The following is a 72,089-nucleotide window of genomic DNA, read 5'->3' as shown; positions in this document are numbered from 1 at the left end:
CTCTATCACAAGACTTTGAGATCACAATCAAGAGCTGGACGCTTAACCAACTGAGCCACCAAGGCACCCCAAGAAGTTTAAAAATTTAAAGACTGACTTCATGTTCTCTCTAAGTTTCTCTTCTCCATGCACAATAACACTGCTGTCTTCCCTACATGGTGCTATATCCCCAATTCTTCATCTCTGAGCACTGGCACATCTACATTCCTCCTCAAATTGCCATCTACCCTAAAATCCACTGCTTCAGAGGCAGCATGACCACCATCACACACAAGACGATCAACTCACCCCCTAACTGGAACTACAAACATCTATTAAGGCAACCTCAGTTTGCAACAAGGTTCTTTTTATAGTGTCATCTCTTTCTTCTATACATCCCTTCAGGTTTCACATTTTGTCCCATATGCTTTGCTGAAATTAGGATCCTCTAACTTTGCTGAAGATGCGCCATCCATGTAATCCTGGATGAAAAGGCAATGAGATTAGTTGGTGGGACATATTCCTAGTGAACCTATGTAGATGGCTAGAAGTCATATGATTTTCAAAATGCCCACAAACCACCTGTTCTGGTTAACAACATGTTCTGGAATTAGCCAAGAGTAATGTACTCTACTAGTACAAAGTGTCTTGAAACATTCTTGCCCCATTAACAAAAATAAGTATATTATTTGACTGCCTCAAATATTCTCAAAACTTTTCAAGCATTACTGACAATGAGATAAGTCATATCTGCAGGTTCTTATCATATGCTGGGATACATTCATGTGGGCCCAGGCACCCCAAATCATCTACAAGGGCTAGAAGCTCTCATATTGACTCACCACTGACGTTGTGCCCACATCCTGTTTCCTCTCCATGCTTGAGCTGTATTTCTCAAGCAGCCACAAAGAATAAGAGCAGCAATAAATGAGTCATCCTTACATCTCCTTTGGAACATAGTAAAAATGGCTTCCTCGGGCGCCTGGGTGGCTCAGTTGGTTAAGCGACTGCCTTCAGCTCAGGTCATGATCCCAGGGTCCTGGGATCGAGTCCCACATCAGGCTCCCTGCTCTGCGGGAAGCCTGCTTATCCCTCTCCCGCTCCCCCTGCTTGTGTTCCCTCTCTCGCTGTGTCTCTCTCTGTCAAATAAATAAATAAAATCTTAAAAAAAAAAATGGCTTCCTCTAGGGCGCCTGGGTGGCTCAGGCAGTTGGGCGTCTGCCTTTGGCTCAGGTTATGATCCCAGGGTCCTGGGATTGAGCCCCATGTCAGGCTCCCTGCTCAGTGGGGAGCCTGCTTCTCCCTCTCCCTCTGCTGCTCCCCCTGCTTGTGCTCTCTCTCTCTCTCTCTCTCTGTCAGATAAATAAATAAAATCTTTAAAAAAAAATGGCTTCCTTTGTCTGAAATGTCCCCTGCTCTGCGCCTCAGGCCCTTCCACATCCTGGCTAATTCACAGTCATCACTGCAAATGCAGCACATAGACTTCATCTTCTGTCCAATCAGCTTCTTTAACTCCCCAGTCTGGGTTAAAATCTTCTCTCTGGAATGATACGGCCTCTGCATCTTCTCTACATCACAGCATTTCTAAATCTGACTTCTAATCATCCTTCTCCTGTTCGTATTCTCAGGTGAACTGCATGCAATTTGAGGGCAGGGGCCAGGTCTTAGGCACTGTGCCATTTGCGCTCATATACAACATACTGCCTGGCATATGTAACGATTGGAAAATTGGTTTTTGAATGAATGTTGAAAATGTTAGAAGACGGATGGCAGCTAAAACTGAGTAAGGATGAGACACAGTAGTGGGTGCAAAGACAGTTTGCAATTCCAGGATGAAGACAGAGATATCTGAGGTTCATTTTCATTGACTGAAGGCTCTGGAAAACCTGCAAGAATGCAGAATCAACCTGATTTTAAAAACCCAGGAAAGCATCTTTGATATGCCTGATGACTTAGTCTCAAGGATGTTAACGTCATTGTTATTTTGAATGTTAATAAGTATTTATTTACTGTCACACTATTTTATGAATCATGTAATTATTGTTGTATGTTTATACATAATGATAGAATAATAACCAGTTTGATTTATTCATACATAAAAACAATTTTAATAACTGTTTTCAGCAGTGAACATTGAATATGACTCAATTATCCAACACAAAGGGATCGGTTAAATTAATCAAAGCACATCAACACAACAGAACGGTACCGATATGCAGTCATTTAAAAAGATTATATAATGGGGAGTGCAGGGATGGGCAAAATGGGTGAAGGGAAATGGGAAGTACAGGCTTCCAATTATGGAATGAATAAGCCAAGGGATGAAAGGTACAGCACTGGGAATACGTCAAAATACTGTAATGGCGTTGTATGGGGACAGATGGTGGCTGGCTACGGTTGTGTTTAGCATAACGTAATGTATAGACTTGTCCAACCACTATGTTGCACACCTGAAACTAACGTAACAGTGTGTGCCAACTAAGTTTCAATTAAAAAAACTATTATATAATTGTGTATTTATTGATCGGTAAATATTTTCAAAATTATTAAAAATTGAAAAATATGTCACAAGTTGTGAAATAGTACATATAAGTGGAATATAAAGTGGTATATGAAATTAAAAGGACACATAGCTTTATGAAGGAGTTACAGGTGATTGAAATTTTTTTCTTGATACACACCTATATTTTCTGAAGTTTGGTCAATGAACATGTGATACTTTGCAGAAAAAGAAAATCTAAGGAGGGACTGTACAATTTTTAAAAGGTCAGTGTCTACTCTATCTTCCTATCTACCAGGTTATTATGAGACGCAAATGAGATAAACATGCATGAAATAAATGAGATTATGGTTATTAGATATGGTTATGAGATAAATATGCAAACTAAAATGTTTTTGAAGCATTTCTATTAACATTATAAATATGATCAATAATATTTTTGGAGATTTGGTCCGGGGGTGGGAGCGGGGTGTGTGGGGGAAACAAAGCCTGTAACACAAAGGTTGGTGTGTCCGAGGTGGTCAGGGGTTCCCGGATTCCCCGCACAGTGTTAAAAATGGAACCGCAGCCACGTAGGGCATCCCAGCTTCTGCTGACGTGACCCACCGTCCTGCGCCAGTCTCCGGGCCGGCGGGCAGCCGTGCCTGCCTTCCCAGCCGGTCTGCAGACAGAACACTTCGCGGTTCTGTCGACCCGCCTCTTCTTTGTCAACGCTGACTTCATCTTCACAGCCGATCCCTTGGATTTGTTTAGAGATGTAGAGCTTTTTAAAACCTGAGCCAGCTTTAGAGAACAGTCGCCTCCCTTCCCTGGATAGGCTGAGTCCCCGCTCATTTACGCCAGGGGAAATTTACGCATCTCTTCTCACCAGCTCGCCTACGTCCTTGCTAATTCCCTAATCGTATTGAATTATTTGGAGTTTACTGTGTCATCCCTGGTCACCTACAGATTCCCTCACTTCATTACTCCTAGGCCAAACTGTCTTTGGAAGCCTCCTGTGACAGATTTATATTCTGAGCAACAGACAGGAATGCGTTTCTCTGCTTTTCCTTTGCTTGTACTACATAAACATGTCCCAGGACACTCCCATGCAGGAGCCGCTGGGCAGACCTTGTTCACAGAGGGGCTCCCTGAGAGGAATCTTCTAGAAAGGGGAGGTCGCTGGCTAGGGGATAGGATTACCCACCAAGGGCCTGATGCCTGAAAGGTGTGTTTAAACTTCAACATGCCTCCTGAAAATCGAACTATTTAATTATTTTGTAGAAACATCTACAACTTAAATGCATATATTGGAGTTGCTGATGTCTAAAAGAAGCTATTTCAACTTTCAGGTTTCACACAACACCTTCGTATATGTGTTGGCACACTTTAGCCAAACTTATATACATAGAAATGGCCCACCATTGGTCAGCAACTTGGTAGAAATAGAGCCAATAGAAATATATATATTATAAGGAGTATATGATATTGATATTGGTGTTATTGTTGCTCTTGGGCTTTTCTTGCCCTGAAGCAGGGAATGAGACCAGGTTTTCATCCTGAGGAGTTATAGTCTAGCAGAAAATACAGGTATACAAATAAATGTTATTCTATGATGGGTACATCATAGAATTATAAATAAAGCATTGTAGAACCACAGACAGAACAGTAACTAAGTAACTTGGTGACACTGAAAAGACTTTTGCTTGGATGGGAAACATTTGAAATGGATCTTAAAGTATGTATAAATGGAGTTAGCCCAGAAAAGGAGGAGAAGACCTTCCAGAAGGGGGGAAACATCACGAGGATAGGCATGAAGGCTTAAAGGGGTAGGATTTCTTTGACAAATATTGAGAAGTTCGGCTCATCAAGGACAGCAGACAATCAATAGTAGTGTTTTGCAAAGTAGCAGAATATGACTGGATGATTTTTCTAGATCAGTGGCTCTGGCATTTGTGAGAGAGGTCTATGGGTAGATAAAACAGAGACTGTTAGATGGAAGAGCAATCAAGAGGCAGCCGCAGGAGAGCGACAATAAGAACTTAAACCAAAGGCAAACAGTAAGGATGGAAATGGGGTCAAATTCAAACCAAGTTTAGGAGACATACTGGACAGAACTTTCGGTTAATGGGAAGCAGGGATGGGCAGTGGAGGAGTCTATGATGGTTTGGACAATGGGATAAATAGAAAAGGAAAGGCATATTTACTGGCTACCCCCTGTGCCCTATTCACTGTAACTGAACTCAAGAATGCAAGAGATGGGGATGGTTTGAGGTTAAGGTAATGTGTAAAATTATAGTCATGTCAACTTGGAGGCACTCATACTAGCAGTTCTTGCTTTAGGTGGTAGTATAGCACTGCAAAAAAGACTGGGCAAGCAGCATTCACACAGCTACTAACAATCTTAGTAGTCAATTACAATTGTTCTGTGATATTTAAAATTTTTTGTGAAACCATTAAAAACTCTTATTGTAGGCTGTACATGTATAAGAAATGAAAAAATAGGAAAACTTGGATTTAGTTAATACACTGTAACTCAAAACATTTGAAGAGAATTAAAGTATCTTATTTCATGGGGGAAAAAAAGAGCTTATCAAGAGTGACTGCCTTCTTCTAGTTATATAACTTGATACAGAGATAGTATCTTTTTTCTAAGCCTTGGTCAATTTTCATACTCTTTTCTAAATTTGGGTCAGCTTCTAACACTTTATCCTTGGTGCTTTCAATACTGTGAAATATCTCTGAGAGTTCCTTTAGTGGGAAGCTTCATGCTGTGTCACTTGCCCTGGGACATCATCTTTCTTATGACAACCATTCTCCTCATTTATGTCAGTAAGCTCATGTTCAATAAGTTCCTCAGGCTGCACACCTAGAGTTCCCCATCAGCAGCAGTGAAATGTGCCTCTGGTCAGCTATTTTGTCCACTTACATTTCATTCATGTCTTACTCCAGTATTATCATATTTGGGAGTTTTTTTGCTTCACTTCCATCTTTGCTAGCCAATTTCCGCTTTTGATGATGTATTTTTGTAAAACATTTTGTAGGTTTATCACTAGCACACAAGGAGGCAACACAACTACATGCTTTGCTGTCTGTGTCTAAACTGACTAATACACAGTGACTGAAGATTTTAAAAGATATGATGTGCACTTCTAATCCTGATGCATATGTGTGATTTCTGTGATGATTTTTGGACTTAAGAGCTAACAGTGAAGTTTACACAATCATTCATAATTCATAGGTCATGGTGACTAAAGTTTGAGCCATCTTACTGGGGACTGGTGTTATTTAAACTATGGAAACCAAAACTTGCATATATTAGAGCCACACAAAGAGAGGACTTGTAGTCATCCAGGTGACACAGGAGTACTTCGGTCTTTGGGAGCAAGGAAAAACTTTTAAGAAGTATGGATGCATCACTAATGTCAAATACTGACCTCCAGGGAGGTAAAAAGAATGAGTCTGGAAATAGTCCCCTCACTTTGTCCATTGAGAACCTTAATGACTAAATTATGGGGCAAAGATCTAACTGTAGTAGGCTTTAAGAAAAACACTGAGAAATTTGATAAAATGAATATTAGCTATTTTTAAGAAATTTGGCAATGAAGGGAAAGAGGGAATTAAGATACCAGAATGAGAAGAAGGCATTTAACACTTTCAGGTGAAAATTTCCATTGACCATGAAAGCATCTAAATGTTTAGGTATGATTCTAAGGGATTTAGTCAACAACTTCAAAAATTCAGATATATCTTATCTACAATAGTCCCCATGAATATGAATTCCTATGTGTTTCACAACTTCAATCCACAGGAAGGAAATGAGACCTGTCTGGTGTTTCCCTCAACTTCACCATGCATCCCCCTCTCTGAGAACTTACCAGCTCTTATTTTGTCAACCCTAAAGTCAACATTGGCCAACAGAGATCATTGTTATAATTAATGTGATGCTTGAACAGAACAATAGCACTCTGTCTGTCTTGAGATCTTTCTAAAAGAGACTTTCAGACCACTTTCTGGCAGCTGGCAATGTGAAAAGCCCAGAAATCAATGGGCAATAAATAAAATGGTTTCAGTGATGGCAAAATCGACACCAGCAAACCAGAAATGAGAATAAATGAAAAATGTATTTTCCTTGGGCCGCTGTTCAATTCTCAGTCTCATTACCTCAAATTAATGAGGATTTTATTAATACAAGGAGCCAAGGGCTTTAGCATTCAAATATCAACTTTTACCACTTAGTAACTACCTAAGTCTGGACAAATTATTGAATATCACTCATCTATAATGTTGTATACAACTCACGGGGTTGAGGCGAAGATTAGGTGAAATTATATAAGAAAAGGCCTTAATTATGGTTTTGCATTAGCTTGAAAGATAACCAAAAAATGTCAGTTCCCTTCTAATCAGTTAGATTTGAGCCCAGTTCTCAATGCAAGAATTGGGATGATAGACCTGCACGAGAATATGACTGGAACATGAATAGTTATAATGCCATTGAAGCTGAAACACCTTTCATACTCCCAGATGGTTTCAATAAAACATCATCACAATAGATTCCTTAACAAAACTGCCAGAGTTATCTTATTAATGGTCTATTCTTTCTTGCCTTTAGAAGAGAGTGTTCAATCAAGTTCATTTCTGCCCACCCGGAGTCAAAGAGTTTCCTCATCCAGCTGCTCTCCAATGACAACAGGACAGTACTGTCCAGGGGCACAGTCATATCCCAAATCTGCTCAGAGACCCTCCAGAGTTACAACTTACTCTGTCCTCATCATAACCAGGTGATACATTTGTTCACTTGTCATTTGTCTCCCACTGTCCACCCCTCCAAAGATAAGCGTATGTAAGCAAGGATGTTACGATGCTCCCTGCTGTACCCCAGTGTCCACCACAGGGTATATGGGTGGAATAAAGGAAGGAATGAGCAACTCTGTAAAGTTTGCAGAACACTACAAAGGAACTGAATAGACATTTCTCCAAAAAAGGCATGTAAATAACTGACAGGTATATGAAAAAGTGCTTAACATCACTTGTCATCAGGAAAATACAAATCAAAACCAAAGTGAGATATCACATCACACCTGTTAGGATGACTATTATTTAAAAAAAAAAAAAGCGTTGGCAAGGATATGGAAAAAAGAAAATCCTTGTGCTGCCATGATGGAAGGCAGTATGGAGGTTCCTCAAAAAATTAAAAATAGAAATACCATACGATCCAGTAATGCCAATTCTGGGTTGTATATTCAGAAGAATTGAAGTAGGATCACAGTTTGTTGCAGTTTCATTCATAATAAGTAGCCAAGACATGGAAGTAACTTAAATGTCCATTGACCAATGAATGAAGAAAAAAATGGGTTATGTACACACAAGGGAATGTTATGCAGCCTTTAAAAAGAAGGAAATCTTGCCATCTGGAACAGCATGGATGAACTTGGGAGATATTACGCTAAGTGAAATAAACTAGATACAAAAGGACAAATACTATATGATACCATTTATATGAGGAATCTAAAAGAGTAATCTCATGGAAGCAGAGAATAAAATGGTGGTTACCAGGGGCTTGGGGAGGAGGAAACAGGGAGGGATAATCAAAGGATACAAAGTTTCAGTGATGCAAGATGAGTAAATCCTGCAGATCTCCTGCATAGTGCCTATAGTTAGTAATGGTTATATTGGGGCGCCTGGGTGGCTCAGTTGGTTGGGCGACTGCCTTCGGCTCGGGTCATGATCCCGGAGTCCCGGGATCGAGTCCCGCATCGGGCTCCCTGCTTGGCGAGGAGCCTGCTTCTCACTCTGACCCTCCCCCCTCTCATGTACTCTCTCTCATTCTTGCTCTCTCAAATGCATAAATAAATCTTTAAAAAAAAATAATGGTTATATTGTATTGTATGCTTAAAAATTTGCTAAGAAGATATATGAAGTGTTCCTATCACAAAATAACAATGATAGTGAGAATCATAATAATAAGGAAGGTGAGAGGAAACTTTGAGAGGTGATGGATTTGTTTATGCCATAGATTGTTATGATGGTTTCAATAATGTATACTTCTCTCATCAAGTTCTATACATTAAATATGTAGAGTTTTTTGCATGTCATAACAAAAATTAAAAACATAGAACTCACATAATGTCCTCCCCATTGGAGAAGTCAAGAAAGCAAAGCAGAGAAGATCAATGAATTGCCTGAAGGCTACACCCAAACCACTCGACTCCTCTTGGCCCCCTGTGAAGTTCTAGACTTCTCCTGGCCCAGCCTCGAGCATCTCCCTGCAAGGCCACCAGATGGGATGGACATGGGCTGCTATGTGGATGCTGTCTTTAGGCATGTCTACTTTGTGCTACCTCTGTGATTGCTCCCACCAGGAATGTGCTGGAAGCTGTGGGGGTGGGGGTGTTCCCCTGCCAGAAAGAGGAAGGCCAAAGGCTCAGGATGAAGTGCGGAGAGACTGAATTTCCAAAGGCATAACAGGGGCCTTCTACCCCCCAGCCCCCCACCCTACCATGAAGTATTGCAACTGGCCCTGTCAGCTTGGTATTTGAAAGAAATGGGTCGGGCTATGGGGCCAGATAAATCACAGTGATTTGAAATGTCACTTTGTTCTTCTATCGTGCTTGAATTTCTTCCATGTTACAATAGATCTTCTCTCATTGCCCAAGCCAAATTGAATCCCTCTTTTTCTGTTGTAGGAGGAGCTCAGGGTAAGGTTGCTGGTGCACTAATATTGGGACCTATCCCAAAAGCCTGTCTCTGCACCCCTCCCAGCAGTCTCCCCGTGTCTTTTGCCAATCACAAGGAAAGACTTCTGAGTTGTTACCAGTTTGCAAAACATCTGCTTTTGCTATTTGGCATAGTGTCAATTTGGGGTGACAGGGGATTTGATTGGCCTCACAGGACTTATTATATTTGATACATTGTGTGTCAGACTCAGGACCTCTCCCCTCACTCGTTCTCATGCTCTGCATTCAACCCGGTGACTGGCTTGTTATCAGCTTTGTTTTTCCAAGGCCCAGAGTTCTAGGGTTAACTGTCCTTTTTCTGCCAGTACCTCTTGGTCCCTTCTTCTTGTACTCTCTTCTTCTTAATAAATATGAGAAGCTGCTGGCTTTTTTTGTTCTTGGTCATCTTCTGGGGTTTCAGAGGAAGGAGTTGTCCATAAAAGAGACTCCTGATTTACAGATCATCTCCTCATGCTCAGTCAGGGCCAACATTCCTCAGCGCTGTGTCCACATGTGTGCTTGGCTGGCCAAAGGTCCATCCAGACAGCAGGGATGGCGGCTCCGGAATCCAGCAAGATCAGCAGCCCTGTGGCCTGAAATGCCCTCCTCCTTTCCCTCTGCCCATCTGCATCTTTCCCAAACTTGCTTTCCCGACTCAATGCTGACCTCATTTGGGGGACCTTGCCTGACCCTTGCCCTTGCCCACCTTCCCTCCCATCACATTTAATCACTGTGCACATCACTCATTTGGCTCCTGCCTGGCTGCCTCCCACATCGCTGGCTGATCATTTCCATGGTACAGAGAAAGGGCCAGCCGGAGCTTTGGAATTAGTCATACCTGGTGATGAATCTCCAGTGTACCTTGTATGAGTTTCCTAAGGCTGCCACAACATAGTAGCCCAGGCTGGCCTGCTTTAAACAACAGAAACTGGTTTCCTCACAGTTCTAGAGGCTGAAAGGCCAAGATCAAGTTGTCAGCAGGGCCAGTTTCTTCTGAGGCCTCTCACCTTGGCTTGTTGATGGCAGCCTTCCCCCTGGTTCTTCCGTGGTCTTCCCTTTTTTTGCGTCAGTATCCAAATTTCCTCTTCTTATGAGAACACAAGTCTTATTGGATTAGGGCCCACCATCATGACCTCATTTAATCTTAGTTATCTCTTTAAGACTCAGTCCTCAGATACACTCATATCTGAGGTATTAGAGGTCACCTCTTCAGCAGATAAGTCTTGGGGGACACAATTCAGCCCATTGCCTAGCCTTTAATTAGAACAGGGGTTTATAACCTAAAGTTAATGTTACTTCATCTGGAAAATGAGTTAATAATCCCTCTTAGGACTACAAAGATTAAACAAAATCCTCTAGATCAAGAATCTGACATAAAATAAGTTTTCAAAAGACCAGCTCCTTTCCCACTGTCCCCATATTCCACCCTGACCTCCCTCCCTTTCAGGGCATTGGCTGTGCTTCCTCATGTCAATTAATCAATAAATACTGTTTCCTGCATTTTAATGCAGGTAGATTGAGTACCTTATTGACTTCTGGGTGCCTCTTTCTGGCCTAGTTAACTGTAATTTCTCCAACGGAATCAATGACAGAGCAGCACAATGCAAGGAAGACAAGAGGCACAGTGACTCTGGTTGCCAACCCTGGAGTCGGCCTTTGAGCAAGTTACTAAAGCTTCCTCTGCCGCATTTCTCCTCCACGAAAGAAGGCTGGGCAATGTGCATTAGTGGGATTGTCACATGGATTAAGTGAGGAACTCTGTGCAATGGCCAGCACACTGTGAGTCCTCTTTGATGATCGTTGTCATCATCTTGGTTGTCAGGACATGTTCAGCATTGTTCACGAGTATCTGAGCTAGCCAGTTTGCCCTATTCAATGTGCAAATGTGTTCTAAAAGTTAACCAAACAAAACAAGGAAATTGAATAATGTTTGTCTTATAGGCAGGGTGCCTGGACACAGCCTGCCTTGGGTGAAATTGGCAACCGTCTGCCTGTCATATAAAGAGAGTCCCAGTATCCTGCTTCTTCTGTGGCCAAATGTAGCCAAATAGCCCACCATCAGCCTTTCCTTTGGGTTGAAATCAGCACAGCCTTTGTGAACTGTTAGTAGCTGGCCTAGAACAGCAGGCAGTCTATCAACCATCAGTTCAGACCTGGCTGAGAGCAGGGCCTCAACAGTGGCATTAAGAATGGGTAGGTTTCAGAGGTCAGAGTCAGAGTGCACCTGCAAGTTAGGGAGTCCCCAAGACCACCCCCACTTTTGACACCAATTGAAAGTTCTGGGGTCTCCCAGACTACCCTTGGTTTGCTAAGGGGACTCATGGAACTCACTGCATGTGTACTAATTTGATTGCTTATTTTACCACTATTTGTACCTTATAATAAACTTGTACAGAACCATGTAGCAAAAAAATTAGCTGATAAATAGCTAAATCCAGTTCTTCCTCAGGCCAACTCATTTTCTATCAATATTCCATTCTGAGGAAGATTTAACCCAGTCTGCCAATACATTTGATCATCAATATCAGTATCATAAGAATTGTTCCCGTAACATGGTTGAATCTTAACCAACAATGCCAGGGCTAACCCCATGGTGCTGGATCGTGATAAATGTACCCTGAAACTAAGAGTTAGAAGGTACATCATTAGGATCTCACATTGGTCATTAACAATTGGTCCAGCTCAAGGATGCTTGCAGGGGAGGTCATTCACCAGGGAAAGAAGCAATTCCTTAGAGAGAAAATAGGGCTTGACTAGGGAAGAGGCCCTGTCAGCTTGGTATTGTTAGTTATTATCAGTATTGGTATTATGTCAGCCTCTCTTATTCTGGATATTGAGGGATCTGGAAGAGGTCCAGGAGGTGAGGCTTAAGAATAGTGTGGTAGATTGAATAACGGCCCCCCAAGAAGCCCACATCCTAATCCTTATGAATTTGTTACCTTGCATGATAAAAGGGATTTTGCAGATGTGATTAAGTTAAGGGTCCTGAGATAGGAAAATGATCCTGGATTATCCCAGTGAGCCCATTGTAATGAAAAGGTAGGAGAGTCTGAGAAAAAGATGTGACAGTGTAGGCAGAGCTCAGAGAGAGAGATTTGAAGATGCAGTGCTGCTGTCTTTGAAGATAGAGGAAGGAGCCACGAACCAAGAAATGCAGGCAGCTTCTAGAAGCTGGAAAAGGCCAGGAAACAGATTCTCCCTTAGAACTTCCAGAAGGACCACAGCCTTGCTCACACCATCATTTTAAGACTTATAAACCCCAAACTGAAAGATAATATATTTGTGTTGTTTTAAGCCACCAAGTTTGTGATAATTTATGTAGTGGCCATGGGAATAGCATCAGCTGTGGAAAGGTAGGGGGTGAGGAAAGGCCACTTCTATCTGCAACCCAGTGGGATCTATAAACAGACAGAGAAATCACCCCTCTTAAGGGTGCTTAATCTGGAATCCAGAGTCTACAGGTAAGATGGGGGAGATCCTCCTACCTCCTGAAGCTGTAAAATTCTATATGTGGGCTATTTTTAGGAAAGAGATGGCCCAGGGACCTATGACCCCAGAATGATTAAGAGCTACTTCCTTAAGAGAAGAGAAAATCTAGCTGAGAAAGAGCTCCAAAGTCAAGTCAACAGAGACAAGTGATGTCAGGAGTCAGGTAGAAGAGAATGTTGGGTAGGTCGCAGGCTGGTACAAAGGCGGGGGGTGCTGGGGTAGTGGCCTGTTCCTCATGGGGGATTGAGGATCCTGATTGAACAGAGGTATATAGAGAAGAGAACAGAAATTCAGCTCCATCCATTCTGAAAAATGGGAATTTACTACATCCCATGATATGTAAATATAACAGATACCCAGCATTTCCAGGAATCATAAGGAAGCAGCAACAGTCTGCAGTTGCCTTTCACTCTTGTCCTGAGGCAAGTCTCTGATGTGGATCTACGGAGTCAGGACATTTGTGCCAAGACATCATCCCAAAAAACCCCTGCCAGTTACGGTTTCTCCAGTCCCATTAGGACCACACCTTAGGAGATGTGGGCCAGCTCAGAGTCAGAGTAGAGCAAGTTAGTGCTGTGAGAAACAGAGGCTCCCAAAATTTCCTGAGGGCAGACGGGGGAAGGTCCTCTTGTTTGCTCACTAGCTGCTAAATTATCATTTCATGATCTAAGTGTAAATAAATCAAAGCCACATGCTCCATTTTAATCCAAATGAACAGAGTTCTAAATTAAAGGAAATCATGCCTGTGGCTAGAGTGATCCAAACTTCGGTGTGGCATTTGTAAAATCCAGTGATACCTGGTAGCTCCCCAAATGCAGTGGGAGGGGACAATGAAGTGAAAGTCACTTCCCCAAGTGACTCTGTTTAGCTCAAAACCCAGGCAACCTTGGAAAAAGGGGTCCATGAGAAAGGTCACCAACGGAAGTAACCACATTAGGAAACTTCTAGTTTAGGGACCTCAGCATTCCCAAGAGTTGTGCACATTGCTGGGCAGGTGGAGCATCCCAGTGGCATTATTCAACCTAGATCACTGAGCAATTGTCAGTGCATAACCTTGAACACACAGTTGTGTTGATCACACTCACATATGTTGCTTAGCATGACCGTAAAATAAAAAGACAACGGAAGTGTATGCAAATGTGTTTGTGTATGTTCGTAGCACGTGGGGGAGGGGTGGAGAAATGAAGTATGTAGAGAATGTCTCAGCTAGTAGGAGAGAAAATGTGTTTTCTCCATCACATAATAGTTTTTCTATAAAGTCACAAAAAATGTTAGGTTGGAAATCTGGGCCAGTTGACGCACCTAATGGGCTGGTAAGCCTTACCAAAGTGCAAAGGGATGAAGGGCCCTTTCAAGTCCCAGGGAGCTGACTGAAACTTCTAAATGTGGGAATCAAAGGAAGGCGTTCATGGCTCAACATGAGCTTTCTCCCCTCGGACATTTGCGCTGGCAGTCCTGCCATCTTGCCTGCTATTCTTCAGAAATCCTCATGGAACATTCTCGCATTTCATTCAGGTCTCTGCTCACGGGTTGACTTATCAGAAAGGCAGTCCCTATCCACCCCGTCTAAGACACACACACACCCCCCACACTCAAAGGCAGTAAACAGGGCCTTGCAGACAGTAGGTACTTAACGCATACCTGTTGAGGGTTGTTGAATGACCAGGTTATGATGCCTCTCTGTGGCACCCTTCCTGGATGGCAGCTGCATGACAATTGAGAATTCCACCATCTTAATTTGATATTGCCATGCTTTAAAATCTGCAAGACCTAGGAAATGAGAAGGCACTGGCCTATGCTCAAGGAGCTCATTATCTAGTTGACGATGCAAGGATTGCACACACGAAACTAATTAATTTAGCACAGCCTCACCCACTAAACAGTCAAGATCCATAGGGGAGATAGAAGACAATACAATTATGAGAGTCAGTAGAGATGGAAAGTTCTATGTGGAGTTCAGGAAAGGGAGAGACCACCTTGGGCCAGACAAGTCTTCCCCATGTGAGTTAAACCTTAACAGGAAAAACACATGCTGGTCACACGGTACCTAAGCCAGGATGAGAGGTGGGCCATGCCCACGCCTGCTCAGGGCACACACTTAGAACTCCAAACCGTCACTGGAGTAAGTTGGAACTATGGTGCCAGCTAACATGCAATTTCTTGCATAAATGGCAAAACTTTCATTCATCTCCACCTTTTTCTATGACTGAGAAAACCCTGTTCTGTTTTGTTTTTTTTTTTTCATTTGAACACGTAGCAGAAAAAAATAAGGTATTGATGGCCCCTCTCTACTTTCTTAGATACTTGGAGAAATTTTTGTTTCCTCAATTACTCAGTCACTAGGTTTTTTGTTGTTTTTTTTTTTTAGATTTTATTTATTTGCAAGAGAGAGAATGAGAGAGAGAGCATGAGAGGGAGGAGGGTCAGGGGGATAAGCAGACTCCCTGCTGAGCAGGGAGCCCGATGTGGGACTCGATCCCAAGACTCCAGGATCATGACCTGAGCCAAAGGCAGTCACTCAACCAACTGAGCCACCCAGGTGCCCAGTCACTAGGTATTTATTAAGTGCCTCTTCTGTGCTGGACTTTTTTCTAGGTTCTGGAGGTCCAGCTGTGAACAAGAAAGCTGGAGGCTCATCTTCCAGGCTCCACTTGGGACCATGGGGCACAGGGAAAGCCATTGTTAGCTGTCATGGATACTCTCTAGGTACGCTGCCTGGGGATTTACTCTTTGCTGGGTGTATGTATGTGTGTGTGTGTGTGTGTGTTTGTATGTGCATGCACTCAAGATTTTTGCGTTTTGCTGTATGCATATTATACTCAATACTTAAGTGTTTACTTTAAAATATAGAATATAGAAAAAGGCTAGCTGTCCCCAAAAGGGGCTTGGCGGCAAATATCCCAGGGAGAGCTCAAAGTGATAACAATCTATGAAAAAAAGACATTTGTTAGATGTTAGCACTGGGGGAAACTGGGTGGAGGGTATACGGGAACTCTTTACATTTTTACAACTTTGCCATAAATCTGAAACTGCTGCCCCGCCCAAAAGAATTTATTTAAAAGACCACATTTGCTGAACAGCTTATAAGGGTAAATGCAATTGCAAGTGAGTTGATTTACATACTCAGAAGACATTCCCTTTCAGCACTTTATAAGCATTCATCCATTTATTAACATTTAAATAACTATTGTTCTTAGAAGCATTGCATCCAAATAAAGCCACACCACTTGAATGTGGGAAGGAAATGTTAGAACTCCATATGTTGGTTTTTATCTCAAAGATTTTTATTTCTTTTCTGTGTATGTCTTATGATGTACACAAGATCTTAATATGTAGTTCACATGTATAACTTACATACAAATAAATACACATATAATAAGGGGGTACATGCCCCACATCTTTTTCTGATGGAGGTACGCAATCAAAATAATGTGGAGATGGGGCACCTGGGTGGCTCAGTCGGCTGAGCATACGACTCTTGGTTTTGGCTCAGGTCATGATCTCAGGGTCCTAAGATCGAGCCCTGCCTCGGGCTCCAGGCTCAGAGAGGAGTCTGCTTGTCTCTCTTCCTCTGCTCCTCCGCCCCCCTCTCTCCTTCAAATAAATAAATAAAATCTTGAAAAAAATAATGTGGAGATCACTGAGAAACGTACACTAAGCACATCGTATCCTGAGAAGATGTCTGCAGGCCTGTCTTCCCAATTGTCCTTAAAGGAAGGAATCCAGCTTCTTACCGAACCAGGCACATAGTAGGTCCTTGACCATATTCCCCGGACTCCATATTCCTCTTGGCTACCTTAGTGCTTTGAGAGCAAAACAGTGCAGTTAACCCGGGGATCGAGGGCAGAAACCAAGTCCTCCAGGTATTTGAAAAGCCTATCCCCCCCAACTTATAATTGCTTTGTGTTGTCTTTTCTTTAATCCTTTTAAAATTTTTCTTTGTCATGGTTTATGTGTGTTTTCAGCTTTAAACTGCCTCAAGTCCTTTCTGGAGGAGGCAGAGCATAAAACATGAATAGTCATAAGAATAATCTATGAAAAAAACAGGAGCTAAATAACGTCAAAAGACAATTGCAAGAGGGTTGCTCAACCTATTTAGGAGAAGCGTCCTTTTGAGCACTTCATAAGCAAGCATTTACATTTAAACAATTAATGTTCTAATTACAAACATTCTATTTGAATAAAGGCAGTTCCTTTTGCCAATGATTTGTTAGCCTGATGCTTCAGTTCTGCTTGAACTGAACACAGCGGCAGGTCTTCACCAAAAGCTGATGGTGTAGACTGGCTCTGGTCATATATTCCTTTGCTGTCCCTGCAGGGTCCAGAACACTGCCCTGCCTGGGGTTGATATTTAACAAATATTCCAAATGCTAGATTATGAAATGTTGATGGGTCTTCAGAGATGATTTGTTTAAAACTCCACATTTTGTATGTGAGGAAGTATAGATACCAAGAAAGGAAGAATCCCACCCAAAGTCAGCCAGCGAGTTGATGGCAAAGCTTGGATTAAAAGCTGGTTTTTCAACCCCTTGTCTAGTGCTCGGTTAACATCAACTCTCTTCCAACTCTTGAGCTGAATTTAATGTGATTTAGCCCTTTCAATTATTCTCACTGGTCCTTCACAACGATTAGCCCAAATTACTAAGGCTTTAGAGGGCTTATGATGATTTCATCTTTCTTTACCCATTATTCTGGCCAAAGGACTTTCTGTTCATACGGAGAAAGTGCCCATTCTCCATTTTCTCCCAGCTTCTGACATCCCCTTGACATTTGGGAGGAGGAGAAGTGACAAAAATCCTCCTCCTGCCGCAGGGAACTCTGCAGCCAAATGATGTGAGGGACCAAACCCAGCATCGTCCTGGGAGCCAACTTCTTCATTGAACTGTCTGTGAAGAAGTCAACAACTATTGTTTTTCTGAGGCCCATCATGCTATTGTTGCCCCACAAGACACATTCTATGATGGGAAAGCCCAGGCGACAACGGGTAATAATGTAACAATGGGCCTTCGCCTCATCAAGGATAACTCCAGGAAAAATAATTACAAGCAGGGATGCTCTCCAAAACCCACAGATGGCTCCACCAGCTCTTTCCCCAGAGTTAAAGACAGACCTGACAAACACCATCAGCCTCAAGGATATCAAAAGTGAAGAGAACAGGAAAAACGGGGGGAAGATGAAGACATCGCTAGCTGGACCAAAAGACTCCGAGGCAGTGAGCAGCGGGAGGGAGGATTCTTGAGTGAAACAACATCACAGCTGACATCATCCAGGCAGGGCAAGCCGAGAAACAGCTGAGCTAGCAAAACAAGCTCCCAGCAGGCTCTAGAGACAGTCCCGCAGCACAAGATAATCCTGCAATAATCGTTCTTCAGCAGCACAGAAAATTCCAGCAAAGCAGAGGCGGGATCTCAGTCAAATAGAAGATTTCTTAAGACAAAGCAAAGCAGTATCAAGACCTTTACTCTCACTCTTTGAATGAATGGATCTTGTCCTCATCCGGAATGATCTAGAAATGGCAGACAGTTGTCAGGCCTGGGTTCTGAACCCACCACTGGCTACTTATCTAAAAGTGAGCAGTTTACTCCAGGTCTGCAGACCAGTCATTCTGATTTACAAAAAGAAGGAATTGGATTAGATCTGTGGTTTTCAATTTTGTTTTAAGCATGAAGTCTTTTTTTATTACTATATCATATTTTACCTGGAAGGGCAAGATTAAAACAGAACATAAGGGAGCTTTTAAGTTGAAATGGAAGTGGCCAGTACAGAGCTTGGCTTATAGGACCCACCCATCACCCTTATGCAGCCAAGGCCCCTCCTCAGACGTCAATATTTGGAGGGTTTGGAATAGTTGGACTAGAAGCTCAGAAAAGCTTTCCAGCTCTCAAGCTCTGTGACACCATGATCCTGAGAACCAATGGATTTGGGAGGATGGTAAGACCCCCGTGGGCTAGTTGGGGTGGGCTTTGAAGAATGGGCCAAGCTGAAGCAAAGGAATGAGAGAGAAGGAAGTACTCTAGGCAAGGAGCAGAAACATGAAGCAGAAGGGACTTTCCAGTTGAAATAAAGTATTTGGATAGATACTATAGACTCCACAGTGTATGGGACGTGTGGGATCAGTGCTTCCCAAGGATGTTTGCTGTGAGATCCTGTTTCATTATATCCTATCTCAACAAATGGGAAATGCTTTCCAGTGACATCCCAAGTTGCAAATCAGACATCTTCTGCCATAGGAGCTCATTGCTCTGGCAGGTACAGGGGGTAATCCTTTACAATGATGAGTCCTCTTGCACTTTGCAAGAACCTAGTGTAGGTAAATTGTCTCCAAAATGGCCATCAGCAGTCCTGCCATCCCCGTAAGTGCACAGGGCTCCTCCAATCAAGAGACAACATCTGTTTTCCCTTCTTTTGAGTCTGGGCTGTTCTGTGTCTTGCTTCAACCAATAGAATGTGGTGGAGGGGACCCTGCCAGTTCTGGGCTCAGCTTTTCAGAGGCCTGGCAGCTTCCAGTTTCTCTCCCTTGGAAGCCAGCCACTCAGGCTTAACTACGGACTGATGAGAGAACACATGGAGAGAGAGAAAGTCAGTCCTTATGGAAAAGAACTAAGGTGTCCCAGGGGACAGTCAAGACTATGGCGCCAGACATGTGGTTGAGGTCATCTCGGACATTCCAGCCCCGGCAGAGCACCCAGATGACCTCCTGGCTGAATGCAGCCATATGAGTAACCCTAGCCAACACTATATGGAACAGTAGAACCACCCAACAGAGGCCAACTAACACACAAAATTGAGAGAAATGACAAACTGTTATGGTTTTAAGCCATTAGGTCTCGGGATGGCTTGTTATGGAGCAATCATAGAGAAGTGACATACAGAAAACTACTTTTCGATTGCTTTGCCTTTTCCAGAATGTCATATAAGTGGAATCGTAGGGCATGTGGTCATCTGAGCCTGGCTTCTTTCACTTAGCACAATGCTTCTGAGACTCATCCACACTGGCCCAAGAGTGGGTGCTTCCTTTTGGCTACTGAGTAGTATTCCTGGAGCAATTTGACAACTTCCTTTCCTGAGCTTTAAAATTTGTGTGGGTTTTCTGGGAGGGTGACCCGGGGTGGAACATCTGCTGTGATCTGGATTTTAGGGAGGGTAGGCTAACGGCATCCCTGAAATTAACAATTTAGCTTCATGCTGACCCTTCCCACCAGCGTGTCATTTGGTGGATGTGGGAGTTCTGCACAGCCAAAGAAGGGGAAGGAAGGCCAGTGGGACCCCTCCCTCCCAATGCCCACCCACTTGAGGGTAGGTTGGCACCGTTGCACACATGAGGATGCAGGGGAATTGCCAGACAGTTGTGTAACAACATCAGTGGAAGAGATAGGCAGGTGTCACAAAGCATGGGCACCATGAACCCAACCAGCTTTATCACATTTCACAGTGTTTCAGTCCTTCCCTTCCCAGCACCGATTCCATGCAGGGCCCTGAAATTGATCCATGCACTGGAGAGCCCAGGAGGGCCCCCATCCAAAACTGCCTGGGCAGGATGTGCCTTAGTCCTGCTGCCTGAACCGGGCCTCCCCGCTGCCTAGGAACTTGGGAGATTATTAGAATGGCAGGACACTCCTCTTCACTTGTGGTGCCAGTGGTTTCATGGGCATCTTTTCCTCTTTGGCAGCCCCCAGGAAGCAGAGATAACATAGCCTGTGAGCTCTGCCCAGGGGATTATGAAATAAGTTTAGTCACTCGTAATAGGGCAAGGAAAAGTGTTAGCTCCAAAACATGGCTCTGTGGGTTGGCATTGGAAAGGATAAGCTGTCAGGGGAGAAGGTGACCCTGGAGTTGGGATTCACCTTTCCCTGGAATTGCCTGTTCCTGTTGCAATGGCCTCCCCCCTCATCAGTCCGGCCCAAGGTGGCCAAATCTTCCTTCTAGTGCCATGCAGAGACTGGGCTGCGGTCCCTCAGAGAAGCATGGAGCTAGAAGGTCTGTGCTTCCATGGATGGCTCCCTGCTCAGCTCTTGCGCTCCCACAGGCCCTTCTTAACCATCAGCCAGGACAATATGCACAGGTCCCTTGATTCTTGGGAGCTCTACCAAAAGTAAGAAGCTGAGCTTGCTCTCCCAGTCTGCTGGGACCCGCAGCCTTCATGGTCCATGTTCTCATGTGAGAATTCCCCTCTTTCTTAAATAAGTTCAACAAGCAAATTTCATCAATTATGAGAGACCCAACCTTTGACTCACAGGGTCATGCTTGACTGTAACATTCCTTGAAGAAAACCAAAGCACAACATGCTCAGTAACAGCATGGGGTGGGGTAGGGTGGGGAGGTCAACATAGCAGAGAGGTTAAGGGCAGAGCCTATGAGACCAAACTGCCTAGCCCTACCACCTCCCTGCTGTGAGACCATGAGCAGGTCACTGAGCCTCCGTGAACCTTAGTTTCCATACCTATAAAATGGGGTAATAATAATGCCTAGCTGACTGGATATAATTGAGCAATAAAAGTTTAAATAAAGTAGGTATGTTGGTGCCTGGCACACAATAAGTACTCAATATATACAACATGTGTTCTTGTTGATGTATTCTTACAATGTTCTGTTAGGGACAGTGTCCAGTTGAATACAAAGCTCCCACTGATGGGACAGGCTTAGCTACCCGTCACTTCCTCATTTTCAGGCTGGGCCCCGAGGCTCAAAATCCAGACTCTGAATAGGGGCTCATAAGAATAACAGCATCATTTCCCAGAGGCTGGTAGAACTTGGCCCCATGGGCAGCCCCTTGCAAGCATATGGGCACAGGTGGGCAGGCAAGCTGGCCAGACCATCTCATTTGGGCATCAATTCCATGGGGCTGGGAAGAGAGGGCATCCAGTTTCCAAGCTGGGCAATGGAACTCGGCACTCTCACCATGACTTTATAGACTCATGTAGAGGTGCAGTCACCTACATCCCACCTCCGTACTTCGCACATGCTGTTCCCTCTGTTGTGCGCCCTTCCCTGTGCTTCACCTGGTTCACTCCATCTCATCACTCAGGTGCAGCCTAAGTGGCACTGCCCCTGAGCCACCTTCCTTGGTTTCCTCCATTGTCCTTGTCATCCCAAGTTCTTACTTTGATGGCACCTATCATGATTTTTACTTATATGCTTATTTGAAACTTTGTGGCTCTCTGTCTCTCATTCTGTCTTCATTTCCATGTTTTCTGGGTTTATAACTTATCATTCAGCACCTGGAAGAGCAATCTCTTGATTTGTTGAATGACTGATGGGATGGACAGATGGACAAATTCCAGAGGGCGATATTAGGTTGAACCACATGAAATTGCTGCTATTCAACTGTCTTTGACCTACAAAAACAGCAGTTTCATGTTTTGACCTAATATTTGCCATATGGAGAATTCACCTTCACTTATCTGTGATAGCTTTATAAATTATAAAGTGCATAGGAAGCCTTTAGTGTGGGCCCACCTCACTGGTTGGGACACCAGTATCTTCGTAAATGTAGCAACATGTGAAACACACGTAGCTGTCCTTGATTCACATGTGATGAAACTGAACAGAGTGGTTAAATGGCCTGCCCAAGGTCAGTTCTGCTCATGGTTTAGATTAGATACATGTGTGTTTACATATACCAGCAATTTTTAAAGCCCACATTCAGGAGCAAAAAAAAGCTTGGCAAATTGAGGGAACATATATTGTTGAATTTAAAACAACACAGTTAATAAAATGCTTTTGCTGTTTTTGAACTTAATGGCAAGAGGGGTTTTATTGATTTAATTCTTTATGCTCACCATTAACTCAACAAAACTGCTTTTTAATTTAACTCAAGTGCTTTTAGCTCACAGTTTTTGAATTCAATAAAAGTCATTTTAAAATTCACTTTATTGCTCTGTTCACTCCAAATTAAACATTTCCCTGAACTTGAGCAAGACCCCTTTGCAAATGGACACATTTCTGTAAATACACATTGCCATCTTCCATAATTTAAGTCTGAGCACAAGTCGATGGGCACAATCACATCAATTTCCTCATCAGTCAGAATGCTGTGGCTGATCTCGAAGACCGGTATGGGATTATTAAATTCTGACAGGTGTCTTTCTAATTTTTATTGTGATGGTACTTCTATAAATCATGCAATTTTATCCAATGGTGTTGCAAATTTTAACCGATGTATAAAACTTCAGGAGATGTGAAGATTAGCTAGCTATTGTTAATGTTAGCATCATTAACATCTTTCTGGACTACAGAGCAGCAGGTTTCATGACTCCCACGTCCAAACTCCAATGCTAGTGGTAACAGTCTATAATCAGTTCTGACAAATGCCACATTTGTTGGCTTTCCAAATCTTCTCTGGGCATTCCGCTACAACCATTTCCCCTAAAAAGCTTAAACTTGAGGTTACAGTACAAGTTCTATGTTGTATGGTATTGTTACCACATAAAAAAAACTTTATTAGCAACTTTATAATCTTAAGACTTTTTTAATACTAAAAATTCCTCAATATTGACTTTCCTATAAACACTAGCAAAAAAAAAAAAAAGATGAAAAAAGATCGTCACTTCTGTAGCCTGGTAAGTGCCAACATATTTTTATTTTTCATGTGTTCTTTTTCCTCTCATTCTTATTAATGCCTAAGAGAGTCAGTGACTTTACCTTCGTTACATAAAAAAAAAAATGCAAAGTTTTAAAAGGAGAACATTTCCCATTTTCTTGGGCTGTGGCATAAATGCCAGGACACGTTAATCTTCTGAAATCATTGATTATTAATGCATTTGTTTTATTTATTTATTTAATGCATTAATTTAATTAATCTAAAAGATTAAAGAATCAAATGCATAATTCTCTCTCCATGATGAGTATGTTAGAGTGACGTTCTATGAGACATTGTATGAGACAAAATCATTTTGTAAGGATGCTCTGTGAGGTAGAAGAGTAAGCTAACAATACTGTTTCAACTCCAGCCACAGGCACTCAACATTCTCGAAACCCAGCTTCAGTTTCTTGTGGGCCCACGGATGTACTGGTGCTGAGTGAGAAGTGTCTCCCGAGGATGGTAAGGCAGGCGGCTGCTCTTCTACCCTTCCTCTAAAAACAAGAAGACAATAAAAACATGAAAGAGTTTATTAATGAAAGCAGCAGACCAAAGACACGCACACACACACAAACAAACAAAAAACAGGAAATGAGGAGCAAAAATAGACATCGGGTGCGTATGTGCTCATGGCAAGGCGGGGGAAGGGGAGATAATTATAAAAGCATGCGTGAAAGCCAACATGTCAGGGCCATCACCAAGCTGCTCGGATGGGGCAGATGAAGTGTTTGCAGCAAAGAAGGGCAGAACCACGAAATTGCACACAGACATCCCCAAAAGGGGCCTGAGAATGGATGGCCAGTAATGTGGGTAACAACGGACAGCTCAGACCACAAACATCAACAGTGACATCAAAATTTCTTTTTAAAAAATGCTCTGTTGCTCAATCTGTGAAAATGGAAAGCAGCTAACACTTTTTCTCAGACCGCATTCATATTACAGATGTCTACACCCAGGCACCAGCTCTGCACATACGAACAGCACTGCATGTACAAGAAACAGGCAGGCATGAGGAGCTGGTTCTCTGTGCACTTGAAGATTAAAGGCTCATGAGTTGAACTGAGGCTGCAGACTTCTCCCTGGACTCTTCACCTCAATATTTAGGACAGAGTCTTTATAAACCAAGAGTAAGTGCAAGTACGAGGTCTTCTTTACCTTCCACCTTGGGTGCTGGTCAGCCCTGTGTACACAGTTCGCTCACTGTCATATTCCCCAAAGCTCTATGGTGAAGAACTTGAGCTGTACACAGAACCCTGGCTCCATCACTTGCTACCATGACGACATTGATCAAGTGGCTTAAACCTTTCTGTGGTTCCATTTCTTCATCTGGTAAGTGTGAATAATAATAGAAGCCTATTTCATGAGTTGCTATAAGAATCAAATGAGATCTTCATTTAAGGTACTTTGCAATACCATCTGGCACATAATAAGCACTCAATAAATATTAGTCAACATTATTACTATTATAGCTCTTCCCACTGGCTAGACTGCTGAGAACCCAGCCCATTTTATATCTCAGTTGTGACAGAAGGTAGAACAAACACTTCTCACTTCCTTTTCTTCTAACACCAGTTTTCCCTTTTCACCTCCAATCTATTAACTTTATTTCTGGCTAAACCATAATTTTCCTGACCCTTCTTTTCCTTTTGCTGTGGTTGCTTTGCTTACGGTTAATAGCCACCTCCACACTGCCATCACTCTTACCAATACCACCACCATACCACCACCACTACCACCATGCCACCATCAAAACCACCTCTACCACCAACACCAACACCAGGACCATCTCCTCCACCTCCACCACCTCCACCACCAACACCAGGACCATCTCCTCCACCTCCACCACCAAGACCAACACCAGAATCATCTCCTCCACCACCAACACCTACACCAGCACCAGGACCATCTCCTCCACCTCCACCACCAACACCAGGACCATCTCCTCCACCTCCACCACCTCCACCACCAAGACCAACACCAGAACCATCTCCTCCACCACCAACACCAGGACCATCTCCTCTACCACCACCAACAACAACACCACCAGGACCATCTCCTCCACCTCCACCACCAACACCAGGACCATCTCCTCCACCTCTACCACCTCCACCACCAAGACCAACACCAGAACCATCTCCTCCACCATCAACACCAGGACCATCTCCTCCACCTCCACCACCTCCACCACCAACACCAGGACCATCTCCTCCACCTCCACCACCAAGACCAACACCAGAATCATCTCCTCCACCACCAACACCTACACCAGCACCAGGACCATCTCCTCCACCTCCACCACCAACACCAGGACCATCTCCTCCACCTCCACCACCTCCACCACCAAGACCAACACCAGAACCATCTCCTCCACCACCAACACCAGGACCATCTCCTCCACCACCAACAACAACAACACCACCAGGACCATCTCCTCCACCTCCACCACCTCCACCACCAAGACCAACACCAGAATCATCTCCTCCACCACCAACACCTACACCAGCACCAGGATCATCTCCTCCACCTCCACCACCAACACCAACACCAAGACTATCTCCACCAGTTCCACCACCAACACCAGGACCATATCCTCCAAATCCACTGCCAACACCAATACCAGGACCAGGACTATCTTCACTACTTCTACCACCACCACAAACAACAATACCACCTCACCATCTCCACTTCCCCCATAATTTTCCTGAGCCACCAATTTTCCTCCACCACACCTCTACCACCATCACTACCCCGTAGTCCATTACAACCATTTATTGAACTAAATGTTTTATATCCTTAAATTCCATGTTCGGCTTCTTATTGTAATTTTATTTTTGAAGGTACTATTGTATTATTGAAACCACTTCAAAATCTTTTTGAGACAAGGTATGGTATAAATATATAGATCTATAACTAACCATTATTTAATGGAAAGACATAAAGGCAATAGGAGCCATCTAAACTGGTCTATAAATCTAAATGATTTTACTGACAGTAAATTAGTAATGCTATGTACTACTAGAAATTAAAATGTATAAGACTTACCTTATTTCTATTTTTGTTAAGTATGTGTGTATAATCCCAGGCAGGTTTCTTAAATTCTAGCAGCCTCCATTTCTTCTGCAAAATGAGATAACAGTCCCAGCAACAACCTCTTCCTGTCATGCCCAGGAGGAAGATCAGGCTGCACGGGCAAAGGCCATTGCCCATTGTTTTAGTCACTTTAAGTGACATCATACTACATCCCATCAAAGTTTCCTTCATAATTAAAATGAACTTGTGTTTTCTCTGCTTGGTAATGTGCTAATGGTGAATGCGGACCTGTCAGCGGACTGGATACTGCAGGAGGGGGGTAGAGCAGCCTCGTATGTTAGCCTTGGGGACATGGTGTGGGAAGAAATATGTGCGATGATCAAATCCCTTCTTTAATGGGGTGCCAGGCTTGAACACAGTCTACTTGGTTTGGGAGTAGAGGAATAATTGGGCCAGATCTCAGTACCAACGACCACAGAGATGAACAGCATCAAAGACAAGGGGCAAAATCAGAATCAGAGAGAATTCTGGGACCTGGAATCAGGAAATTGAGAGCCAGTGAAACCTAGCTGGTCAAGCAGATGGGAGAACGAGGTTAGGATAGGATGGGGCAGAGGGAGAAGTCCAGAGCAATTGCCTAAAGCATTAGGAGTGTTAGTCCCACCTTCATGAACTGTCAAGGGTCTGATGGGGAGGTCTACCTGGCTTGTTATAGGCTTTTTCATTTATTCATGCATTTAGACACCATCTTCCTCCAGAGAGTCTTCAAGAAGATTTAGTCTTGTCTGACCAACACCAACACAGAACCATCTCCTCTTGGAAATCACAGTGCCACCCCATCTCACTAATTCTGGTAAATCCAGGAAGAAGATCAGTCTGCATTAGAGGCTGGTCTAAATTAAAGAAAATTTTTGAGGAAATATCATTCGGCAGCAAGTTTTTCAACACTGCTCGAAGTCACAGGTTACATGAATATTGGAAAGTATACCCATGTGGACAGCAGTTTACACATTAGGTTGGATCAGGGCAAGGGAAAGCAGGGTTGCAATCATTGACTCTGGATTCTAAGTGCAGGTAAAAGCACACAAATATTTATGTCTGCAAATACCTAAAAGAATAATTAGGCTTGTTTAATAGGGCCCATGGCTAAAATAAAGGAAACAACTGAAGTCCTTTCTGTTGGAGCTCTCCAAATAGAGTGATTACCTTGTAAGGTAGTGAGCACCTGCCCACCTGGCCCAGCCCTGGATAGTCAATATGGGATGGAGGGACTTTTGGAGGGACATTGTAGAAGGGGTTAAATGGGAATAGTCACACTTAATGACCTTGGGCTCCATGGTTCTGAAAAATAACATAAATAACTAGTACCCTGCTTGAGAACTTGAAAACAGTAGGTTCATTACCCTTGTAAACTTGATTACACTATTAATTTGTTTGCCAAATTCTTTATGTAGATAAAGCTCATACTTGGTGGAAAGGTACCATTCCTTCAACATTAGCAGCATTTTAATTCATGAGGATTTTATCACATCACCAAATAATCTAATCGTAATTCAATTTATAGCCAGCACTAACCCCCCACCTCCCCGACACACACACACGCAAAGGCGATTTCTACTTGCTGATACACATGACCTGGATCTACATTATAGACTGATTTACAGATGCTTAAAAAATGGTGTTAGGCCAGGAAGATTTGTATTTTATAAGGGACCGCAATGGACCTAGTAATTACCAAAGTGTTGATTGAATCGTCTGCAGCGTGGACATGGCCCCCATCCTAACCAGTCCCCCACCACACGCCCTTCCAGCCCCGCAAAGCAAACCTGATTACCTGGCTGATCATTTTTCGGCCTCCTCCCCACTAATGCCGACTGCAACAGGATCAATATTGACTCAGTAGCAACGTGTGTTATATTAGGAAACAGAAAAAATAACCCAGAACAAACATGCAACTCAATTCAAAGAGCTGTGAAATCCCCTCCTTGAGGGTTATTATCTTTCTCAGCAAGCAGAGGCAGAAATAGTCTGCTGCTGCCTGTGCTGGGGCGCTCCCGGGCGCGGAGCACAGGATCACACAGCCGTGGTGGCAGGGCGGTGGGCAGGTAGGCGGCCTGCGCAACTGGCCCAGATTACTGTCCCCTCAGCACCCCGGGACAATAGACACGGAAAGAAGGTCTGTGCTGCAGGCTACTGCATATGGGTCTGAACATCTCCTGTGCGCAGGGCCGGCTCAATCCAGCCCAGCCCCACCTTGCAATTGTACTTGTCCCTGTGAACAAGTACAAGATGGAGCTGGGAAGGGACCACGTGTTTATTTCATGGTCTGTTTATTGCAGGGTCGGGGGGAGGAGGCACCAAGAGAAAGGTTACTTGCTGCCGGGGAACCCAAGACAGTCAGCATGAGAAAATGGCTCCCGTAGGTGGCCGGCCAGGGTGCCTCCCTTCTTCCCTTTGTCCAGAGAGCTGTCTGGGCTGGGGGGTCATTTGCCCCGCACCTGACCCAGGCGACACACCTTCCCCTACCCAGCTCCCTCCTGGCTCTATTGGAGACTCAACAAGGCTTCCCTGCACCCCCAGAGCCTCCACCTCCAGCAGTGCCCCCACCGTACCTCGGCATCCCTCCCGCCCCAAGTACAGTTTGCAGCTTCAGGGCCAGGATCTGACCCTGCTCCTCTCTCTCCTCACTCGATTGGAGCTCCTTGAGGGCAGTGACAGCATCTCGTAACATATGCACCCCAGCGCTTGGCATATGCCTTGCTCACTGCAGGTGCTCCTATGTGCTGAATGGATGAACGGACTGCTTTGAATTGACAGTTTTCAATGCAAATGTTCTTGGGAGAAAGAGCCGCATTTATGCCTTCCCGAACCCCCCTGTGGGGTGACTAAGTTTCCAAAGAAAGGGCCCAGTTCGGTATCTGTCCCTGAGGTCCCTTTAGGAAGACAGTGTTGTTTCTAAGACACAATCCCCCACTACCACCCCGGAAAGCAGGCCACCAGTGAGCAACTATAATGCACGTGAGTGACGCAGTCCGCGGGGCCCTACCTGGGTCTCCTCCATTGGCCTTGCAACCAGGCCTCAGTCAGATTTCATGCCCTTGCTGTGGTGTGGACAGAGCACTTCTTAGCTGGCCAGACTCCAACATAACCTCCAGAGTCACACTTCCTCTCTACCCAAACAACTGACTGACTAAAACCATCTTAGCAGTGACCTCGCCACATGTGCCCAAGGGTCCACCAAGTTACCGGGCTTCTGGAATGCTCTCCTCCTTCATAACCACATAAAGGACCTAGTTCCCATTTTATATCCCACGGTTCTTGTAGCTCTTCATACTTAAGATGTTGTCCAAAGCTCCTTTCCTGAAGGCTTGAATGTTAAGGGGAGGCATTGCATCCTGGTTCTAAAGCTTCCTTCCCATATTTTTCCACAAGGAATCCTTGAGCTCTCTCTCTCTTCTTGGGCCTCATAGGCCACCGTGTTGTCGGGGTATGTTCCTAATTGTACATCTTTTCTCCCCTTCTCTCTTGCCTTTTCGAGAATCACAGAGGCCTGTTTCCTGGCCTGTGAGGGAAACACCACAATCCCTTCAAATTCAGAAGACAAGCAGTCTGATCAGGCAGGCTACTCTTTAACTTGTACACAAAAAACAATTTATGTTCATCTTCACTCTCGCCATTACAAGAGGTCCAAGGGGAGAGGGGCCGTGTCAGTAGGCAATGCTTTCAGCCCCTAGAGACTTGTACCATGGGAATCCGCAAATCCGGGAGACACATCACTTTCAGTAAGTCTCTCTAACCAGGTTCTCTCCCAAAGAGCAAATGGCTTCTCTTAACCAGATTCACTCAAGTATTTAAAATGTGGTACTATAAGCTGCATCAAATATCCTTTGTATTAGAGTCGAGTCCAAATGCAAAAATAAATAAAAAATAGAATAGTCATCACTCCCTCTGTAAATAAAACAGAAGTGAGCTGCCCTTGTAACATTTTTGATTCTGTCCCAGAGTACCCGGAAATGGACAAGTATACATAATGATGTCAACAACGTACATAACATCGAATGCACAATTTCTTAGGATACATTGTAGTCATTCATTTGTCCATTGCTCCGTCCCAGTGGGCCATCAACTCAAGGACAGGGCATAGATCCCCAGTGCCCGGGAGAGTCATCTGCTAATTGTTTTTTGAATGAATGAATGAACAAATTAATAAATGGGTGAATGAATGTAGATACAGCCTCAAATCCCCCCATGGATGTCATACATGTTAAGTTGTATATGAAGTAAACCTCGAAAATGAATGCTATCAATGCTAATGAGCAGTCTGACTTTAGTTTGATTACTTTCTAAATATCTTTTTGCTACAGCAGGACGACTTCAGAGATAGGGACCCAGGACTGCCAGGTGATTGATTGGCCTGCAGGACCAATTGGAGCACCCACTTGCTCCAAAATTGATGGCCCCAGCCCCACCGAGGGACTGCAGTTTTTCATTATATGAAATGGAAAAGTGATTTAATAATTCTTTCTGTCTTATATTGCTTTAAAGAATTTCAGACAGTTAAAAACTGCATGGATTTTTTCACCATCTGTGTGAGAGTGGGGAAAAAAAAATGCTGGTTTGGTTTTTCCTATTTTTAATATGAGCCAGATGAAACAAAAAGATTGTTTCCCTGCAAACTATAGGTCAAGTACCTATAGAGGCTCGGGGATGCTCTGTAAGTTATCATATTATCTTTCTTCCTTGACAGGATACCATTAGATTGTGTATCATTTCAACATTTATTATCTTTCATGTCCTTTTATCTTCACACTAGGATTTCTTTTAAAATTCCGATCTGTGCATTTGGTTTCATTATACAGCACTGTCTTTTACCAAACCAGTTTTTGATTGGCTTTCAATATTCTTCAGTTTCACATTTGTCATATCAGCCTGAAACAGTGCCCCAGTTATGTCTGTTTTAGCTTGTTAAAAAGAAACCCATCCAGGGAATGAAGTGTTGGGAGATCACACCTTTAAAGGTAAGCATTATGCATCCTGGAGAAATGGAAATGGCTCAGTGGGGAAAGGCAAGCATTGCAGAAAATAAAACAAAAATGTTGAAACAAAATGCAACAACTGGTGTTTGTTTTTTAGGATCATGTCAATGGTTTTACCATCTGGAAACATTCCAGAGACTACAGCAATTTTCTCCTGTGGCCCATGTGGGGATATGTCCTGATTCACAAATGGGTAGCCCAACCCAAGTGCGAAGTGCTCCGAAGTTTCCGTTGCTTTCAGAATCAGCAACATAAAAAGATTCTAGAGGAATATGGAAGGAAGGAAGGAAGGAAGGAAGGAAGGAAGGAAGGAAGGAAGGAAGGAAGGAAGAAAGAGAAAAGAAAAAAAGAAAGAAAGAAAAAAGCTTTCAGCTTACTCTACTTAGTTCAAAACAGGACAGCCTATGTTTGCATGACTACCAGTGGCCTTGTGAAGCATCTAGACACTGTCTTAGGATGTTGAGGACTTGTTCAGATCCATTTAGATGTCTTCATTTCTACCATAGTTTTACTAAGCTAAAGGGATTTACATCGCAGGAAATTTGAAGGGTTTTGGAGAAATGCTTCCAAGCCTCTATTGCAATGTTGTCAATTAGAGTTGCGTGAAGCATAACAGATTGGCTGGACTGGGACGTGTCATTTCAACAGAGCCTGACACCAACCAGAGCAATGCGGGGCCCTGACATCATCTTACACGAGAGATCCTCAAGACATTGTTGCCCCTGCATCGTACTGACAAAGAGAAGAGCCTTCAAACAAAAGGTGGAGTTATACAGTAATTTTTATGCATCAGAGTGAAATGGACATTAAAGAATTTCGAACAATGCCTGACTCAAGGAATTGAGTTTGAACAAACAACAAAAATCCCAGGTGAAGCCAAAGTGGGGGGTGGGGTCCCCCAGAAACAAACGAAAGGTGACTTGAAATGTTGGAGACTGGATTTGTTTCCTCAGGCTGCCATATAAATTGCCACAAATTGGATGGCTTAAAACAACAGAAATTTATACTGTCGCAGTTCTGGAGGCTGGAAATCCAACACCACAGTGTCAGCAGGGCCGTGCTCCCTCGGAAGGCTGTAGGGAAGAATCCTTTCTTGGCTTCTTTCAGCTTCTGGTGGTTGCTGGCAATCACGGAAGTGTCTTGGCCGGTGGTTGCATCTCTCCAATCTCTGCCTCCTTCATCACATGGCCTTCTTCCCATGTGTATTTGAGTCTCTATGTCTCTCCATATAAGGGCACCAGTCACTGGATACAGGGCCCACCCTAGTCTAGTATGACTTCATCCTAACTAATTACAAAACCTGTAAAGACCCTATTTCCAAACAAGATCACATCTTGAGTTTCTGGAAAGGCATGGATTTTTTGGGAGACACTGTTCAATCCAGTACAGAGATCAATCATGATCTTGGAGAGCTTTGTAATTGTTCTCAGTCCCATTTGATCTTTCAACCTTTCTAACATGCTCCTTCCTAGTTCTTAAGTTTCATAGTACTCTTCAGACAACAAAGATAGATCTCTAAATCCTGGACAACATGTTCACATAGGATCCAGCACCCTCTTTGCCTCTAGGATAAAATGAAGTTTCCTACTTGGGCAGTCTGACCTCTGAAGGGTTTTGACTAGTAACTACGGCCAAGTTGGTCTCAGACCTTAACACCAGGTGGAATGAGTTGAGGAGGAATTTATTATGGTATGAGGATTCCATATACTTCTTGGATTGAATACCAGTCAACAGAAAGCATGAATGGAAACATGTAATACATAGAAAGTGTTCAACCAAAGTAGAATTGAAGGTTAAATTATGATTTGATTTTTGTTCAGACAATTCTGAACAATTATTATACCAGTTGAGTTTATATTAAGCCATAAAAGAGAATCAGAATAATAGGGACTTAAATAAGGCAGGCTATTTCTCCCTTTCTGTTACATAGAAGTCCAGAGGTAGGTAGTCATCTATTTATGCTGAATGGAAACCTTAGGGTCCTGGGCTCCTTTCAGCTCACTCCACCTATGATCCTTGGCAAGGTAAGGCATCATTTTCATGGCCCAATATGGCAACATCCATTTGCCAGTATAAAAGGATAATGAAAAGGGCATATATACCAGATAACTTTTAACCTTGGATTTACATCGGCCAGGCACGCTAAATCTGCTGGCCATTCCTTTAGCAGAGCCTAGCCTTTTCTTGCCTGCACTCTGAGTGTAGATGCTGAATCCCTGAGAGATATGTATCTTCTTGGTTTGCTGAAAAATCAATAGGCACCTATCTTCGTTTGACATGTAAAGATATTATAATTTTAAATTTTGAGATATAAGTTGCATACAGTAAAATGAATGTACCCATTTTTCAGTGTACAGTTTGGTGAGTTTTGACAAATATGGATATCTCTGTAACTACCACCCCTGTCAAGGTATAGAATATTTCTACCACCCCAAACATCCCCTCATGCTCACCCTACTCAATCTCCCTTCCCCCCTCCAGGCAAACATTGATCTGATTTCTATCAATATAGATTATTTTTTCCTATATTAGAGCCTCATATAAATAGAAGCAGGAGGTAGTATGTGTTCTCTTCTGTCTGGCTTCTTTTGCACAGTAAAACATATTTGACATTCCTCTGTGTTGTTGTTCGCATCAGAAAATTGTTCCTTTTTTATTGGAGAGCAGTGTATGGATGTACCATAACTTGCTCATCCATCATGTCATCCACGGAGATTTTGATTATCTCCAGTTTGGGGCTATTAATGACAAAGCTGCTCTGACCAATCTTGTATAAGTCTTAGTGTGGACATATGTTTTTATTTCTCTCAGGTATATACCTAAGAATGGAATTGCTGGCTTATGTAGTAAATGTATGTTTAACTTTATAAGAAACAAAAACTATTTTCCAAAGTGCTTATACGTTTCACCATCCCACCAGCAATGTTCAAGAGTTCTAATTATTCCTATCTCTTCCAAAATGTGATGATAAGTCTTTTTAATTTTAGCAATTCTAATAGGTATATACTGGCACCACATTGTGCTTTTAGTTCTCATTTCCCTGATGACTAACAATGTTGACCATTTGTTCATATCTGTATTGATCATTTTATATCTTCTTTTGTTAAATATTCAAATATTATGCCCATCTTTTTGGGTTATTTGTCATCTCAATAAAAGTTATAGAAGTTCCTTATATATTCTAGATACAAGTCCTTTGACATATATATATGCATTATGCATATTTAATCTAAAATTGTGAAGATTTTCTCCCACACTTTCTTCTAGAACTTTCATATTTTAATGTTTATAGTTACATCTATTATTCATCTCAATTTTATCTCTTTATATGGCATGAGATAGAGGTTGGAGTTGGTTTTTTGTTTGTTTGTTTCTCCTTATGAATGTCTAGTTCTTACAGCACCAGTTATTAAAAGGGAGTATACTTTCTCTGTTGAATTAACTTAGTATCTTTGTTAAAAATCAAATACATGTGCATCTGTTTATGAACTCTCTATTCAGTCTTATTGAACAATACATCTATCCTTATACAAGCACTATGTTGTCTTTTTTATTATATCTCTGTAATAAGCCTTTAAATCAGACGTGTTAGGGGCGCCTGGGTGGCTCAGTCATTAAGCATCTGCCTTCGGCTCAGGTCATGATCCCAGAGTCCTGGGATCGAGCCCCGCATTGGGCTCCCTGTTCGGCGGGGAGTCTGCTTCTCCTTCTCCCTCTGTCTACCACTCTGCCTACTTGTGCTCTCTCTCTGTCAAATAAATAAATAAAATCTTAAAAAAAAAAATCAGACATGTTAGTCTTCTGTCATCTTCCCTATCAAAATTGTTTTGGCTCATCTAAGTTCCTTACATTTCTGAATAAATAAAATCAGCTTGCCAATTTTTAAAATAAAAAGCCTACTGGTGATTTTTTTGGTAGAAATTGACAATATGATTCTAAAAATTTTATGAAAATGCCAAAGACCTAGAGTAGCCAAAATGACTTTGAAAGAGAAGAACAAATTTGGAAGACTAATATGACCTGACTTCAAGACAGTACAAAGCTATAGTCATCAAGACAATGGGATATAGTACACATCAAAAGCATATAAACATGTCACTGGAACAGAATAGAGAGTTTAGAAGTAGGTGCATACATATGTGGATACCTGGTTTTTAATAATGTTTCAAAAGCAATTCAGAACAAATAGTACTGGAGCAATTGGATATCCACATACAAAAAAAATTAACTTTTCATTTCCAATTTGGAAAAAGATGCTCCATATCTGCTAATGGACCGACTGTTTGTGTCTGCCTTCCCCCCAATCATATATTGAATCCTTATCCCTCAATGTAATAATATTTGGAGATGGGGCTTTTGAGAGGTAATTAGAACTAGATGAGGTCATGAGAGAAGGACCCTCAAATTCAGATTAGTGGCCTTATAAGAAGAGGAAGAAATCTCTCCCTCTCAGTCTCCTGTTTCTCTCTCTCTCTACACCCTCCCATCCCTCACATGTTCTCACTGAAATAAGGCCATGTGAGAATGGAGTGAGGGGCACCTGGGTGGCTCAGTGGGTTAATAGTCTGCCTTCAGCTCAGGTCATGATCCCAGGGTCCTGGGATGGAGTCCCACATCCGGCTCCTTGCTCAGCAGGGAGCCTGCTTCTCCCTCTGCCTGTGACTCCCTCTCCTTGTGCTCTCTCTCTCCTTCTCTCTCTCTCAAATAAATAAATAAAATCTTAAAAAAACAAAAATAAAACATAGTGAGAAGGTGCACATTCACAAGCTTGGAAGAGAATCATCACCAAAACCCAACTATTCTAGCACCCTAATCTTGATTTCTAGGCTTCAGAGATATGAGAGAATAAATGTCTGCTGTTTAAGCCACCCAGTTTGTGAACCCTTTTGTGGTAGCCCTAGTAGATTAAGACAATATCATTAGTCATTAAAGAACACAATTTAAAACCACAGAGGTACCACTACATACCTATTAGAATGTTAAAATTAAAAGGACTGACCATACCAAGTGTTGGTAAGAATGTGAAAGAACCGGAACCCCTAATTACTGCTGACGGGATCATAAAATGGTATGACCATTCTGGACAACAATTTAACAGTTTCTTAAAAGCTTACATATACTTCTACTACGTAATCCAGACATTCTACTTTTAGGTAACTACTTAAAAAGAAATGAAAGCACATGACCATACAAATATTCATACATAAATTTCATAGCAGCTCTCATGGTAACGACTCCAAACTGTAAACAACCCAAATGTCCACCAACAAGTAAATGGTTAAACAAACTTTGATATATCCATTCAATAGATTACTCATCAGCAATTAGAAAATAAATATTGATCTATTCTCCAACATGGATAAGTCTCTAAAATAATTATGGTGAGTGAAAGATGCAAGAAAAAGTACATACAGTATGGTTTCGCTTATATAAAACTACAAGAAAGACAAACAATGTATAGAGACAGAGAGCAAATCAGTGTTTACCTGGATGGGAGGGATTTGGAAAAGGGTAAGAGGGAGAAATTAAAGACACACAAAGAAATTTGATGATGGATATGTTCATTATCCAGATCAAGGGTTGACAAACTTATTTCTATCAAGAGCCAGATGGTATTTCTGGCTTTGTAACTTGTATTTAGTCTCTGTTGCAACCACTCAACATGGCCACCATAGAACAAAAGCAGCCATAAACAATATGTAAACAAATGGGCACAGCTGGTTTCCAATAAAACTTTATTTGCAAAACAGGTGGTCAACTGTATTTGGCCTGTGAGCTCTAGTTTGCCTACCCCTGAGCTAGACTGTGGTAGTGGTTTCACAGGTGAATACATATACCAAATTTATCAAGTTGTACAAAGTGTGCAATTTATTATATGTCAATTATACCTCAATAAAGCTATTATTAAAAAAATAAAGGTAAGAAAAAAACAAAGTCCCTGAATCTGCTTGTCTTGTTATACACAACTACCCATCTCTCCCCTCTAAGATGACTGTATCTCCATTTCATTTAGATATGACTTGTACGGTGTCCCCCATGTAAGCAGAGTATGCTTTTCCCATCCATGTGAAAGCAGACACTGTAACGATATATTTTGCTTTGCAAGTTATACTTCCCCCTTCCACCTTGAGAACAGAGTCCCAAATGAGAAGACACATGGAGGCAATTTGCACACAGCTTAGATCAGATTCTTAGTCTACCCATAATCTACATTGTCACAAGAAATAAATGTTTGTTGCTAGAAGCCACAGAGATAATGGGATTGTTTTTTACAGCACTGAAAACTGACTAATACACTTCCCAAATACACTTTCCACAGCCCTCAAGTTTGGCTTCTTAATTCTTTCCTTAATGATGTACACACATTCACTAATTCACATTTATCGGATGTTTCCTATACACCAGGCGCTATTGACACTGAATATATCCACAGTCTCTACTCACAAGGAACATACAGTCTAATGAGAAAAGCAGACCAGAAACATGAAAATGTGAAAAGGCATAGTATGGTGGTTGCCTAAATGTTCTGATAGCCGGGAGCACAGGGGCCTTAGGAGTATGAAGGAGAAAGCACTGGACCAAACAGAGGGAGCTGAAGGCGCTGAGCGACAGATCAAAGCTTCCCCACAGAAGTTGACCTCGGAGCTAATTCTGAAAACTTGAATAAGAGTGTGCCAGAGCAAAAAAGGCTCAGAGGATGTGGACAGTGGAAATATTTTGGGCAAAAGTTTGAAGATGAGAGAAAGCCTATTTTACTCCTTTCTCTGTGTATCTGTTAATGACTTTTCACCATAAAGGCTCTTGAAAAGGTGTACCAGTTTTCAGATGACACCTTCTTTTTATTCAATATAACAAGTTGCTCACTCCTCAACACTACAAATAAATCTGTTATAAAAAGTGAAGTTTCGACATTACAGTTTCAGGCAAAGACTCACTCAACAATTTCCTTGACTCCACATTTTCTCGTTAAAGAATACCATTGGGGACAAAACAGAATTCACATTTGAATGAACTCAAAGCACTTTGTTTTATGTACACCAAACAAGAGAGATGAAGAAGTAATATCTTCTACGACTTCTTAGCCTGCTACAAACATGCATTATTTCCATGTGCTTCAATTTTGTTTAAAGATGTTTTTCTTTGCCATTGCTTTTTTTAAGTATAGTTTGAGTGCAAGATAACCACAAGTTCCCCCAAAGTTATAATATACCCTAAAAAATGATGCACAAAAGAAAAGAAAGCATTTTCTAAAGAATGACTCCTTGACTTCCACCAGCTACTTTCTACTATCCAGTCTTTGATTCTTTCTTTGGCAAATACAATGATTCTTCACTTCACTTACAAATAAAGTTTATTTATTTACTTTCAAGTTGCTCTTATGACTTAAGGTCCTGAAACCAATCACAGTGGGCAGGATTGGGTGGGGGCAGATTTTTCCCATACCACTGAACACTTCTTCATAACACCAGTTGGGTGTCCTACAGTTCGACTCAATTGTTACACTATCGACTCAGAGACAGCATCAGATCCCACTGGTGAAGGGCTCAGTCCTACAAGACTGCCCTCTCCCACCCCACTTCAGATGCCTGTCTGAAGCCCAAGTTGTCACCTGGGCTTCTGACCAATCGGCTATCGATTGGAGGTTCCAATGGACCCCCTCCTTGGGTTCCGTTAAGTTGCTAGAGTGGCTCACTGAACTCAGAGAAATATTTTACTTACTAGATTACAGTTTATTATAAAAGGATGCAACAGCCAGATGAAATAGATGTGTAGGCAAGGTATGGGGAAACAACAAGCCAATCTCCCAAATCTCCACAACCCAGAAGCTCTCTGAACCCCATTCTTCTGGGGTTTTACGGAGGCTTCATTATATAGGCATGATTGATTAAATCACTGGCCATTGGAGACTGAGTCAAGCTCCACCCCTCTCCCCTCCCCAGGGGCTCAAAGAGGTGGGACTGAAGGTTCCAACCCTCTAATCACATAGTTGGTTTTCCAGGCAACCAGTCCCATCTTTAGGAGCTGTCCAAAACATACCTCATTAACATAACAAAAGACTCTTTTTTTGTCTCATCATTTAGGAAATTCCAAGGGTTTTAGGAACTCTGTGCCAGAAATGGGAACAAAGATCCAAATATATATTTCTTATTTTAAGTCACAATATCAGAAACTTCTTTTCATTGTTACAGTTAATGTATTTTTCTTTTGGTGAAAATTGTTGGGATGAAATTACTATAATTTTTCCTACTAAAAGAATGGAATGATTTCCTTCATTCAACAGTTTTTCTCTTAGAGACAAGGCTTGGGGGAACAAATTAAAGAGGCTAAGCAAGGGATAGGTACACAGTGTGGCCTGATTCCAATTAGGGACACACTTAAAATGTACCAGAATTCTAGTTTCCCTTGCCTTTCTCAAACTCTTTAAGGGGATTCAAGTATGTAGTCCCCAGTGCCTGGGCACCCCTCGCCCTTGCCCCAGCCATCTTGCTCACACTATCAAGGCTGTACTGGGTCCCTTCTCTTCCACCTCACCCAGCTGGGGGGCTGTGGACCTTTGAGCCCCATTCTCTCCCCAGGGAAAAGGAAGCAGGAAAGCAGACACCACATGTTGTGATACAGGAATGGAGGGAGAACTCCAGGAAACCCCTCAGCTTGCTATTTGTGTATATAGGTACATATAGAAAATTGATGACTGTTCTTTATTTCTGTAATATGTCTTGATTCACCTAACCTAAGCCCACACTTCTCCTCCTGGTTTCTCTCCACACATGCCTGTGGTTCCATGAGGTCTTCTTGACCACTCACCCCACCCCACTCTATTCTTCTCTCTGTCCCTAGGATCCTCCTGTCCCTTCCCTCACTCTCTCTACCTACTTGAAAATTCCAGACCTCAAGGCCCATAGCATGTCTCTCATCTCTGCAGTACTTTTGTATGTATATATAATGAATACAGATGTAGCCCTAGATTGTTCCACAAGGGTTTCATTTTGGCTCCCCTGTGAGACCCAAGGAAGGTCAAGGTTCTCTGCAACCCCATGGTGCCAGCCCCTTGTTTAGCACACAGGGTGCTCTGTAGTGCCGAGAGGAGAACTGAAGAGCCCCATGCACAAGTCTTATCATTTCTGTAGTGCCACCCATTAGCTGTGTGACTTGCTTACCTCTCCAGGACCCAAGCTTATTGTACCATATAATGATGCAAGATAGATAAAAACAAAAGTGCTGATCTTTGCTGTCTCTTCTACATCTGAATGCCCTGATGCCAGTAAACAACTTGCTACCAGACTCCACTGGCAGAGGACATCGTCTAAAATTGATTTTTAGTCATAAAATCCTCCTCTACTCCTTCCCTTCCAGAATTTTCTCTAAATGGTCCAATCCAAAAAGTGGCCTTCAAAAGTCCATCAGATTATGTGCACTACCTATACTTGTAGTTAAACTCCAAATCCCCATCATTGTCATCACAACCTGCACGTTGCATGCCCACACACACACACACACACACACACCCCACTTGGACTGTACCTAGGACACAATTGTTGTTTGATAAATTCTTAAGGATTGACTTTTACATGTGTGTACTTAGCAAGGTCATAGGAGGAAAGAAATGGAGCAAAAGATTCAGACAAGGAACAATGGAAAATATTATGCCACTGTGTAAGTGTTCCACGGGTGTAGAAATCAGAATATTTGAGATAGTCTGGAGAGGAATGTCGCTAGGGGCAATGACCTGAAATCAAGTGGAGGAAATGTGGAGCTGAGCAGGAAATTTCCCACTTGGCCTGTTACACCAGGCTTGACAGCCCCAAGGGGCCAGTGGAAGCTCGTGTCATTAAAAATCTCTTGCAGTTATATGCTGCTAATGGGAATAATCCCATTTTGCCGGGATTAGAGAATGTCTTTTAGACCTGACAGCTCAACCTCTTCACTTTTTAGGTGAGAACCCTGGGACCCAGACAAGAGAAACCACCTTTGCAGACTCAGAGTTATACTTGAACCTGACTCCATGCACTAACTCCACTTTCTCACCTGCTATTCCTGGGAAACCCAGGTACTTGCCCCAAACTTCCTTACAATGACCTCCAGGCCACCATGGACAATTTGCAGCCCCCATCTTCCTTGCTGTCCAGGAAACATCTGGCACAGGTAATAGCTCCCTTTCTCTTGCAACATCCCTCCCATGGCTGCCATGATCCTAGCCACCAGTTTTCCAGGTACTTCTCCAGCAGCTGCTTCACAGCTGTCTGGAGCAGGGTCCTTCTCAAGTCTCAGCCCCAGTCTTTTGTCTTCTCACCCTTCCCCTCCTCCCCATATAATCAGAACCCCTACCATAGGGTCAGCATTCCCAAATGAGCATCCCCATCCCAGTCTCTTATCTCATTCCCAGAGCTTGAGGAGATCCATCCGGCTCCCCAGCAGGTCTGCACTTATGCATCTCACGGGACTCTTAAAGCCCGCACAGCCTGCCCTGGACACCCATCTACACTTCTCTCACTCCATCCTTCCCCATTGTGGGACTGATGCCACAATACCCATGTGCCTCCGCCAGAACCCCGGGCATTGCCCCTGATGCCATGTCCCTCTCCAAGTCACGTCCATGCTGCCTCCTACACACCTCTCACCTCAGCCTGCTTCTCTCCATCTCCATGGCCCACGCCCTGCTCCAGCCCACCACCATCTCCCACCCTGGCCACTGCAATAGCCTGCTTAGTGCTGTCCCCGCACTTCCTCACCCCCGTGCCATTAAGTCATCCTCGGAGACAGATCTTTTTAAAGTGAAAAGCAAAGCCTGCTACTCCCCATTCAGAAGCCTTCAATTAATTTAATCCCAATGCCCTTGGGATAAAGCCCAAAGGCCCTACACTGGCTGGTCCCTGCCTATCTCCTCAGCCTCATCTTGTAACTGCCCCCCAGGAGGCTCCCCGACCCCCTGCGACACACATAGACACTTATGTTGCTCCAGACACTTTTGAATGTAACCAAGGTCTTTCCTGCCTCCTGACCCTCCAGTTCCTCCCCCACTCTAGCCTGCAATTCATCTCTCAGGTTCCAGCTCAAAAGCCACATCTTCTGGGCAGTGTCCCCTGGTCCCCCCAAAGAGGTTGGGTCTCCAGGTCTCTCGCCCTCATTGCATTCTCCTTCTCCTTTATCATGATGTCACCACAGAGATCTAAAATGTGTGCCTCCTCACTCTGGACCATGAGCTCCAGGAAGACAGGGGCCAGGCGTGCCTATTTTGTTCCTGTATCCCAGGGCCGAGCACCAAGCATGCCATGTAGCAGATATTCAGCAAAAGTTCTGAAAAGCCAAGCAACATGATGGCTGGACACTGGTCTCACAGGAGCCTGCTTTTCCCACCTTTCTTTGTGCTCTCCCTTTAAGCAGAAGGCTCAAATGGGTGAGAGAACACAAATGATAGAGTCTGAGGATCTATCCAACTCATACACTCAGTGAACGTAGGATTCCAGCTTGGGGACACGTCAACTGAGCAGGCGGCCCTGGGAGCCTAGACTCTGGAAAGGCAGAGACTTGGTGAACAGCATGCACGGGGCACCTGCTGTGTGCAGACCCAGAACAGACGGCGCACTTTCTGCCCTGGAAAAGCTCAAAGTCCTCGAAAGAGAACTGAACTGATGCCTCTAAATTACAAGACGGAGCCTGGAAACAAGAAAGCTCCCTCTGAGCCCAACGTATCTGCTAACCTTCACATCCTGCACCTGCGTGTCCTTGACAAGTTCTTTCTGCTCTCTAAACCTCTCCATCTGCGAAATAGAAATAAAGATCTAGGTTTGGGCTGCATCAGAGGGCCACCACCGAGACAATAAGGTGCGATGTGTGAAGCCATATTGTAAACTGTAACCCCCCTTCTGAAGGGGAGGGGCCAGACGCAGAGGCAGAGAAAGCCCCCAAGCTCTCAGCCCAGGTGACTCCGGCAGGGGCTTATTTGTCTAGAAAATTCAAGTGTTCCTGACACCACTAATTACCTGGGCTGTGGACACAGGCAGCACTAGGACATCAGTCAGATTCCATAAGGACTCTGGGGCCTGAAGAGGTCCGTGGGGTGGAGACGGTGTGGGCACAGAGCCGGAGCAGGGGCCTGAGAGCAGCCGGACGGGCGCAGAACAGAGCAAGGGCTTGCTGTCACCTGCCGGTCTGCTCAGGCTGAGCCCCACGTGGGACTTGTTCAAAGCTGTCACTCTAATTACAGCTTTCCCGAACTGTCTCCTTCTCTTACCCAGGCCCCGGAACCCCACAGCTGTCTGCTAAATGACACAGAATCCCTCCTGACTCACTTGAGGTCCCTTGTCTCAACTGACAGGGGATGGTCAGAAGGACCACAGGGGATTTTCCCCACATCCCAGCCTAGCAAACAACCAAAACTCAAATGGGCAGCCAAGTTCCTGCAAGTTCCTGAGCCATTACCACCCCGGAGAACTGCCTGCTGGATTCTTAACCTCAGGCCACCTGGCACCTTGCCATGTTGCTCAGCCCCTGCTCCCTCAGGCTCCCCCCATGAGGCCATGTTGCAAAGGGGTTAAGAGCACTGATGTTATAGAGGTACGTTGCCTGAGAGCAAATCTTCCTTCAACCAGTGATCCTGAGCGACCCTTTTAATCTACCTATGACTCTATTTCCCCGCCTATGAAATGGGCATACTGTTTGTATATTACTATTGTTGTGATCATTGAGTTAATACAGTGCAGCCCTTACAACGATGCTGGGGGTATGACCCATTACTATCATCTTCTCTCCATCTATGCACTGCTTCTCAGCTGCCCCCATAAACTACAAAACAGAATGGACTCAGCTGGCAAAAGGAGCCCTGTTGAATGGCCAGCGAGCTTAGACATCCCTTCTAGCTTGGACAGCCCGGGCTTCCAGACTTTAAGCCCAAGTTTTGAAAATATAAACACCTTCTGCCTCAGAATCCACAGGGAGCTTGTTAAAAATGTAGATTCCTGGCCTCCTTCTACACACTGAGTCAGGCTCAGTACCTGGCCTGGGGTTCAGGACTCTGCATTTTAACCCCATTCCTCTCCCACCCCATCATTCACTCACCCAATCTGGCAGATTGGGAGTCACCCTAGAGTAGAGACCAAGGGCCCAGGGGGACAAAATGCTGAAGTCATAAAGAGTGATGGCTCCGGAGCTAGATGCCTGGATGGTGATCTCAGCTCCACCCCTCACTGGCTGTGTAAACTTGGGCAAATTGTTTAACCTCTCTGTGCTTAAATGTTTTCATCTATACGATGTTACGAAGCTTCACTTAGTTAAGACTAGCAAAGATCTCAGAACAGTGCTTGGCCACAGTAAATGCTAGATGAATATTAGCCGTTTTGTTACTATCAGAAGAGAGGTCATGCCTAAGGGCTGAATACTCCCTGAGCCACAGAGTCCTGGATTCTTTGTGTTGGGAGACAGGACACAGCCTGCTGTGTCCTGCCCTTGAATCTGAGTACGCTAAGCCACAGACCAGTACTGCTCATGTATTTTTTGCTTCCCTGTGAAAATCTGTGGTACTGAAAAATCACCAGCCTCACTATTTGCTGGGAATTGCTTATCCAGTTCAGGGCATAGGGCAGAGTGGTTTTCAATCTTTGCTATATATTAGAATCACCGGGGCGGGGGTGGGGGGTGGTGGCTTTAAGAAATACTGATGCCTAGGCCCCACCCCCAGAGATTCTGTATAATTGTTCTGGGATTGGACCTGGGCATTTGGAAGCTTTGAATTCTTCCCAAGTGATTCCAATATGCAGCCACAGTTGAAAACCACCAATGCAGGGTAAAGTTATGACCCGGTGATAGGAGGTAGACTTTTCCCTGGGTAAGAAGGGGATATTATCATTTCCACTGTCAATCTTTCCGCACAGAGATGGGCCCTCAGGCAGGAAATCTCAATAATTTAGAGGTTGGTCTTAAACCTGCAGACTGGGGACTCTCATCTCTTTTTGCAAGTTCAAAGGCAGCCTCTTCTATAGGAAATCAGGCTGGGAATTGAGTAAGGTGGCACTGGGCCCCAAAACGGTGGTTTGTTTGGGTGATTCTGGTTCAGGCTCTCTCAATGAGTTGCAGTTAACTTAGGGCTACATTCATCTGAAGGCGAGATTGAGCTAGACGATCCTTGCAAAGGTGGCTCATTCTCATGGCTGTTGGCAGGAGGCTTCAGTTCTTCACTAAGTGGATGGATGTCTCCATAGGCTACTTGAGTATCTTTACAACATGATGGCTGACTTCATTCAGTGCAAGGGAGAGAGAGACAGAGAGAAAGAGATGCAGGGGGTAGGAGGAGGGAGAAAAGGAAACTGCAATGAAGTGACACACCATCAGTTGGGCCACATATGTGGTCAGAAGCAAGTCACTGAAATCACACTCAATGGGAGTGGAATTAGGCTCCATCTTCAGAGGGGAGGATTGTCAAAGAATTTGTGGACATATTTCAAACCCACCATACTCTTCATCCTCAGGTTTCAACTAAAATGACTTCTCTTGGGGCACTGGGGTAGCTCAGTCCATTAAGCGTCTGACTCTTGATTTTGACTTAGGTCATGATCTCAGGGTTGTGAGATTGAGCCCCGTGTTGTGCTTCACACTGGGTGTGGAGCCTGCCTAAGACCCTCTCTCCCCCTCTCTCTCTGCCCCTCCTTCCCCCACCAACTCCCCCACCCCACCCGCGGTCGCTTGCACGCGCATGCACTTGCTCTCTCTGGAAGGAAGGAAGGAAGGAAGGAAGGAAGGAAGGAAGGAAGGAAGGAAGGAAGGAAGGAAGGAAGAAAATTCCCAGTGCCTGTCGCAGGGCTTAGTCCCGAGAACAGTCTCCACATGTTTATCAAAGAATGGCTCCAGCCCTGCTACTAGCTGAGTGATCCTGGGTGAGCCAGGCTTCCCTTCATCTGACCTCCTACCATTTCAGAGTCTGTGCAAGCTTCTTTACAGCACAGCAGCTGGCTACTAAGAGAGCAGAAGCGGAAGCTGTCAGGCCTCTTAAGGGCTAAGCCCAGAACTAACACAAAGTCACTTTTCCCACACTGGGTAAGTCCCAGGGCCAGCGCAGATTTAAGTGTGGAGCAAGCAGCCTCTGCCACGGGATGGGAAGAATGGTCTATGTTTACAAGAGATGGAAGGACTCGTTGCTAATCATTTCTACCACAGCAATCAAAGAAATTTGGAAAATTGTAGAATTAAACAAGGTAACAGCGTTTTGTCTTTGTGTTTTACCTGCAGGAATTCTCAAAGCCTTTTAAATACTCTTGGTCATTATGAGTCTCCAAGAAGTCAATATCGTTCACGAAATTTCCCAAACTTACTAAACCATAGAGTTGCTGGTTGTTCTTTGTGTTTGTTTGTTTTTTCATCTTGCAGGACTAGCATTACACAAAACACAAGATCTTTAATGGTGCTTTCAACCTTAAAATTTTTTGATTTCCAAACAGAATGGGTTTTTTCCAGTATGTATGAGAAAAAAAAAAAGGCCAGGTCACAGAGTCCCTGGCTGCAAGTTTCTTTGGTGCTGTAAGCTCTAGGGAAAGAGAGTGTCTTCCTTTTCCCCTGGTTCCTTAACTGCCTTCTTTTTGGCTAATTGGACTCTCTTATCCCACCCCTGTCCTTCTGTGGGTAATTCTTGTCTTTGCTAAGGGTCTGAACACACCAACCAAAGTAAAGAAGCGATGGGAAAATCACTCTGGAACTTGGCAGAGTGCAAAAATATACCTCTGCTCAATACCTCTCTGCTTTCTGGAGAGCCAAGTTCATTGTCTTTATCAGCTTGCCAGTCAGAGCCAGACCCACCCATCAGCCTGGCTCTCCTTGGCACCTGTTCCTCCCTGTCCTCAGCTGGGGTCTTGCATGGGTGGGGGCACCCTCCCCTTAGCTGAACTCCCTACCTGCTGAGATACCTCTGACTGGGAGGGACACATGTAGGGGCCAGATCCTGCTGGTCTCCAGTGCCCTGGAAGCCACCTATCATCCCAGGGAAACTCTTGATGAGCTCCTGGGATCCCACAGGCCAGGGCTGAGATGGGAGCATGGGGGCACGGAGGCCTGCAAATTCATGGATTGAATATCACCTACTCAGGGCCTGCTCATAGTCATCACTGTGAGATTGTCCAATAAATGAATTCCCACATTCGAGGTGGAGCCCCAGAGCACATCTTGGAAATCAGGTGACTCACACACACATAAAGGTGAAAATCACCAAGTTTCGTTTTTCCCAGAAGCAGAATGGGATAAAGACCAAAGAGAAAGCCGGAAGGCACAAGGAAGAACCAAACAGTGAAAATGAAGGGTTGGGATAAATGAGAGCTGGGGTTTCTTCCTGCTGTTGAAATTCTTTTTTCTGCCTCATGACCCATCTCCCCAGAACTAGAGGGATCCGTGGAAAACAAGTCACTTTGGTCACCTCGTATTTTTCTTTTCTTTCTTTTTTTCTTTTTTCTTTTCTTTTCTTTTTTAAATCATGGGCAGGAAGGCAAAGGAAGAAGGTGAGCAGGAATAGAGCCAGAGATTATCTATGGGTTTTCATTATCTGTGTTGTATGGGTTCCTTATGACCATTCTACTTTTTGGGGGGGAGATCTTTGGAAAACACAAAGAAATAGAAAGAAAATAAACTTGCTTGTAATCCCATCACCCAAAGATAATATGTAATAATTGAATATATTTGTTCTTAGAATTTTATTGTATTTATACATACATAATATTACATGTAGGCAGTATGTTCTCAATTTTGTTAAAAAAATGTGTGCATATGCATATATATTATATATGTATATATCTGTATATAGAGTTGACCCTTGAACAACACAGGTTTGAACTGGGTGGGCCCACTTATATGTGGATTTTTCTCCATATAGTACAGTCTGTAAATGTATTTTCTCTTCCTTATGATTTTCTTAATAACATTTTCTTTTCTCTGGCTTACTGTGTTGTAAGAATACAGCATATAATATGTATAACATACAAATTATGTGTTAATCAACTGTTTATGTTGTTGTTAAGGCTTCTGGTCAACAGTAGGCTATTATTAAGTTTGGGGGGAATAGAAAGTTACACACTTATTTTTGAGTGAGTAAGGGTTTCGCTCCCCTATTCTCATTGTTCGGGTCTCAACTGTATACTGTATTTTTTTTTAAAGATTTTATTTATTTATTTGAGAGAGAGAGAATGAGAGACAGAGAGCACGAGAGGGAAGAGGGCAGAGGGAGAAGCAGACCCCCTGCTGAGCAGGGAGCCCGATGTGGGACTCGATCCCGGGACTCCAGGATCATGACCTGAGCCGAAGGCAGTCACTTAACCAACTGAGCCACCCAGGCGCCCATCAACTGTGTACTGTATTACTGTGAACACATATATATGTATTTCTAACAAAATTGAGAAATGCTGCATATGCAATTTTGTGTTCCGCTTTTTCACTCTGAGAACATGGTAATATTGAGTGTGTAATATTCCATCAGCGTCTGAACCTTTCCCTACTTTATTTGCATATGTCTGTCAGAAATACTTGTGCATAAGCCTCTGTGTCTCTGATTATCTCTTGAGGCAATGTCTCTTAACAATGAAATTACTTGAGTAGATAAAAGATTTTGAGGCTCATGATACACACGGAGAAATTTACACTTGAGAAACATTGTACTAAACTCTATTCTAACCAGAGTGCTATTTAATCATTGCCTTATTTGTATTAACAGATCATTTTATTCTTTCCAATATGAAAAGAGCAAAGTCGTATCTGGTTCTTAGGCTAATTTTCATCTCACTGACTAGCAGTAAGAATGACATATTTTCACAAGTATATTCGGTTTCTTCAATTCCATTCACTAATTATGTAGTCAGATTCTTTAGCTGGGGATTTTAAAATATTTCTTATGCTTCACTTATTAATTTTAAGACTTTTTTTATATATGAGATATTCATCCTTTTCTTCAACGTTTTTCTATTTTTCTCAAATTGCCACTTGCCTTTTAAATTCTTTATGGGATCAAGTTCATTTTTTTCTATTTTTTCATCTACTTTTTAAAAAGTTCTTCCTGATCCCTGAATCAATGAAATGTTTATGTTTTTGCCATTTTACAATCTGCTATTTTATGCCGCAGTCTTTAGTCCAATCGGAATTTAGTCTGTTGTATGATTGTGAGTGTGGGGATGATTTTTTTCCTCCCACTTCCAACTAGCAGTGTGTTTGCTTGCTCTTGTGTCCCTGATCAGCTGGCTAGGGAGCTTTCAGAGCCGATTACTTTGAAATTTTAATCTGCATATTGGAATTACAGCTTTACTATGTATTAATATCGGGTAGAGTAAACCCCTTCTCCTTGCTTCTACCTATTCTGGCGACATTCTTCTTCCAGATGAACTTTAGAATCATTCTATCATGTTTGAAGGGATTTATTTTAAAACTAGCAGCTATTTTAAAAAGAATGAACATCTTTCCAATGTACCATTTGTCTTTCAAAAAAATGAAGTTTATTCGGAAATGTGTATCTCTCAGTGAAAGGCACTTTTCCCTTGCTTCCCTCGCCTTTGGCAATGTTTCTAGGAAGAAGTTGCTGTGGCTGAGGTCAAAGAGGTTGCTGCCTGTGTTCTCCTCAAGGATTTTGATGGACTCCTGTCTCACATTTAGGTCTCTCATCCATTTTGAGTCTATTTTTGTGTGTGGTGTGAGGAAATGGTCCAGTTTCATTCTGCATGTGGCTGTCCAATTTTCCCAACACCATTTGTTGAAGAGACTGTCTTTTTTCCATTGGACATTCTTTCCTGCTTTGTCAAAGATGAGTAGACCATAGAGTTGAGGGTCCATTTCTGGGCTCTCTATTCTGTTCCATTGATCTATGTGTCTGTTTTTGTGCCAGTACCATACTGTCTTGATGATGACAGCTTTGTAATAGAGCTTGAAGTCCGGAATTGTGATGCCACCAGCCTTCCTTTTCATTTTCAACATTCCTCTGGCTATTCGGGGTCTTTTCTGGTTCCATACAAATTTGAGGATTATTAGTTCCATTTCTTTGAAAAAAGTTGATGGTATTTTGATAGGGATTGCATTAAATGTGTAGATTGTTCTAGGTAGCATAGATATTTCACAATATTTGTTCTTGTAATCCATGAGCATGGAACGTTTTTCCATTTTTTGTGTCTTCCTCAATTTTTTTTCATGAGTATTCTATGGTTTTCTGAGTACATATTCTTTGTCTCTTTGGTTAGATTTATTCCTAGGTACCTTATGCCTCAGTTTTTCCCCATTGAGAATGATATTCGCTGTGGGTTTTTCATAGATGACTTTTATGATATTGAGGTATGTACCCTCTATCCCTACACTGTGAAGAGTTTTAATCAAGAAAGGATGCTTTTGGTAGAAATAGTTACTAATACTGTATTGTGTACTTGCAAGTTGCTAAGAGAGTAAATCTGAAACGTTCTCATCACAAGAAAAAAAATTTTTTGTAACTATTTAAGGTGATGGATGGTGATCATTTTGAAATGTATACAAATATGGAATCATGTTGTACACCTGCAACTAATATAATGTTATATGTCAATTATACCTCAATAAAAATAAATTAAAAAATAAATGGTCAAAAGAAAGGATGCTTTTTCTGCATCTATTGAGAGGATCATATGGTTCTTGTTCTTTCTTTTATTAATGTATTTTATCACATTGATTAATTTGCAGGTGTTGAACCAACCTTGCAGCCCAGGAATAAATCCCACTTGATCGTGGTGAATAATCCTTTTAATGTACTGTTGGATACTATTGGCTAGTATTTTGGTGAGAATTTTTGCATCCATGTTCATCAGGGATATAGGTCTGTAATTCTCCTTTTTGATGGGGTCTTTGGCTTGGGGGTCAAAGTAATGCTGGCCCCATAAAATGAATTTGGAAGTTTTCCTTCCATTTCTATTTTTTGGAACAGTTTCAGAAGAATAGGGATTAATTCCTCTTTAAATGTTTGGTAGAATTCCCCTGGGAAGCCATCTGGCCCTGGGCTCTTGTTTGTTGGGAGATTTTTGATGACTGCTTCAATTTCCTTAGTGGTTATGGGTCTGTTCAGGTTTTCTATTTCTTCCTGGTTCAGTTTTGGTAGTTTATACGTCTGTAGGAATGCATCCATTTCTTCCAGATTGTCTAATTTGCTGGCATATAGTTGCTCATAATATGTTTGGGTTTTTTTTAATTTTATTATGTTATGTTAATCACCATACAATACATCATTGGTTTTTGATGTGGTGATCCACGATCCATTGTTTTCGTATAACACCCAGTGCTCCATGCAGTACGTGCCCTCCTTAATACCCATCACTGGGCTAACCAATCCCCCCTCCCCCCTCCCCTCTAAAACCCTGTTTGTATGTTCTTATAATTGTTTGTATTTCTTTGGTGTTGGTTGTGATCTCTCCTCTTTCATTCATGATTTTGTTGATTTGGGTCATTTCTCTTTCCTTTTTAATAAGTCTGGCCAGGGGGTTAGTGATCTTATTAATTCTTTCAAAGAACCAGCTCCTAGTTTTGTTGATCTGTTCAACTGTTCTTTTGGTTTTTTTTCATTGATTTCTGCTCTGATCTTTATTGTTTCTTTTCTCCTGCTGGGTTTAGGCTTCATTTGTTGTTCTTTCTCCAGCTCCTTTAGGTGTAGTGTTAGGCTGTGTATTGGAGACATTTCTTGTTTCTTGAGAAAGTCTTGTATTGCTATATATTTTCCTCTTAGGACCGCCTTTGCTGCATCCCAAAGATTTTGAACAGTTGTGTTTTCATTTTCATTTGTTTCCATGAATTTTTTTTAATTCTTCTTTAATTTCCTGGTTGACCCGTTCATTCATTAGTAGGATGCTCTTTAGCCTTTATGTATTTGAGTTCTTTCCAACTTTCCTCTTGTGATTGAGTTCTAGTTTCAAAGCACCGTGTGTGGTCCAAAAATATGCAGGGAATGATCTCAATCTTTTGGTACCAGTTAAGACCTGATTTGTGACCCAAGATGTGATCTATTCTGGAGAATGTTCCATGTGCACTAGAGAAGAATGTGTATTCTGTTGCTTTGGGATGGAATGTTCTGAATATATTTGTGATGTCCATCTGATCCAGTGTGTCATTTAAAGCCTTTATTTCCTTCTTGATCTTTTGCTTAGATGATCTATCCATTTCAGTGAGGGGGGTGTTAAAGTCCCCTACTATTATTGTATTACTGTCAATGTGTTTCTTTGCTTTTGTTATTAATTGGCTTATATAATTGGCTGCTCCCATGTTAGGGGCATAAATATTTAAAATTGTTAGATCTTCTTGTTGGATAGACCCTTTAAATATGATATAGTGTCCTTCCTCATCTCTTATTATAGTCTTTGGTTTAAAATCTAATTTGTCAAGATAAAAAGCTTTTGCACAGCAAAGGAAACAGTCAACAAAACCAAAAGACAACCAACAGAATGGGAGAAGATATTTGTAAATGACATATCAGATAAAGGGCTAGTATCCAAAATCTATAAAGAACTTATCAAACTCAATACCCAAAGAATAAATAATCCAATCAAGAAATGGGCAGAAGATATGAACAGACATTTCTGCAAAGAAGATATCCAAATGGCCAACAGACACATGAAAAAGTGCTCAACATCACTCGGCATCATGGAAATACAAATCAAAACCTCAATAAGGTACCACCTCACACCAGTCAGAATGGCTAAAATTAACAAGTCAGGAAATGACATGTTGGTGAGGATGTGGAGAAAGGGGAACCCTCCTACACTGTTGGTGGGAATGCAAGCTGGGGCAGCCACTCTGGAAAACAGTATGGAGGATCCTCAGAAAGTTGAAAATAGAGCTCCCCTATGACCCAGCAGTTGCACTACTAGGTATTTACCCCAAAGATACAAATGTAGTGATCCAAAGGGCATATGTACCCCAATGTTTATAGCAGCAATGTCCACAATAGCCAAACTATGGAAAGAGCCTAGATGTCCATGAACAGATGAATGGATAAAGAAGATGTGGTATATATATACAATGGAATATTATGCAGTCATCAAAAAAATGAATCTTGCCATTTGCAAACGATGTGGATGGAACTAGAGGGTATTATGCTAAGCAAAATAAGTCAATCACAGAAAGACAATTATCACATGCTCTCAATGATATGTGGAATTTGAGAAACAAGACAGAGGATCATAGGGGAAGGGAGGGAAAAATGAAAGAAGACGAAACCAGAGAGGGAGACAAACCATAAGAGACTCTTAATCTCAGGAAACAAACTGAGGATTGCTGGAGTGGAGGGATGTGGGAGGGATGGGGTGGCTGGGTGATGGACATTGAGGAGGGTATGTGCTATGGTGAGCACTGTGAATTGTGTAAGACTGATGAATCACAGACCTGTACTCCTGAAACAAATAATATAGTATATGTTAATAAAAAGGAAAAAAATAAAAAGAAATGCACTTTTCTTCCTATAGATTCCACTCATGTCTTGTTACTGTTTTGCTTAACTATTACGTTTTCCACTGCTACATGGATATTTTTTATCCTATTATCCTTTTAACTGGATATTGCCGGCGTTTGGAAAATCTACTCTTGTTGCCTATTTATCTTGTATCAGGCAATTTTGCTGAACTTTCTTATCAATTCTAAAAGATTTTCTGTCAATTATCTTGGGTTTTCTATGCATATAATCATATCATTTGCACATTTCAGTAAATGTACCTTCTTTCAATAATAATTCTACTACTTCCTGTTGTATGTTCTATTGTTCTCATGGTGAAAGTAGGCATCCTTATTCTGTTCCCGATGTCAGTGGAAATACTTCTTGTATTTTGCTACTATGATGTAAAATGTTGGTATGAGTTAGGTATTCTTCATATGAAGAATCCTACTATTGCGAGCTTCCTAAATATTTTAAAAGCAGAAGTCGTGTTTAATTATGTCTAATGCCCTTTTAGCATCTAGTAAAGGTGACCTGAGTTATATTATACTATTATATTCCATTGGTCATAAAATACATTATAATTTCAGACATGTTTAAACATGAAAAGGAAAAGGTACATCTTAGAATTGAGATAGATGTCCTAATGTGCCCTACTATCTCATGAGTAAATGTTCTTTTTTATCACTGAATTTGGTTTGCTCACCTTTAATTCAGAATTTTAAAACATATTCATATATGGTATTACTTTATAGCTTTTTAAAATATATTTATACTTAATAAGTTTTGATATTGGAGTACTTCTAGTTCCATAAGACAATTGGTTAGCTTTCCTATTTTTTCCTTTGTTCAGGAAATTTTCATATGGCATGAAAATTATGGTTCTTGGAAGATTTAAGTATCACGTCAAAGTTTCTTATCTCAGAGACTTATTGAAGAAATGGTATTTTAAAAAATTCTTTATTTGCATGGTTATGAATTCTTCTGGTTTTTGTTTTTTCTTGAGTCAAAGTGGATTCTTCATATTTTTCTGAAAAATTGTCATTTCCTTCAAAATACTTTCATTTGTTTGCAAAGAAATGTACATAACATTCACTTAATCTTTAAAGAAATGCCTGTGTCTTTTGATTCATCCTTTTCTTCTCCTTAATTTCATTTGTGTTTTTTCTCTTATTTACTTTAATTATTTAACTTATGAGAGATTTGCCCCTTTTTTTAGAGAAACAATATTTCACCTTTCATCATTATAAGAGGACTCTTTCTATCCCATGTAACACAGCTTGCCTTGCAATCTACTGTGTGTGAAATTTATATCGCCACCTTGATTTCCTTTGTTTTACACTTCCCTGGTAAATCTTTTCCCATTTTTTGTTGTTAGGATTTCTGCATCACTTTGCTGTACTCACTTCACAGTTGGATATTTTAAACCTATTTGAAGGTATTTCATTTTTTATAGGGGGTAAATCATTTATGTTTGGCTCATAAATATGTTTGGTCTTTTGTCTTCATGTACATTTCTGCTTCTGTTTTTAAATCTTATTTATTCTTTTCTGTCTTTTGTTACCAAGAATGTACTTTGTAATCTTCTCCTTGACTTAGACGATATATACACACCCTATTTTTTACTCCATGTTTTTTCTAGTTATTGATACTTAGACTCCTTCGATTCCCTGATTCAGAGGATAAGTATTGTACATTTAATAGCTTTGAATTGTCCCCAACTTTCCTTTTTCTATTGTAGTCTTGAGTTGGACATGATTATTCTTGGTATTTTCTTCTGATTTTGCAGGTAGGTTTATAAAAGTTATTTAAACCTGATTGCATTCATTCATCTATGTATTCAATAAATACACACTGAGCATATACTACAGACAAGGTACTAGGGATAAAACAAAATCTGTAAACTTATAAAGCTTAAAATCTGGTGGAGGAAATAGACAATAAATATGTAATAAACTTTAAATAAATAAACAAAGTAAGTCCAGCTAAAGCTAACTGCAATGAAGAACAAATCCCAAACAGAATAATGTAATAGAAAGAGTAGGGTGTCATTCACTTAGGTGGTAAGGGAAGAATTCTCTTTGGAGAGACAGTATTTGAGCAATCATCTGAATGATGATATAGAACCACCCATATGTAGATCTGGGGAAGAGCTTCCAGGCAGAAGGAAGAGCGAGTCCCAGCTCAAAGAGAAAAAAAAAAACAATGAGGCTCAAGCATGATGAGCAGAGGAAAGGGGCTCAGGATGACTTCAGAGGGACAGGCAGAGTGTTGTATTAGTCAGGGTTCTCTAAATAAACAGAACGAATAGGAGAGAGATGTATATTATTATATATATAATCTCTATCTCCATCTCTCTCCCATTCTTTCTGTTTATATATATATATGTATATACACCTGTATATATACATACATGTATATAAGTATATGTACATATATATATACATACATATATGTATGTAGAGAGAGAGAGAGAAATATGGAAAAACCAACTAACAACCTAGCCCAAGGCAGTCAGGCAGGAGTTCCCTCTTACTATTGGAAGTTAGCCTTTTGTTCTACTCAGACCCTCAACTGACCAGATGAGGCCCACCCCATTAGGGAGGACAGCTGCTTTACTCAGTCTGCTGATTCAGATATTAATCTCATCCAGAAACACCCTCATAGACACAGCCAGAATAATGCTTGAACAAATGTCTGGGTACCTTGTGGCCTAGTCATGTTGACCCATAAAATTAACTATCACAAGGACATAAGAAGAGTGGTAGATTTTATTTTAAATACAATGGCAAGCCATTGAAGGATTTTAAGTAGGAGACTGACATGATATGATTTAGTCATTTAAATAAAGAAACAAGCAAGGACTCAGATACAACAGGAAGCACTGATAAAATGGCAGCAAGAGTGTAAGCAGGAATAGAATTAAGAGTCTACTGCAATAGAGTCTATTGCAAGAGTCAAGAGCAATAGGAGAGACGGAGACAGATGAGTGGTTGCCAGGGAGGGAGGCTGGAATGGGGAGTGATTACCTTAATGGGTAGGAGTTTTCTTCTGGAATAACAAAGAAAAAGTTTTAAAACCAGAAGGTGGTGGTGGTTGCACAGCACTGGGAATGCACTAAATGCCACTGAATTGTACCCCTTAGAGTGGTTAACTGTTATGCAAATTCTACCTCAACTTTTAAAAAACACGCAAGTGTATTATCTTACAGTTTTGGAGAAAAGAATTCCAAAACCAGTCTCCCCGGATCAAAGTCTAAGTATCTATCCGCAGCACTAGTTCTTTCTGGAGGCCCTGAGGGGGGAATCATTACCTTGTCTGTTCAGCTTCTGGACACTGCCTACATTTCTTGGTTCATGGCCCCTTCCTAACACCACTCCAATTTCTCATCATGTCTCCTACTATTCTAATTCTGATTCTCCTGCCTTCCCTGTATAAGGACTCTTGTGATTACATTAAGCGCAGCTGGATAATACCGAATAATCTATCTTAAAATCCCTCACTTAGTCACATCTGCCAAGTCCTTTTTACCATGTGGGGTAACATATGCATAGGCTCCAGGGATGAGGAGGTAGACATCTATAGGGGACCATTATTCAGCCTACTATAAGGGCTAGTGATCTAAATGTGGAAGTCTCTGCCTATGGATGACCTATAAGGCCATAGGGGCAGAGCATGAATATCTACAGCACCCCCTTTATATCATGACTTCCCCATTATCAGTGTCTTATTTTTGATCTATCTCTTTTTAAAGAAAGGCACATTGTGGTTATATTATCGAAGTCCTCTAGCACATGAGTATAAAATTCTCAACTTACAATGTTTTTCTTCAAAAGTTTCACAAATATTACCCTATTATTTCTGTCATATACTATAGCAGAGGGTCAGGATGACATCAGTAAAAAATGTGTTCCCTTGTAGTCAGGGAAACAAATTATTCCCCCCATGGATGCCTCCAGTGCTCCTTCTTTTCTAAAAGCTACAGTGGAATATTACTCAGCCATCAGAAAGGATGAATACCCAACTTTTACATCAACATGGATGGAACTGGAGGAGATTATGTTAAGTGAAATAAATCAAGCAGAGAAAGACAGTTATCATATGGTTTCACTTATTTGTGGAACATAAGGAATAGCATGGAGGACATTAGGAGAAGGAAGGGAAAAATGAAGGGGGGGAAATCGGAGGGGGAGACGAACCATGAGAGACTATGGACTCCAAGAAACAAACTGAGGGTTTTAGAGGGGAAGGGGGTGGGGGAATGGGTTAGCCTGGTGATGGGTATTAAAGAGGGCATGTTCTGCATGGAGGACTGGGTGTTATACGCAAACAATGAATCATGGAACACTACATCAAAAACTAATGATGTACTGTATGGTGACTAACATAACACAATAAAATAAAATAAAAATAAAAATAAAATAAAAATAAAACTTGCCGGTACCTTTTTAAGAATGGTTCTCTCAATTAATATGACCTGAAATGATAAGCTCCTCTAGTATATACAACCAGGTCTTTCTATCTAGCAGGAAAACTTCCTTATTTACATTTCCAATAATAGTTTTTGTAAAGGCTGATCTATGACGATAGTGAAAAAGAGAGATTAGTTATTAGCGGGAAGGGAATACACCTTCAGAGTCCATACTCTTGATTCTATTCTATGTTGCTGTTCTATTCATTACTGTGTTAATTTTTCTCTCAATCCAGGGGTGGGAGTGGGGGACTATCTAGTTTGTCTTTAGTATTTTTGCTTCAGTCTTCTGCATCAACAATTTTGCTATTTTCTGTCTTCAGTGAGGATTTCCATTCTACAATTATATATTGTTTTATTATTTTATATATAAAACAGCTTATTTGCAGTCCTCACTATCATCATTTTAGGCTCTTTCTTCCTCATAGTGTTTTGCTCCCATTTGATAGAAACAAGACTTCATGCATCCTTCAGAGTGTTTCAAGAAGTTTCTTGATGTTTTATTCCCCATCATTTGTTATGCCATTTGTTTAATATGTTCCATGTTGGGTTTCTCCTGCTTTCTAATCTTAAAATTACCAAAGACACAGTCAGACTTAGTGTTCCCCAGCAGGTGTAGTTTGTATAGTTCCCTTCACCCCACTTGCTGACACTTTGGGTTGGGATAAACCCCTTCCCAGGTATACAGCTAGCGGGCAGAAGGATGTGCACAGAGATCCAGAGCTCCAGTATCTAGCAGATGCCCGTATAGTAGAGCCCTACTGCATACATGACCATAAATGTCCTCCTTTAATTCCCTGGCTTGTTGACTCTAAACTCTTTGAAGAAGTACCCCCAAATTAGACTCCAGCATGCAATGTTACGAGGGTTCTTCCTACCCACAGATTTTTGCTCATTGAGACTACAGCTTCCATGTAATAATATCCACATCCATCATCCTTATTTCCTTCTTTTCTCTGTAGTTTTATTGGAGTTTCATTCTCTCAGGGGACAATAGAAAAGAGAATTATTGGGTGAGCGGGAGGGGAACCACATTAGGAGCACCTAAAAGGACAGTAAAATGGGAGGAGACGGTGCTGTACATCTCCTGTTCCAACTGTTCACAGCAGCCTCTACTCTGATGTCTGGTGCCTGTGTGGTCATGGTCATTAAGTATTTTGAATGTCATCTCTGGGTAGAGACACATTCTATAGGAGATCAAGCTTGCCCTGTTTTGCTGGCAAAATGTATGTTGGCCCCCTAATTGTGGTTCTCATTTTAGTTTTATAGGTCTTGTAATCTTCGTGAGCACTCCCACAGATTCTGGTGGCACATTGGCCTTCATCTTGGTTATTGGTGTGGTTCATTCATTCTCCAAATGCTAATGAGAAGCTACTACGTGCTAAGCATCCTGCTAGGCCCTGGAGCTACAATCCTGTCACAAATACACGACTCTGCTCCCACACTTTTCCATCTTTTCCCATGTCCTCACAGTTGCAATCTGGAAAACACTCTCAAATTGCTATCCAGAAATCATTTTAAGCTGGAAAACAGTAATGCTCTTTTAATGAGAATCATGAGCAAAGCAGTGTGGAAAATAGAAAGAAGCACTGGACTGGAAATCAGGAAGGTTCAGTTCTCATTCTTGCTTTACCACTGATACCTGAGGACCTTGGGTGAGTCACTTAACCTCTCGAGGTCTCAGTTTTTTAGATGTAAAATGAATGGGTTAGACCAGATTCTCTCCAAGATTCCTTCCAGCCATAAAATTCTACGTTCCCAAGACAAATGTTCTTCCCACTAATGTGGGTGTCTCGGGAGCCATTTTTTATCAGTGGATCTCAAACCTTATGTTTATCAATACAGTAGTCTGATTCTCCTGACCCTCTTTATACCATTCCTAATAAGAAATGTACCAACCATATGTGAAACACATGGGGTCTGTCCAAAGGCCATGCAAGATACATAAATTTCACAAGTGAAAGATGCAAAACACATGTTGACACATTTCAAATCCACATGTACATTTTGGTTACGGTTTAATGGTACTTAATTTCAAGAGTTATTCAGAAGTCTGTTGAAGGTACTCTATAGAAATGACTTTTATATGGGGCCCAAGAAGTCCCTGTGTACAAACAAGTAAAGTTGTCTAAATTTCTGTAAGACGCACAGAGTAGATGTCTTCTGAAGTGGTCATAGGGTTAGATATTTCACACATTGGGGCATCTTGGTAAAGTCACAATAAAACAGAAGGCTAAGTGAATATCAAACTAGCTGTCTCTAGACTATAATCTTGCCTATAAACTCACAATGGAGAGACACAGCTGGACCATCTGCTTTGGTCATCAGCCCCAACTTGGGGCTCTCTTTCAGAGTTCTGCATGTGCTGGCCACACAAGTGTAAGTTCATGCCCTTCTTGCTGCCTGCTGAATTTCTACTCATTCCTCAGGACCCCGCTCCAACATCACCTCCTCTGTGAAGCCTTCCCTAATCCAAACCAGTGGGCTACTCCTCCATTTATGTCCCTTACTCTCTCTCTCTCTCTCTCTCTCTCTCCAAATCCATAATTGTACCTGTCATGCTAAAAAGCATTTGTTTGGTTTTCATACTGAGCAATTATTGAGTTATAAATGTGCTTTTGTGATCTTTGGAATTGCTAGTGCCTAGTACTATGCCTGGCATGTTTGTTAATGAATTCATGAATTAAAGAATGAACATCTGTCAACACTGAAAGTCTAAGTTCAGTAACCTTGGAAGTTTCAACAGGAGCAAAGTCAATACCCTGCTTCAGAACAGAGAACTCAGTTCTGCGAATATCCTATCATGGAAGAACTCAAACTCAATTTGAGAAAAAGAGTACACCAGGTCAAGAAAACATAGTGAGCACCTCCTACAGTGTCCCACACTACGCTGCATCCAGAAGAGTTTTCAAGGAGAGGAAAACACAGCATGGGGTTGCCTGCTTACTGTTCAAGTTGGGGAGTAAATATAGGCACATGATAAGAGAGGGTGAGGGATACCAAGAAGGGATAGACCAAGGTCTGACCAATCAAGGTCAGCTAGCAGCAAAGTCAAGAAGCCAGTAAAGCATCTATAGCTATGGATAACCCCCTCTATCTTCGAAACCTGCACTATCCAACACAGTGGCCACTGGCCATAAGAAGCAAGCAAGCTCTGTGAACGTGGCCAGCCCAAACTGAAATGTGCTGTAAATCCAAAATACACATCAAATTTCAAAGATTTAATTCAGAAGGGAAAAAAGTATAAATATTTCATTTAATTATTTTTTATCTTGATTCCATGTTAAAATGTTGAAATGACACTATTTTGGATAAATTAGGTAAAATAAAACACTACATTAAATTTCTTTATTCTCTCAATTTTTTTTATAATGTGGCTACTAGAAAATTTCAAATGACACAGATGGCTCACATTTTTGACTCATGTCATATTTCTAGGAGATGATGCCTTTCCAAACCATTGTTTTCCCTTCGTTCCCAGCCAACATCCCATTGGCTTAGAGTTATCTTTGGTCTTGGGGTTGCTAATCAGGAAATTCTGGGAGGAGAAAATATCTCCAAGAAGTGTATGTTCTCATGGGAAATGGACATATATTTGTGGAGGCAAGAGACCTTGTCCAGTAGCCAATTCAATGGACTTCATGGCAACCACCATTGGTGTCCACATGGTTTTTTCAGTTCTGTCAGAATTTCCCCCTTCACAGCAGCAGGAAATTATAAAGAGGGACTGATCTTTTCCACAAGCACATACGGAAAGGAGCAAGTGGCCCAGGCTAAAGGCAACAAACTCAAATGTCTACAAGGACCAGGCAGGTAATATAAACAGAGAAGCAAGCCAAGTGTCTTCTTTCAATACAGACATGCTTTCTCTGCATATTAAACACAGGAATTTTCTTCACTTCCCCAGAGAAATAAGTTCTCTTCCTGTTCTGTTTTTGTTTTTGTTTTTGAAACATATGATGTTCTTGGCACATCTTTCGTTTTTCTGCTTTTGCTATAAAAAGAAATTTCACTCAACTCTTAACTCAATTTAAGAATTAAAAAAAAAAAACAGTGCAAACACAATGATAGATTGCAGCTGACACTGGCCTCAGGGTTGGGGCTCAGTAGGGAGTTGTGGGGACTGCAGAGAAGTAGGGAATGTGGCCCCACCCACAGGAGCTGCCTTGACTCCTTGCCAGCCAGTAAGTGCCAAGTGCTAACATGGGCCCCTGTGGTCAGATCGGAGTTTTCCAGAGACGTCGGAAATCTGGGTATTTATATGAAATCTCCCAATTTCAAGTGTCTCCAACTAATTTAAATGTTTTAAAAACACAGTGAAAGCCAGAACTCTGTGATCCAAACAAAACAATATCTACAGACGAGATCTAGCTCTTAAGCCACCAGTTTTCAATCAACTGGTCCAGGGCTAGACATTATCTGCCTCAAAGAAAAAAAGAAAAAAGAAAAAAGAAAATTATTATTTTCTGAACACTTACTATATGCCCGGAACTTTATCTCCTTTCCTGCATTTAACCATCCCTACAGCCCATGAAGTATTGTTTGCTTCATTTTCACAACTGAAGAAACCGAGGTTCATTTAGTTAAGTGATTTGTCGAAGATAACTCAACGAGAAGCTTCCGACCTGGCGGAAGCTGTCAACTGAGTCCTCCCTAAACCTATCTTCTTTCCAGGGCTCTGTTTTCATTCCCAGCTGGGAGGCTTTGCCCAGCCACCTGCTATCTGCTTTGACTCCTCCTCAGTCCACCTGTCATCCACTCCTGATCTCCTGGGTGCTCACTCTCTGTGAAGCGTTCTTGGCAATCAGAACGTGATGATGTCCTTGTTGTTCTCTCTCCACTTAGGCAGGGACTGGGACCCATGTTTCTGAACCCTCAGTAGGAAGCACAAAGTCCTACACTTCACACAGATTCAATACACGTTTGTTGGTTGCAACATAATGTCATCTCTTGGCTTGCCCATTCTCCCGACCCCTCTTTGTGTGTGTTCCACTCATTCTTCATTCACCTCTTCACTTGAATTGTTAACAGTGACTCCTTTTTACAGCAGTGATGAAAGGGATGATTCCACAGAATATGAGAACAAGTGCTGGGAAAGGTTGGGGGTAAGGTCCAGCCCTTATAAGCTGCCATTTGCCAGAGGATCCCGAGGCCCAGAGGGAGTAAGAAAGGTCTGGTTCAATGTTACTCAAGACTGGAGTCCCAGAGCTAGAAGGAGAGCCCAGCCTTGCAGACATAGGATCCCAACAGGCTTGTCAGGACTGAGGTCCTCTTTGGCCAATGTCTTCCTCTTTCCCTAACATTCCAGGAGTGTCTCCACTCTCTCTTCAACACACTGAAATTACTTTTGGCTAGGCTTGATAGTCTTCATTCAGGCACCATGGTTTCAAGCTGGAGTAAGCTCCTCCTCTCCTTCTCCAGATTAGCTTGCCAGCTACTCACCTGGAAGGCCCTCTAGCAGCCACTTACGAGTCCCCATGAGGGGAGGAAACTTCACAATAACCAGAATCTCATATATTCCTGGAGCAACTTATGCCAGTAACAAAGTACTTCTACATCCCTTATTTTGTTTGACATTTACAATAGCCCTGTAATTAGCAAGCAGATGTTATTATGCCCACTGTACAGATGAGAAAATTATAGACCATAGAAGGTAAGTGACTCACCTGAGTCATAAGGCAGCACTGACACTTGAACACAATCTTCTGAATCCTTAAGTTGGTCTTCCACAGTGACTTTTATCCTTATGATTTGAAAACTTCGACCCCTCCATGGTATAAATTTGAAAAAATATGAAAATACAGGAGGAAGAAAATAAATGGGAGTTCTAGTTTTATAACTCAAGAGAATTATGATTAACATGTTGATAATATTTTTTCCCTTCTTTTTTCTGTGCATGCATTTTTTTTCATGGAATCAGGAGCACACTATTTATATGTAATTTGTATTATGTGTACACTTAACATTTTGTTAGAAGTTTCTGTGTCATTAAGTATTTATTGAAAACATGATTTTTAATAATTGCAAATATTCTCTCCAACAAAGGAGGCTTTCCCTATTTGGACATAATTTTACAATTAAAAATGACACTGTAATAAACATCCTTATGGGTAAATTTTGGTCCTCGTCTCTGGATAGGTTAAACAGTGACCTTTTTCTTTAGGAAATATAGTGAACCAAGCAATTAATCAACAAGCATTCCAAAATCGTGAGCTCAAGCATCTCATAAGTGCTGGAAGCTGGCAATACAAGGAGCCAACACTATGAGGACTATTATCTCAAAGGCCAACTCCTTACACTTTTGCTGCCAAATTATTCCCCAAATCTGATCCTTGCCCACTGCCTCTGCCCTAGTTCAGGGGATTCCCCCTGGTTTCCCCTCACTGCCCTCCCGCTCCTAGCCTCTGCCCCAAATCCATCTTCCGCCTGGCAGTCCAGATGAGCTCTCTAAGGCTGTATCTGGGTCATTGTGCAAAGGAAAAACCCTTCACTGAATTCCTATTGTCTTCCAGAAAAAATCCAGATTTCTTTAAACTCTGATCCTATAAAATTGGAATAAAAAACAGGTTTGGGGATACAGCAAGCACTCAATAAATGCCCTTCCCACACACAGTTCCATGCCTCTGACTCTCTAGACCAGTTGGCGTCCATTATTTATGTTTCTAAAGTCTTTCTTTCACTGGCCTAGGAGTCCCCTTACCTCTGGTCCCCACTCTGTCTCTTTCCAGCTAGCCACAGCTTCCAGCTCAGGCCTCCTCCTCCTGGGGGGTAGGGAGGGGAACTACCTGGGGAGCTCTAGATGAACTGATTCTTTACGTTTAGAAAGGAATCAAGACCTAAACCTATAATCAAGCCAATCTCCAAGGAAAACCCTGCTCAGAGAACCTTAGAAACGGCTAATGGTTTCAGACAGAGCTGTCATTAAAATTTAGAAAATATATTAAAAATACAGTTTGAAAACCATCTCCTCTTTTTGGAGGGACAATCATCTTACCACCCCTGCCCCACCTCCCACCACCCCGCCATCCTTTCCTTGATTTTTTTCAGCTTTGCGTGGAGTCACCCCAGTTCTGATGGCTCTGTCAGCAGCATCGATCAGTTCTGGTTTAGGACTGCTCATGGTCATCTGTCTGAGCAGAATCCTCAAGCTAGTTCCATTCTATTCCTTCTGAAACAGGGCGGGGTGGGGGGGCAGTGAAGAGACAAAAGTGAAGTGAAAGAATGCTCTAAGTGGCAAGGCCGAAGACGGGGACTTCCTTGGAAGGAAATAGGTCCTGGGCGCCTGGGTGGCTCAGTTGTTAAGCATCTGCCTTCAGCTCAGGTCATGATCCCGGGGTCCTGGGATCGAGCCCCACGTCAGGCTTTCTGCTCAGCAGGGAGCCTGCTGCTTCTCCCTTTCCCTCTGCTGTTCTCCCTGCTTGTGCTCTCTTGTTCTATCAAATAAATGAAATCTTAAAAAAAGAAAGAAATAGTCCTTCCTCCTGCGGTTTCTCCCTGCATCAAATGCCCCACCATCTCAGCAGCAAGAACGCTGTGACCTGACAGCGATTGCAGTCTGTTTCCCACGCGCATATCTTCTCCTATGGGTTTCTTGCCGCACGGTGTGCCGTAGCTAGGGCAGGTGTTACTCTCTCTTTAAAGGACAGGTGAGAACCCTGAGGTTTGGACTGTGTTAGTGGCTTGGCCGGAGTTCAGAAGCAGGAAGACACCAAGTCGGGATGCAGACCCCTCACCCTACCTAGTCACTGGGCACTTTAGTGTTAGCCTAAGACATCCTGGTCTCGTGGGGCAACTGCCCCTCTTTCTGTCTCCAGCTTTGCCCTCGGAACGGTGCACAATCAAATTCCGCACTGCCCCCCCCTGGAAAAAGCCATACGCATGAGCGGAGCAAACCTCTCAAAGAAGAAGGCAAAGAGATGAGTCATTCTAGAAGTTGGCATTGTAGATGGTACTCTCATCCTGGCACCTGCTGGGTGAAGGGGCTTCCTGGGCACCTGCTGTTGCCTTCCCCATGTCCCTGATCAGAGCGGTCATTACCTCATCCCCACGACTTCCACACACAGATCGAGAATGAGAAGTGGGCCTGTCCTCACTCTGAAGCTTCACTCACACGCTTTCCTCAAGGCCCCCAAGCCTTTTGCAAGCCCTGCCACCTTCCTGGAATTCCAAAACCCAAACCTTCAAAACCTGCTTCAAGCTCTCCCTCCAAGTTTCCTCTGGGTAGACCAGTCTTCCCCATCTCCTGCACCCCAATGTCTTGAGGAACTGGTCCACCGCTCCCCTGATGTCAACTCTGACCTGTAAGCTGCCATTTCCCGTAATGATAATGAGGCCATTGTGTCGTGTTCGTCTTGGCTCTCCAATTTGCTACCAAACTCCTTGAAGGCCAAAACTATGCCTTAAGGACGTCTCGGTGATCCCCAAACCAAGCTGCTTACTGCCAAGCTCAGAATAGGTGCTCAAAAGCTCCCCATGGATACCTGGACATTGGCGCCATGACAGCAGGTGTAAAAGATGGACATCCAGCTGGCAGACAGGAAATCTGGCAGTGAGGAGGCCTTCGGAAGCTTCCTTTCTTCTTCCTGCACTCCTGCTACTCATTTATAAAATAGAGATGAGATGAGATCACTTCAAATGCTTCTTCAAGCTGTGTGAATCCTTAAATGTATAGGGTAGATGGGAACTTTACTGTTAGGAGACAAAATTAAAATCTGGGAGGGCCATACCTCTGCCACGCATTAGAAACAAAGTCGTGGAAGACTTGCTCTCTCACCAAATGTTGATCATGCATCCTGCAAATCCATTGATTTTTTCTCTAAGCCCCCGCAGACCCAATGGCCATAATGAGATCCACACACTTGTCAGGTGCCGAAGTCATTTGGCCTTTGGCCTTAATCTCACCGGCCCCCAGCACACGGGAGGTGGCCACGACTTTCACACACGTGTTCCCTCTTACCTAATCTTTCAAAAGCAAACACAGTATTATAAAGTTTACAGAGAGACAGGAAGGGAGGAGAATGGCAGTGGAGAAAAAGAGAACTTGAAAAATAGTTTTCCAACCAAGAGAAGAATATCAAATGCATGGGCCATTAAACCAAAAAGCTGATTGGAATTTGGGGGATATTTTTGTGAACTTCTGGGCTGTGGTGGTTACAACGCACACAAACACACACCCTCCAGTCCCATCTGAACATAAATACAAGGTTTACAAGTGAAGCATATTTGTTAGGCACCAAAACAGTGGTAATTAGATTCATGGGTTATGTGCATTACAGAAAAACCAGAATGCCAACAGCCCAAGACCTTATAAAGTAGCTGATCATCACCAACACCATAATTACTCATGAGCCCAAGGAATGTACGCCAGGCTTCCTCAGACTTGTCTTAATATCAGGCAAGAAAACACCATAATTATATTTCATATCTGGGGCCAACCTGAGAAACATGTACAGAGGGAAACATCGACGCAACTCTCTGTCCCCTCTGAGGTGAATTTGGGTACTTGGACTCATTGCCTTAGAGAAAAACAGTAAATCTTGACTGAGCTAAAATTAAAAAGAAAAAAAAATCAGGAAACTATTCACAAATGCCAAACAAAGGGGGAAAAGTTCCATTTACCTTAGCGAAAAAGCTAAATGAAATTTTAAATGTGAAAAGTGTCTGTTGTCACCTAAGATAAAAATTAAACTAAATTGGGGTGCCTGGGTGGCTCAGTTGTTAAGCATCTGCCTTCGGCTCAGGTCATGATCCTAAGGTCCTGGGATTGAGCCCCACATCGGGCTCCCTGCTTAGCGGGAAGCCTCCTTCTCCCTCTCCCACTCCCCCTGCTTGTGTTCGCTCTCTCGCTGTCTCTCTCTCTGTCAAGTAAATAAATAAATAAATAAATACATACATACATAAATATCTTTTAAAAAAATTAAACTAAATTAGTAAAATTAGGTAAGTAGATGGGAAAAGGCTCAAACCCCATTATTACAGAATATAGGACATTTTCATCACAAACATAAAAGTTTTCTCAGTTGGATGCTATAAGCTTGGAAAGTATTTGAATTCCATGACATCTCTCGATTCCAACTGTCTCTAACCAGTAAGCAAAGCAAGGGTTATTAGTTTTTATTTGCCTGTTGATAAACTTATCATCCTGAGAGGTGGAGTGACCCAGCCAAGATCACACAGCTGCTCAGCAGCAGAGTTGGAACTAAAGCCCGAGCCCTCTGAGACCTGATCACACATCCATCTCTCTCCTCCGCATCACCCCTTGGGGCTGGAGGCATGTTGATTTATTTCTTGCTTCTGTAAACTCTTGGCTAGAAAAAAGCTAATACAACTTATATTGGATTTGGATTCAGAACAAATTTTTTAGTGTCGAGCCAAGAAGTCTAAAAAAGCACTTTCACCTACTTAATCTGGTTTGAATCTCAAAATTCTAAAAACTTCCCATAAAAAGAATTTAAAACATTTTTCCAGCATCGAGTGCAAGCAGGCAAATACGTCCCTAAATGCTGATGCCGTGAGCCTCTAACAATGAAGTATTACAGTCACTAGATCTATGAAACCACTCTACCATGGGAGTCCTGAGTCTGAACCGCAGATCCACCACTCATTAGCTAGGCGACCATAGGCAAATGAGTTCATCTCGCCCAGCCTCAGTTTCCTGATCTGAAAATGGGACAGTACCTACTCATCAAGAACATGAGAAATTTCCTGACACATACTAAGTGCCAACGATTGTTAGTCCTGTCCCTTTCTTGGTCCAGTCTTTCTAAAATTTGGCTCGTTAAAATAATGAGCATGCTTCAAGGGTCATGGGGCTCATTGCGGTTGATTTCTGAGTCAGAACCCTCATATGATGCCATCCATTCATGGACGAATATTGATGTGTAGTCACTGTTCTTGGCACTCGTCTTAGGGTGGGGAAAAAAAACAGACAAAGCCTTCTTCTTAGAGCTTGTGTTCAACAAACTGGACAGCTTCTTGACTTTGGTCAGTATTTCTGCGCATGGAGGGGTTATGCTGAGTGAACAAGTTCACCTGTAAGTCGGCCTCACCAAACACGATCTGGTCCACTCACTTCCCCCAAGGTGGAGACCAGCCCCCTGACGCAGAGAAAGGTATTGAGCGTCTGCTGTGTGCTCCTTCTCAGTCACTAAAGCAGTCAGATGTCTCTCTGCTCCAGAATCATGTCGCTGGGATTGTATCCTTATCCGATGCCATGAGACACCCCCGTCCACCGTGTTAGGGGTTCAGTGACTTGGTGCACCTGACAAGCTACCTAAAAGTTGGGTTTGTCCCTAAAAGCTTGGTGGTGACAACTTACCTCAGCTCAAGGAACCCAGCCAGACCTCCGCCACAGCCTCCCCTTTCCTCTCGGCCACAGAGCTTACTTCCAAGTGGCCTTTAAGCTGGAAAACAGAGCAAAAGGCCGGCCAAGTCTGCCAAAGTCCTGCAGCCTCCCATGCTCTCTTGGGTCTTCTGCAGGATCCAGACCCCGGCCTGGGGTCCTTGCGAACACCCCACGCCAAGCAGGTTGCCAGTGGGGGATACCTCACAAAGTGTCTGTATGGCTGCATAAGCAGGCCCATTTTTTTCATTTTCATTTCCCCTCTCACTGGCTCCTAACAGAATCATTTTCTGGTTTTGAAAGGCATCTGCAAGAATGCAGAGAACAGAACGGTGACTCAGAAGATGGTGACCGAGTCATCTGCTTTGCATTGTCGAATACATTTTTCACATGTTACTGGGTAAAACTAGCAATAAAGGGCACCAAATGCTAGAAATAGAACAGAAAGAGATAAAGGAAAAAGAAAAGGGCAAAAAATATATCTTATTTCCTCTAGAGAAATCTGCCTTGATTCAGGACCTTGGTGTGGTAGGAAAAAATCATTTTGCTTTGAACAGCTCTCTTTCTGACTCACTTTTTGGAAAGAATGTGCTGAGCAGATAAACCGCCCTCCCCCCCTTGCAACAGCTCTGCTGAAATCTGAACGCGCTGAGTCCTCCTTGTTGACTTGTGAAAGAGATCTCTCTATATTCATTTGGACTCTGTGCGTGTCACATGATACCAATACATTCCAAATGCTAAGATACAAGATTACTACTTAACCATAGAACAAACCAACAGGAATTTTAATCAAGACAATATCCAATAATGAATAAAGATGGAATGTTTTTGGAGGGAGTCCAGAATACACATTTGGGAATTTTTAATCTTGCTCATCTTTGAGTCTAGCAAAAATATTTTAAACTTTTCTGACCATGCCATTTCGGGCTGAACCCAGAAACCAGCTACTATCTACGGTATTAAGGCATTTTGTCTACGCAGACGTTGAATTTCCAAATCTAGGCCAGTAATTGATACCAGATTAAGTGAAATATGAATCAGTAGACAAGTTCCTTTAAAAGCAAGGTTTAAGCTGAATTATTTTATGATAGGAAAGATAAAAAGACGTCAAGATGATAACGATCGGCATGTGACAAGGTTACTGCTTTTAATATTGCTATAGTTTAGGATTTATCTTATTTTAATATTCATATTGAGACCAGATTCATTTGTGACAATTAATCAAATTGCTTAATTAAACCATACTCAGCTATCGATGGTACAATAGTTAGCGTGAGCCTGAAAGCTCTCTAAATCAATACTCAATGTAGAGGAAGCTTTTTTACAATAATCATAATCAGCTGTAACTCACCTGAAATGTGAATTTCAGCAGGATTTTCGCAGTCTTTGAGACCAGTGAGAAGGCAGTGGCCCAGGAATGAGGTTGAAGGTTATAGGTTGTGAAGCTATTCTTCCTGCTGTGTGAAAAACCCCCCACCCCACCCCAAGCACCACCACCAAATGGAAACAAAGAGGACTTTCCTTCCACAACGCCGCTTCGAGCCCTGGTGTTCGGGTCTTTGGAAAGGACCAAGTGATGCTTGGGAGGAAGATGCTGAGGGTGGAACATAGATTAAATGTGACATGTTACACTATAGGAAAGGTATTTTTATGGAATATGCACACAGTAGATCAAAGACTTCACTGTGCTTATTTTTGTCTTCACACACCTACTAAACCTGCATTTCTGCTGATGAGTGAAATTCTAGCTCTTCGGTGATCCCAGGACCCTAAATTGATACATCATCCAGCAGCATTAAAATGTTGGTTTTGCATGGTTAAAAGTGTGAGTGCACAGTTTCACTGGGAGGAATGAAAGAGGCAGTCATCTAAAGTAAATCAAGACTAAACAAGGAAAATGAGAAAAATGGCCTGTGATATTGCCCTCTTGGTAGTCTCGGCCTCCCAGCTGAAGGGGGGGATAGGAATGGAGGTCTGGGCTGGGGATTCTTCCAGGGCTGGATGGGATTCTATCGGCAACTTCTCCGACACGCCCTGAGTGAGCCTCTGATGTGGGCGAGGAGGGAAAGAGGGCTGAAAAAGCATTTCTGGATCAATCTTGGAGACGGACTGATTGATTGATGTCTGCCTTTTTTTTTTTCCTCTTTCTCTCTTCTGCGCATGTGCACATGCGTGCTTTATTTATTTGTGTAAGGAATTACTCTCAAATCACCTCAAATATTACAGATTTCATCGGTGTGTCCCAACCAAACATTTCAGATGGAACCGGGCACAGGCCATGGGAGCTAACAAGCTGAATAACTCTGAGCCATAGAACACACTCGTCACCGAACAGAACTGACAGTGTTCCCGAAGAATGGGAGAAGCTAATAGAGCTATATATGTTTTAAGAGGTAGATGCAATCACGTGTGCACAATATAAAACAGAAGGTTTCTAATGATTGAAAAAGGAGGGGGGGAAAAGCTATTTGGTAGTAGCTTGGTGAACTTTGGCTGAACTTCTCTGTTTGGCAGGCTCTGGTGCGGACAGTCTAGGATGAGGCATTAGGGCTCACATCTGAGAAGTTGACATCAAGCAGACA

At 42.4% G+C, this 72,089-nt stretch overlaps 1 long non-coding RNA gene across 3 annotated transcripts; it reads right to left on the bottom strand.

Annotated features, from left to right (window-relative positions):
• Positions 1–22,409: 22,409 nt before the first annotated feature.
• LOC123839488 (uncharacterized) lies at positions 22,410–69,827 on the bottom strand. 3 transcript variants are annotated; one of them, XR_010410117.1, is made up of 5 exons: positions 69,484–69,827; positions 66,647–66,759; positions 63,833–63,933; positions 26,974–27,165; positions 22,410–23,736 (listed from the first exon to the last, which is right to left on the bottom strand). It is a non-coding gene; the product is annotated as an uncharacterized LOC123839488 (long non-coding RNA). The 3 variants fall into 3 exon arrangements; XR_010410118.1 differs by having other exon boundaries at positions 26,974–27,122; positions 69,484–69,826; XR_006789652.3 differs by lacking the exon at positions 26,974–27,165 and having other exon boundaries at positions 69,484–69,819.
• Between the last annotated feature and the right edge of the window lie 2,262 nt (positions 69,828–72,089).

The sequence above is a fragment of the Mirounga angustirostris genome, unplaced genomic scaffold (assembly GCF_029215605.1).
Source record: "Mirounga angustirostris isolate CCGP_5_RB_7025 unplaced genomic scaffold, mMirAng1.0.hap1 SCAF_3, whole genome shotgun sequence".
NCBI lineage: Eukaryota > Metazoa > Chordata > Mammalia > Carnivora > Phocidae > Mirounga > Mirounga angustirostris.
Note: the sequence above shows the minus strand (reverse complement) of the source record. Positions and strands in the feature narration are given on the sequence as shown.